Source organism: Ranitomeya imitator, chromosome 4, assembly GCF_032444005.1.
Source record: "Ranitomeya imitator isolate aRanImi1 chromosome 4, aRanImi1.pri, whole genome shotgun sequence".
Taxonomy (NCBI): domain Eukaryota; kingdom Metazoa; phylum Chordata; class Amphibia; order Anura; family Dendrobatidae; genus Ranitomeya; species Ranitomeya imitator.
In genome coordinates this window covers 430,326,437-430,398,525 of record NC_091285.1, presented here as the reverse complement: position 1 = coordinate 430,398,525, position 72,089 = coordinate 430,326,437, and the positions used below count along the sequence as shown (strand labels likewise).

The 72,089-nt window shown below is 44.3% G+C and overlaps 1 protein-coding gene across 1 annotated transcript; it reads left to right on the top strand.

Moving 5' to 3' along the window:
- The first annotated feature begins 48,334 nt into the window (after positions 1-48,334).
- Positions 48,335-64,227, top strand: TSPAN3 (tetraspanin 3). The gene is made up of 7 exons (XM_069765541.1): positions 48,335-48,481; positions 54,796-54,987; positions 57,443-57,517; positions 58,140-58,241; positions 58,334-58,486; positions 58,630-58,713; positions 62,681-64,227. Exons 1-7 carry the CDS (start codon positions 48,419-48,421, stop codon positions 62,771-62,773), a joined length of 762 nt encoding a protein of 253 aa, XP_069621642.1. The 5' UTR covers positions 48,335-48,418; the 3' UTR covers positions 62,774-64,227.
- Positions 64,228-72,089: the final 7,862 nt, after the last annotated feature.

Here is a 72,089-nt window from a genome sequence, read left to right as displayed (position 1 = left end):
CATCTAAAATTTGGTGATCTACCCCCTCATGTCAAACATAGCATCCTTTGGAAAGTCACTATAGGCGCATGGATAGCTTTGAGAAAACTATATACATTACCATTTAGTTTAGAGCAAGGTTTAAAAAAGCAATGATTAATGAGTAATGGAGAAAAATGCAATAGAAAGTGGTACATAATGCAATTTATGCTTTCAATATTTCTTACAAGGATGCTCCATCTCATTATCTAAGAAAATGTCCAAAATGCTATTTGTCCAGGGCAAATCTGCTTCATGGCATCTGGGATTGCCCCTACACGCAGAGGGTTTGGGCTGAGGCTCTTGGATATCTACTATATAAAGCTGAATGTGTGTATGTGTGTGTGTGTGTATGTGTGTGTGTGTGTATGTCCGGGATTGGCATCTGCACCGTCGCAGCTACAGCCACAAAATTTTGCAGTCACACGTCTGGACCCCAAGAGCGTCATAGGCTATGTTGTGAGGCGAAATTTTAACCCCGTGCGTTCCAATTCACCAAACAATTTTGCCCCTATCTACATAATGGGGAAAAAAGTGAAAGGAAAAGTGTTGGAGACGTCGCAGCTACAGAAACAAAATTTTGCACAGTCACACGTCTGGACCCTGAGAGCGTCATGGGCTACGTTGTGAGGTGAAATTTTAACCCCGCGCGTTCCAATTCACCAAACAATTTTGCCCCTATCTACATAATGGGGAAAAAGTGAAAGGAAAAGTGTTGGAGGCGTCGCAGCTACAGCCACAAAATTTTGCACAGTCACACGTCTGGACCCTGAGAGCGTCATAGGCTATGTTGTGAGGTGAAATTTTAACCCCACGCTTTCCAATTCACCAAACAATTTTGCCCCTATCTACATAATGGGAAAAAATGAAAGGAAAAGTGTAGGAGGCAAATTGACAGCTGCTAGATGTGAACAAGGGGGACTTAAAGAATGAGAGCGATGGCGCCAAAGAGTATATACCGTACAGTTGCTAAGGTGGGGCCCCGACATGGGATACTCACCATACACGGGGATATGAACACACACAAAATGCGCCACACACTACCACGTGCTTGAACACATATTACCCTCAGCACACATTTCACCACAAATACACCAAGCTCGCCACATAAAAGTCGAAACACAAAAGTCGCCACTCAAAACTCGCCACGTGCAGAACTCGCCACATGCAAAAACTAGGCTCTTGCAAAACTCGCCACAAGTGCAAAATTCTCTTCATGAAAAACTCGCCAGACGCAAAACTTGCACACGCGGAAAAATTGCCACATGCACAAAAGTTGCAACACATGCAAAAGTTGCCTCACACAAAACTTGCACATACTCCAAAGGCACCACACATAATACTCGCAACGCGCAAAACTTGCTGCACACAACTTGCTACACTAACCTGTCACATGCAACTCGACACACAAAAAGTTGCTACACGCATGTTGCCACACAAAACTCATCTCACAAAAGTCGCTACATGCATGTCGCCACACGCAACTCAACACACACAACTTGACAAACGAAACTCGCCCTAAAACACACACAAGTCTGGTATTATCCTTCAAAAATAAAAAATCTGATTAATAAGCAGACAAACTACAACCATTGTACCATATAGGAAATACGGCAGCTGTCAGTCACATGACCTGTCTATTATGTGTATGTGTGAGCTAATATATACTGCCAGGGGGAGGGCTTCCTGTTGGCTGGGGATTTATCAGGCTGCCAATTTAGCTTACAAATACTGAGGTAAAAATACTGAGCAAATAACGTGTGAACGAGGTCTAATACAGGAGGAGATGACACACAGGTATATACTATATACAGGGGAGATGACACACAGACATATACTATATACAGGAGAGATGACACACAGGTATATACTATATAGAGGAGGAGATGACATATAGGTACATATATATACAGGAGGAGATGACATACAGGTATATACTATAAAAACAGGAGTAGATGACATACAGGTATATGCTATATATAGAAGATGACATGCAGGTATATACTATATGCAGGAGGAGATGACACTCAGATATATACTATATACAGGGGAGATGACACACAGGTATATACTATATACAGGAGGAGATGACATACAGATATATACTATATACAGGGGAGATGACACACAGGTATATACTATATACAGGAAGAGATGACATACAGGTATATACTATATATAGAAGGAGATGACATTCAGGTATATACTATATATAGGGGAGATGACACACAGCAGGTATATACTATATACAGGAGAGATGACATACAGGTATATACTATATACAGGAGATGACATACAGATGTATACTATATACAAGGGAGATGACAAACATGTATATACTGAGGTGATGAGGTGAAAATGAGAGGTGTGAGGTGAAAATGAAAAGGTGTGAGTGCAAAATGAGAGGAGTGAGGAAAAATAGTGGAGTGATCAGAAAATGACAGATGTGAGGTTGAAATGACAAATGTTAGGGGGGAATGAGAGGAGTGAGGGAGAAAATGAGAGGTGTGAGGGAGAAAATGAGAGATGTGAGGGGGAAAATGAAAGATGTGATTGGGAAAATGAGAGGCGTGATGGGAAAATAAGAGAAGTGAGGTGCTATAACTAACCACAGATATTTACTATGCCCAGGCAACGCCGGGCTCTTCAGCTAGTATTGATATAACTTGGAAAATCAAAGACCCAAATACTCCCCTAGCTTGTTTATTTCATAGAATTGTATCCACTCAAATAATACACTTAGCTCTTCTTGTAGTCAAAAAGCGCATACTTCGATATTGGCTGAAGGAAGAAGTACCTCAAGTGTCTGAAATGATAAATACTCTAAAAACTCTAGTGGTATATAGCAAATTAGACTTAGAGAGACAAAACGTAAAGTCAACAATCAAATTATTCCACAAATGGAGATCCTTTATGGACATAAATGTTTCTTAATTTGGTTTCAATTTGGTACTTAATGACCAAGCCACTTTTTACAATTCTGTCCACTGTCATTTTATGAAGTTATAGCTCTGGAACACTTTCATGTATCCCACTGATTCTGAGATTGTTTTTTTCATGACATATTGTACTTCATGTTAGTGGTAAAATCTCTTCGTATTAACTTGCTTTTATTTATGAAAAAAATGGAAATTTTGCAATGTTCAAACTTTTAATTTTTGTACACTTAAATCACAGTACCCTCCACACGCACAGTATGATGACCCTACTGTACCCCACCCCACAACTCACCCAGAAAAGTATGATGATCCCTACATCATATGATCGCCCAACTGTGACACTCACACAACCATAATACAGTATAATGCACTGCATGATCCTCAAAATAGTATAATGCACCACATGGTCCTTACAGTATAATACACCCCATAGTCCTCTGTATAGTATAATGCACCCCAAGCTCTATATAGGATAATGCATCCCATAGTCCTCTGTGTAGTATAATACACCCTATACTCCATACATTATAATGCACCCCATAGTCCTCTGTATAATATAATGCATCCCATAGTCTATACAGCATAATGCACCCAATTGTCATCTATACAGTATAGTACACCCCATAGTCCTTTGTATAGTATAGTGCTCCCCAAGCTCTATATAGGATAATGCATCCCATAGTCCTATGTGTAGCATAATGCACCCCATAGTCCTCTGTATATAATAATAATAATAATGCACTCCATAGTCCATACAACATAATGTAATACATTGTCCATACAGCATAATGCACCCCATAGTTTATACAGTATAATGCATCCATAGTCCTCTGTATAGTATAATGCTCCCCATAGTCTACACAGCATAATACACCCAATATATTACACAGTATAATGCACCCCATACTCATCCACACAGTATAATGCACCCCATAGTCCATACAGTATAATGCACCCCATAGTCCATACAGTATAATGCACCTCATGGTCATCTGTATAGTATAATGCACCCCATAGTCCATACAGTATAATGCACCTCATGGTCATCTGTATAGTATAATGCACCCCATAGTCCATACAGTATAATGCACCCTATAGTCCATACAGTATAATGCACCCCATAGTCCATACAGGATAATGCACCTTATAGTCCATGCAGCATAATGCACCCCATAGTCCATACAGTATAGTGCACCTCATGGTCCTACATTTGGAATCAGGCACACCATAGTCCATACAGAATAATGCAACCTATAGTCCTAAAAGCAATGTCAGAATTCTTTTTTTATTTTTACAATTTTCTCCTCGCTTGGAATTGTTTTCAGTTTTCCTGTACACTATGTGGTGAAATGAATGGTGTCATTCAAAAGTGCAACTTGTCCTCCACAACACGAGCCGTCATATCGCTATGTGGACAGAAAAATAAAAAAGTTGTGAGTTTGGGAAAAATGGAGGAAGAACAAAGACACAAAAATGAAAATTGACCTTGCCGCTAAGGGGGTTCAATAATGACTTTACAGGGAGCAAGAGAGCAGATGACAATTATTCTCTTACTCCATACACAATGGACGATCTAGTGAACATGTTACACATCACACTTCTCTCATCACGACTTTAGTGTCATCATTATTACATGCGGCTTTCACTGCTGCCATTTCCCAATCATCAGTTAATAAATGGAATAACATGACAACTTCCCCAAATAACACTAATTGGAATAAAGAGGAAAACTACAAATATAGATATAAAAGTAATACACTGTATCTCCCTATTCATTATTAGAATGCGCTTTCCCTTTAAATTTTGCGCCGCGTGCCTCAACCATCAACCAATAGCATCGCAGGGTTTGAACTCAAAGAAAGAAAAAAACCGTCAGTTGGTGCCAGTCTGCGATAGCTCTATTAGAGATACGACCGGCTCCTTATTGATTCTCAGAAGCGACACTTTTTTGGATTTGTACCCGGATCGTTACCTGTTGATTGGGAGACAACCGCCCCCGGCCACTCTACAGAGGTGAGAATCATCGTGTGATGAATAAACTGCCGATTTATGTCATTCCCCATACTGACAGTTGGGATCTATACTGAAAGCAATCACATATAAAAAAGCAAATGATTTCACCATAAATCCCAAATCTAGATAACGGGGTGATTATGGAGAAACGGGATAAAATTTGGTGACTTTGAATAAATATTTATAATGTGGATAATGATGTGTAAATATTAATCTGAAAAACACAGGGCCACATATTTGTCTTAGAAATTCCAAGATCCCATATTTAGAAGTGCATGGCCATTATTAGCCTGTATATAATAGTTATATCATACATGTAGTGGAGATATGAAGACTATTGTACTGGATCATCAGTCACTATACAGGGAGGTAGCGGATATATAGAGGTTTATATGGCGGGTCACAGTGCAGTCAGTATATGTAGATATGTGTAGTCTTTCCTTATCATAGGACATGAAATCAATCAGGGTAGGCATCAATGACCGATTATATATTTTTGTTTTTTTAAAGCACCACTGCTGCGGTTTTTATACTGCACCGCGGCAGTGGTGCTTTTTATGTAATTCTCCTGGCCCCTGTCTTATAGTCACCTGCCGCCCCTTCATCCTTTTCCAATGTTGGTCCTATCAGTCTCCGGTGAATTGTGACCGGCCATCAGCTCCAGTGATTCATGGAGTGGCGCAGACGTCACTTTTCAATACCTCTCTATGAGAGCCTCGTTCTGGCTCTCATAGATTTGCATTAAACTCTTGTTATGTAACTTCTCACTTGCGGCTAGTCAGAAGCTACAGGCACAAGATGGCACTAAGTATAAGAATGTGTGCAGGGGGCTTACATTAAAAGTGCCACTCCAGCAGTACAAACAAAACAAAATGCTGGAGTGGTGCTTTAAGTAGAAAATAGGGTTTGTTTTGTTTATTATCTACAGCGCCACTTCTGTCAATGGGTCATGTTGGGTATTACAACTCAGCACCAATCAAGTCAATAAAGCTGCAATACTACAACCCATGTAATGCAGGCTGTGGTAGTTTGGTTTTGGGTTACACATTAGGTTGATAGTATTACCCCACTAGAGATCCTATAGACAGAGCCATTCTCTGCATATTCAGATTTTTTCCTTTTTCTATATGTTAGTTTCCAGGAAGAAGAGTAGAGATGGCCATGAGGAAGCGGAAGAGAGAACTGATCGCCCAGTATGAAGAGGAGTGGTAAGTAGATGAGGTTACATCACTGCAGTCATCACACTCCATACACTTACACCGGCAAATCATAGTGACCATTACACATCATCACTACACATATTTACACCATTTACAGCACAAAACTAATGTCAGATCCCCATGAGGAGAACATCCATCAGGATGTAAGTGAATTATTTGTAGCCATAGTACGACCATGTGCATGAGGCCTAATACTATATTATCTACCTCTTCTACCACAGTTCACTGTCTGCCACCCAGGAAGAAGCCAAGAGGAGGAAGACAGAAGATGACATCCCCCAGCCAGAAGAGTGGGCAGCTTTCGCCATACTCCTTGGTAAGACTCATTGCACATTACAAGGTTTCCAGATATAAAGTATTAGATTATATGATATGTATTTTTATATTAATCTATTTTATGTGTATAATGGTAGAGAAACATGTAGGGAAGTGTTCTCCCTCAGCCTCCTATAATTATACCTAGTATGATGCAGCAGACAGGAGCGGTCACTATGTGGTGAACATGACTTTTGGATATGGGATGGACCCCACTCCTTCTTAAAACCACCATAACTACTGTAAACCTAGGTACTAAAATAAATACACAAAACACATTATTTTGGTTGTCAAAATGGCCACAGCTTTTATTCAAATCACAGGATTAAATAATCACAGTAGGAGTCAGGTGGAGTGCTAGTACATTGGGATTCACAAGTACTGCGATATCACCAGCTGTCTGACATACAGCACCAGGACAGACAGCCATAAAGGGGCGGCACGCACTGGCTTGCCATTCAAGCAGAGCCAGTAAACTTTCAGGGCACCAATGACCCTATTATCCTCACTCTTGTGCTTAACCACTGTGCCCGCCCCTGATTGATGTTACCATTACAACGTCCTTGAGGCTGGCCACCAAAGCCGAGCCTGCACACCACCATGAGGTTTTACATCCTCTATTAGTTAAAATGAGTCCACCTTAACTTGTCTGCAACTTCCACCTGACTCCTAAACCGCCACCAGCGAGGCCATTTGACACCTTGAATGGACTCGACCCCCATCACCCATGCCTAATAAAGTCATCAACCAGATCTGCATGCTATGGAAAGACTGTGCATATAAGGAACACAATTCCAGGACTGCAACAGATTAATTTTAACAATGCAACACTACCAAATTATGATCGATAATATGGTAACTACAGCAAAATACCAGCCGCTAAACATCCTGCAATGTGGATCCTATAATAGGGAATGCAGAAACTAAACCATAACAAAGGGGTAGCCACAGTCTGACTACCTGTATAATGACATCTGTGATGCCTCAAAAACTATTATACTGCATGTATTGTAGCCAGCTCTAATAACTCACTAATTCACCGATTTCAGTTCAAGAAACCACCATTACATACAGTAGCTGGGCTGTGAAGTAACCAATTCTTAAACCCACTTACTATTACTACCCAAAAAGTGATGAGTGTATATAAAGAGAAAGATACTATAAACATAAAGCCATACATAATATAATATCAACATTATAACCGATCATTAAATAATTTAAATAATTTCTGCAATATTTGGACATGGTAAATGAAATAAGCCTATAGCAGAAAAGTCTACAAAGACATTATTAATAACCTTGCCACGCCATTGTTAATTGCTTTACAGGCACTTAATAACATATACCATTAACCTTCTCCAACTGGGACAAAGGCATTGGGAATAGGCACATTGCCCTTCGTGTTAATGCACTTGATGTCTTCACCCCGAGCCGCTCCCACTGGCTCAAGGGCATCGGGATGCACTTTATTACTTTTCTCTTAGTCACTCCCACTGACTCCAGGGCACCCATATTAGGTACATTGCTCTTCAGCTTAATGCCCCAGATTACTGCATTGTCCAGACAACAACCTTGAAAGAAATAGGAGTTGGTCAATATAAACAGTCAAAATCTGTGCCTCAGCATTCTCAAGTCACAGGTACTATTCAGGACCTCGTCCAACACCCCAGGCATATGACCTGTCCAGGTGCTATTCAGAATGTCAGTCCAACACCCCAGGCATATAACCTGTCCAGGTGCTATTCAGGACATCAGTCCAACATCCCAGGCATATGACCTGTCCAGGTGCTATTCAGGACGTCAGTCCAATACCCCAGGCATATAACCTGTCCAGGTGCTATTCAGAACGTAGTCCAACACCCCAGGCATATGACCTGTCCAGGTGTTATTCAGGACCCCGTCCAACACCCCAGGCATATGACCTGTCCAGGTACTATTCAGGACCTCGTCCAACACCCCAGGCATATGACCTGTCCAGGTACTATTCAGGACCTCGTCCAACACCCCAGGCATATAACCTGTCCAGGTTCTATTCAGGACCTCGTCCAAAATCCAATTTGTATGCATGTAGAATATGATTGCCATGACCACAGGGACTTTACCCTAACAGGGTCTTGTAAGATATAAATGCTTCTGGAGACCAGGGGGCCATACCGTGATGGTCACTTCTCCACACCAGTGGGCCATACCAAAGATGGTTACATCTCCATTCCAGGGTGTCATACTATGATGTACACCCCTCCATCCAGGGGCCACACCAGAGATGTTTACTTCTCCACACAAGGGGTGATATTATGATGAACACCCCCCCTAAACAGAGGGTTCATACCTGAGATGGTTACCCCTACTGACCAAATTATAATTAGCTTCAAGGACCCACTAAAAAAGAAACAAATAAGTGCTTTTTTTTTTTTTTTTTTTTTTTTTTTAAATACACACCTTTATTAATACAAACATACAATAACCCAACAAAGCATAAATAACCTTAGCTAGCTGGGAGGAGTCCTTGAAGCTCATAAGATCTGGAGATTACCAAGCATAAAGTGAACATAAAATGTACCAACAATTACTCCCAGCCGTTACCCCACTAGCTCGGGAGCACCATAACCACAGGGTTCCAATGTTCACTTGAACTTCCTGAGGATCCGACAAACCTTTGCCGAAACTCCCCTCCACATTTCACCAGATCAGAACCATATTTAATACCAAAAGGAAGAATCCATATCCCAATGGATTGCCCAGACCAATTTGTAACCAACTTCAAGGAACCCCCCAACTGCCCGGCTCCAGGTAATCCACTCAGTCTGTGCTATCCACCATCTTAGGTAATATAAAATTTAGCACTAAGTGGATATACACCATTCCTGCAAATATATGAAGGGGACAATATAAGAATTAAAAACAGCATACAATAAAACATCAAAGCATAAAGAACATTAACATGCTGGGAGGAGTCCTTGAAGCTCATAAGATCTGGTGATTACCAAACAAAAAGTGAACATAAAATGTACCAACAATTACTCCCAGCCGTTACCCCACTAGCTCGGGAGCACCACAACCACAGGGTTCCAATGTTCACTTGAACTTCCTGAGGATTCAACAAACCCTTGCTGAAAATCCCCTATACCATTCACCAGATCAAGAACCAAATTAAATTCCAAAAGGAGGAATCCATATCCCAATGGATCCCCCAGACCAATTTATAACCAACTTCAAGGACCCCCCCCCCCCCCTAACTGCACAAGATGTGGGATAAGTTAAGATGAAAACACCATGTAAGTTTACAACCAAGGTATATTACAGGTTGATACTGGAAAATGTCCCATCATAAGGTCAGATATATTCGATGATGGACAATGCTGTTATGTGCTGTAACAATAAAGAAGCCGCCTGCTCCTCTACAGCAGTTACAGACAGGCTCTCTAACCACCAGCTGCACATACATCATAAGAAAATATAATATGTAGGTCTAGTATAAGCTGCCTGCAGCCATAAGTGTATGTGCTGAAAACTGCAAGGTCTGTGTCCCCAGTCAGTCACACTACCTACATACAATAGACGAGAGACAGGGCTGAAAACTGGGCCCATGATGTGTTCTCCAGAGCAAGGTGCAGCATCACACTAGGAGTGCCCACTCACTGCCCGCCATGTGCTGAGTTATTAGTGCCCACTCACTGCCCGCCATGTGCTGAGTTATTAGTGCCCACTCACTGCCCCCGCCATGTGCTGAGTTATTAGTGCCCACTCACCACCCCACCATGTGCTGAATTACTCCCCGAATAATTATTGACACCTGATAAAATATATATAGTAAGGCTCCAGGTAATCCACTCAGGCTTGTGATAAGCTGCCTGCAGCCATAAGTATATACAGAAAAAGGGGTGGATATATCAGGCAGGACAGCATGCAACATAATGAGACTAAAGGCTGCCTTATCTCCAGAAATAAAGCACGGATTTGGAAGTCATGTACAGATTATATGTGCAGCAAGGAAAATAACCTGGAGACCAAGGATCTAACATGTACTCAAAGTCTGTATACATGATAAGCATGCTGCACAGAGATGGAGCCTTTTCTCATATATCACATATAGATAGTGAGAGTAACCTGGTTTTCACCCAGCATCATCAGACTGTACTGCAGCAGAGATGAGGTCACATACGGTCACCAGACTCCATAAATGGGAAGGGGGGAATCGGCAGAAAGCAGCATGCAATGCACAGACAAGAAGTGCAGCATCTTACCCTCATGTATATAAGGTATATATATATATATATATATATATATATACCATCCCTTTACTGCTCCCTCTCACCAGTGACTAGTCCCTGTAACTGCCCAGCTCCACGCTACCAATTTCAGACACTGTATGTGCCAAAGCTCTGCCCCATCAAACAGATACACAAAACTCATGAAGACTCTGCATAATACAGCAGAAATAAGACACAACAGCCATGTCTGTAAGCAGGTCACACAGGAGCTGTCTCTGCAGTGTGTGAGGCAACTTGTAACAGACCCATGAGGGAACATGGCAGCTACATGAATCTCTGAGGTAATATTACTCCCAAATAAGATGTAAGAGCTGAGACTACACTAATACATGATGAATGTGGATAGTATATCAGCCATGTCTGCAGGGAAGTACGCATGAGGGAACATGGCAGCTACATGAATTTCTGAGGTAAAATTGATCCCATATATGATGTAGGAGCTGATACTACACTAATACATGATGTGTGAGGTGAATGTACTCCTATCAGCTATACTGTGAGGCGATAACCCCAGTATTATACTCCCTGAAACTGCAGACATGTTTCCTCCAATGTTTCCTCCTGTCCATCGTGTGAGAGAAAGAGGGAGAGCCAGAGTTGCCTCTTCTATATAAGCCCCACCCTACTCACAGTAATACACCAGGCACAAACATCTAAACTCCTTCCTCTTAAAGCAACAACACTCTTGTTTAAAATCTACACTGCAATACAAACAAAGGCTGCAGGAGTTCTCAGTCCACCCATCCCCAAGTCATGTCCACCTCCGTCTAGTCTCCGGTGGTTTCTGTGTCGTGGCTTTGGTTTCACCTCAATAGTGATGGCATATCTTTAGGACAATTCTTCAGTATCTGATCAGTGGGTGTCGGGGGCCAAATCTCCAGCAATCTGATATTGATGAGCTATCCTGAGGATAATCCATCATTAATGAAAAACTCTACAACCCCAATAATTTAACATTAATAGCATTAAAAAGGTTTTCATTACAAAGTTCATAGTGATATAATTCTATTTTCTCATTTTTGTAGAAGAAGAATACATCAGATGTTTTCTAGCCAGGGACAGCTGTCTTAAGATTTCGGACAAGGTATTATTGTAGTGAAGGATAAGAAATCATCCCGATTTGAGAAGATCCATCATAGGGAAATAAAGGGCTTATTCTTATGTAATAGTGGCCAGATATTACCAAACATAGGAATATACAGCTCTATATGTTCTGTATTATATATACCCTCTAACTCTGCTTCTCATCCCTCTAGTATCTCCTCGCCATGGTCGCCACTTACTTCAGGAGAGCAGGACTGCGATCTTCAGAATATGGAACCTTCTTCTTTCCAGCTCTGTGAGTCTCTTTTATTATTACACATTTATATCTGTAAATAACTTTTTTTATTGTAAAACCAAAATATCTTTTCTACCACTCATGTAAATACATGATAATTGTATTTGTTGTTATTTGTCTGTATTTTCTTCTGAAGTGGATTCTAATTTATTTGGTTTCATTTCTCTTCCCTTCAGGTTTTTAGCCAACCAGTTTGAAGAAGACGTGCCCTATCAAAAGGAGATCTACCGCTGGGCCTTCGGATGGACGTGGAGCATGAAGAAGGACCGACTTCTACAATTACGCAATGTTCTTCTCACCAGGATGGGATTTCGGGCTTGGGTGGATCGAGCCACCTGTGATCTGGTTAGCAATATAAACAATAATAATATAAAGCTGATCTGTAAATAGGTATCACAATATAAACAGTATACATAAATAAATCCCTTAGACCTGATTGGGTGGTTGTACTTACTTTGAAAAGCCATGTCAAAATGGTGTTGTAATCCTTATGTTAGGTAGAGCATTTTATGAGTGCAGCCATAGCTGGACTCATGAAATGCTTCTTTTAATGTCAAGGAAGAAAACTTTAATAAGTAATTATGCAGTCATTCTGCCATGGTTTTTCAGTCATCACATCAATGTCATCAGGTCTCTAACATAAGCAAATTGAATTATGATTAATGGTGATATATTCCCTTTAAACTCTGATTATAATCACTTATTTCATTCTAGATCATGGCACAAGACCCTGACCACTGGGCATGGAAGAGAGACAGGAATATCCATCACAGCTGGGCAATTCGTTGGTTCAGGAGGAATAATGCCCTACCCTGCTCTCTCTGTAACATCATTCCATGCAAGAAGGAGGAAGATGCGAATATTTAATGCCTGGAAGAGGAGCTGCTGGACCCACAAGGAAATGAACATGGCTGGAAGAGGAACATAGCTGCTGGACCTGGAAGGAGAAGAACATGGCTGGAAGAGGAACATAGCTGCTGGACCTGGAAGGAGAAGAACATGGCTGGAAGAGGAACATAGCTGCTGGACCTGAAAGGAGAAGAACATGGCTGGAAGGGAAACTTAGCTGCTGGTCCTGCAAGAAGAACAGCTAGAAGACGTGACGGATGAAGAACTGGAGACAGGAGAGAAGTATTCTTAAAAGGGAACTTGTCACCCCCCAAGGCATTTTTTATTTAAAAGAGCCAACTTGAGCAGCACTAATGCTGTATTCTGTCAAGGTGGCTCTTTTAGTTGGGGTTCCTTTCAACGCTGCAATATCCATTTTTATCATTTGTCCCTCATACCTGTCTTTTCCCCTGGACACAAATGCCTCCCAGCCATCACTCAATACTCCGTGCGCCATGGGTCGCCTCCACTTCCTTCATTAACGTCCCTGGCGCCTGCGCTCTAAGTTCCCATCGTGTGATGGGAGTCGAAGGGCAGCGCAAACTGTGCATGCCCCAAAAAAATCTTACAGCTTAGGCGCCGAGGACGTTAATGATGGAACTATATGTATGAGGGACAAATTATAAAAACGGATATTGCAGCGTTGAAAGGGACCCCAACTAAAAGAGCCACCTTGACAGAATGCAGCATTAGTGCTGCTCAAGGTGGCTCTTTTAGTCAAAAACGCCTGGGGGGTGACAGGTTCCCTTTAATAGTCACACACAGAACATGCACATCCCACTGTACACAGACAACATACATACATACACACACAGACACCCTTCTTGAAAAGTATAATGTTACAGGTTATATATTAGATTCCTTGATAGGGCGTTGATCCAGGGAACTAGTCTGATTGCCATATGTGGAGTCAGGAAGGAATTTTTTTCCCCAATGTGGAGCTTACTCTTTGCCACATGGGTTTTTTTTTGCCTTCCTCTGGATCAACATGTTAGGGCATGTTAGGTTAGGCTATTGGTTAAACTAGATGGACTTATAGTCTTCCTTCAACATTAATAATAACTATGTATTCTTAATAGTCACACACAGAACATGCACATCACACTATACACAGACAACATACACACAGACACCCCATATGCTGTACACATAGACACACTGTATACTTTACACATAATTGTTATTTTTTCACGGTTGTTATATTTTATAGTGGTAACCTCCCTTAGTATGCCTGGAGGAAGGGCAGTACAGCAGCCATGGTTTCCCTACAGGTTTCCACCACTGGGGGTTTTTCCTGTCCTGAGTGTTGCTGTACGCTCTTTGTGAGTGATGGGAAGTAACCAGCACATATAAAGCATATAATAAACTTCAAACTATTTAAACTTTCAATGATGTGTCTGAGTCTTTATTTTATACTTTCATGTGTGGAAAGGACCACCATCAGATCATTACTGCCCCTACTGTTTTATGGGACCTGGTGTTTTCTGCTGTTTTTTTTGCCAAGATCTTCTATGTCTTTAAGAAAGTCTGATGCTTGTTCTGGTGCTGAAAATGTTTGTATTCTTCCTCCAGGTGAAAACACTTTAAGATTCGCTGGAAATTGTAATGAGAAGCGGATTTTTTTCTTTACTAGATCAGTGCATATTCCACTAAAGGCGCGTCTTTTCTTTGTTACTTCCACCGAGTAGTCACTGAAAATTATCACTCTATGTCCATTTAGCACTGGGGTGGAGAGGATTTTCTGTACCTTTGTAAGATGTCCGCTTTGTCTGCATAGTTCAGGTATTTCACAATACCAGGCCTGGGCATATAAGCAGAAGAGGTGGTGGTGGTGGGCTACTCTGTGAGCGTGTTTCACTTTCAATGGTGTATTTATGCCCAGAGCTTTTGGTAGGTCTAGTGTGCATATACTTGTAAGCTGGCTACGGGTAAACCAATAATCCTAAGATTGATTCTCCGGGATCTATTCTCTAGATCATCAAATGCAGTAAGATCACATCTTTAATGTGCATTTAATTACTTTATTTGCTGATATAAATTTATTCAGATAAAAAATACAATTCTCTATCAAAATAGCATCAGCCCGCCTGTGCAGTAGCATCTATTGAATCGCTGGTAGATGCTACTGCGCAGGCGCCGCTGGCACCATCTTGGTGGAGACTGTTTTTTTCTCTAGAAAACCGCCGGCGCCTGCCTGCTGAATATGACATTTTTTTTTCAAACCATAGTATAGTCGTTGTGTAAAATAGGGGGTGACCTGACATAAGCCATCAGTATGAATAGCTAAGAAGAGCACCGCATAAAGACCTCCACCACAGACCGCCCTAAAGCACGAGAATCTCATTAACAACAACCACAAGACAGATTTCATCAACCTAGTTATCATTCGGATCAATAGTATGTCGCCAACCTGACACTGTGTGTAGGCTCCTCAGCACAATCCTGCTGACAGGTTCCCTTTAAACATTTCTTAAAATATCCAAGACTCTTTCTAAATATATTTGTATTTATTTTTCTTTAAGGGAATGTGTGACATACATTGTTTTAAATGACCAGTAATACCACATAGAAGGGACAAATACCATCACACCATGGCAGGACCACATATTACCACCGCATAGTGACCAAATAATACCATATTCAGGGACAAATACCATCACGTATGACCATACCAAATATTACCACCACATAATAACCGAATACTACAATACTGATCATTAATAAAAAAAAATTACTGATATTACTGTAAGTGCCATTATACACAGGAGATCTGTATATAGTGTCAGTGTACAGATAATACAGTGATCACTAGTGACATTATGCACAGGAGCTAACTATAAATAGCCACTTTCCCCATCCAATAAATATATAAATTAATTAGCATCTGATCTCTTTCCCCAATTCAATGCCAGTCACACGCCTACCTCCTCAATTCATTATTAATTTGTGTTCCCTCATCTATATATATCATGATTCATGGTCCCCCTTTCCACACCCTCAATTCATCATCATTTGCTCCCCTTCAAGCCCATTTACTAAATTTTATTTAAAAAAATAAAGTTTTTCATGCTTACCTCACATACGATTCCCTATAGGCACAGCTTCACTTTTGGTGACATGGAGAGTGGCGTGTACATGCCGGCACTTATATGAAGACATCATCAGTGCATAACAGAAGAGGCAGAGTGACTCCTTTGGAGCTACATTGCTGTTCCGTGCAGCCTAGGAAGCTAAGGCTACTTTCACACTAGCGTCGGACTCGGCCCGTCGCAGTGCGTCGGGCCGACGTACCGACGCTAGCAGTGAATGCGCCGCACAACGGGGCAGCGGATGCATTTTTCCAGCGCATCCGCTGCCCCATTGTGAGGTACGGGGAGGTGGGGGCGGAGTTCTGGCAGCGCATGCGCGGTCGGAAATGGCGGACCATCGGCAGCAAAAAACGTTAGATGTAACGCACAACGGTTGCGACGTGTGTCAATGCATCGCAATGCGTCGCAAATGTTAGTCTATGGGGCAAAAACGCATCCTGCAGGATGCGTTTTTTTCCCATAAACGACGCATTGCGACGTAATGAAAAAAATGCTAGTGTGAAAGTAGCCTTACCCGCGCTGAGGTGTGCAAAGCACGCGCACACATTACTTTATTATACCCAGTGACATAGGGAGCAAAAGCACTGGGTTTGCCCCCCTCCTCTTTATATATATATAGTGTATATATATATATATATGTATATATATATATATATATATATATATATACAGTGGGGCAAAAAAGTATTTAGTCAGTCAGCAATAGTGCAAGTTCCACCACTTAAAAAGATGAGAGGCGTCTGTAATTTACATCATAGGTAGACCTCAACTATGGGAGACAAACTGAGAAAAAAAAATCCAGAAGATCACATTGTCTGTTTTTTTAACATTTTATTTGCATATTATGGTGGAAAATAAGTATTTGGTCAGAAACAAAATTTAATCTCAATACTTTGTAATATATCCTTTGTTGGCAATGACAGAGGTCAAACCTTTTCTGTAAGTCTTCACATGGTTGCCACACACTGTTGTTGGTATGTTGGCTCATTCCTCCATGCAGATCTCCTCTAGAGCAGTGATGTTTTTGGCTTTTCGCTTGGCAACATGGACTTTCAACTCCCTCCAAAGGTTTTCTATAGGGTTGAGATCTGGAGACTGGCTAGGCCACTCCAGGACCTTGAAATGCTTCTTACGAAGCCACTCCTTCGTTGCCCTGGCGGTGTTCTTTGGATCATTGTCATGTTGAAAGACCCAGCCACGTTTCATCTTCAATGCCCTTGCTGATGGAAGGAGGTTTGCACTCAAAATCTCACGATACATGGCCCCATTCATTCTTTCATGTACCCGGATCAGTCGTCCTGGCCCCTTTGCAGAGAAACAGCCCCAAAGCATGATGTTTCCACCACCATGCTTTACAGTAGGTATGGTGTTTGATGGATGCAACTCAGTATTCTTTTTCCTCCAAACACGACAAGTTGTGTTTCTACCAAACAGTTCCAGTTTGGTTTCATCAGACCATAGGACATTCTCCCAAAACTCCTCTGGATCATCCAAATGCTCTCTAGCAAACTTCAGACGGGCCCGGACATGTACTGGCTTAAGCAGTGGGACACGTCTGGCACTGCAGGATCTGAGTCCATGGTGGCGTAGTGTGTTACATATGGTAGGCCTTGTTACATTGGTCCTAGCTCTCTGCAGTTCATTCACTAGGTCCCCCCGCGTGGTTCTGGGATTTTTGCTCACCGTTCTTGTGATCATTCTGACCCCACAGGGTGGGATTTTGCGTGGAGCCCCAGATCGAGGGAGATTATCAGTGGTCTTGTATGTCTTCCATTTTCTAATTATTGCTCCCACTGTTGATTTCTTCACTCCAAGCTGGTTGGCTATTGCAGATTCAGTCTTCCCAGCCTGGTGCAGGGCTACAATTTTGTTTCTGGTGTCCTTTGACAGCTCTTTGGTCTTCACCATAGTGGAGTTTGGAGTCAGACTGTTTGAGGGTGTGCACAGGTGTCTTTTTATACTGATAACAAGTTTAAACAGGTGCCATTACTACAGGTAATGAGTGGAGGAAAGAGGAGACTCTTAAAGAAGAAGTTACAGGTCTGTGAGAGCCAGAAATCTTGATTGTTTGTTTCTGACCAAATACTTATTTTCCACCATAATATGCAAATAAAATGTTAAAAAAACAGACAATGTGATTTTCTGGATTTTTTTTTCTCAGTTGGTATCCCATAGTTGAGGTCTACCTATGATGTAAATTACAGACGCCTCTCATCTTTTTAAGTGGTGGAACTTGCACTATTGCTGACTGACTAAATACTTTTTTGCCCCACTGTATATATATAGTACAGACCAAAAGTTTGGACACACCTTCTCATTTAAGATTTTTCTGTATTTTCATGACTATGAAAATTGTACATTCACACTGAAGGCAACAAAACTATGAAAAACACATGTGGAATTATATTCTTAACAAAAAAGTGTGAAACAACTGAAAATATGTGAAAAGAAAAAGCAACGAAGATCAGCTCACCTCTTCTCAGTCCCAGCGCACGGATCATGCAGTGCAGCAAGTAGTTTGAAGAAAAAGCAGAAGTCCAGCGTGGGTGATGTCCATAAAAAATACCTTTTATTCCATTTTCGTTAAAAGCACATAAATTCAAAGTCTATCTTCATATCCATAGACACAAAAACGGGTGATTCATACCAGTGACAGTCACAGGCTTAAAGTGCATTAGAATCAAACACGTTTCAACGGTCGTGCCGCCTTACTCATTGTGATGAGTCCAGCGTGGGTGATGTCCATAAAAAATACCTTTTATTCCATTTTCGTTAAAAGCACATAAATTCAAAGTCCATCTTCATATCCATAGACACAAAAACGGGTGATTCATACCAGTGACAGTCACAGGCTTAAAGTGCATTAAAATCAAACGCGTTTCAACGGTCGTGCCGCCTTACTCATTGTGATGAGTAGCCGAGACCCCAAAGAGCATGATCGGGGTCGGTTTTACCGACCCGTTTTGCGATCGCCGGTAATTAACTGTTTACCGGCGACCGCAAAAAAAATTCGCACATCAGAGGACAGAGAAATAGGGGGATTTGGGGACCCTATCATACTCACCGGTGTCCCTGGGTCCTCCTGCTGCTCCTCCTGGCCGCCAGGGAAAAGAAAATGGCGGGCGCATGCGCAGTGTGCCCGCCATCTGTCTCCATCTGCCGGCCGGCAGGAGAAGAGCAGTTGGGGCTAAAATTAGGGCTAGGGTTAGGGCTAGGATTAGGGTTAGGGCTAGGGTTAGGGTTAGGGCTAAATTTAGGGTTAGGGTTGGGGCTAAATTTAGGGTTAGGGTTGGGGCTAAATTTAGGGTTAGGGTTGGCGCTAAATTTAGGGTTAGGCTTCTTTCACACTTACTTCGGTACGGGGCCGTCGCAATGCATCGGCCCGACATACCGACGCACGTTGTGAAAATTGTGCACAACGTGGGCAGCGGATGTAGTTTTTCAACGCATCCGCTGCCCAATCTATGTCCTGGGGAGGAGGGGGCGGAGTTACGGCCACGCATGCGCGGTCAGAAATGGTGGATGAGACTTACAAAAAAAAGTTACATTGAACTTTTTTTGTGCTGACGGTCCGCCAAAACACTGATCGAGTGCACGACGGACGCAACGTGTGGCCATCCGTCACGATCCGTCAGCAATACAAGTCTATGGGCAAAAAATGCATCCTGCGGGTACATTTGCAGGATCCGTTTCTTGTCCAAAACGACGGATTGCGACGGATGCCAAACGACACAAGTGTGAAAGTAGCCTAGGGCTAGGGTTAGGGTTGGGGCTAAAGTTAGGGCTAGGGTTGGGGCTAAAGTTAGGGTTAGAGTTGGGATTAGGGTTAGGGTTTGGATTAGGGTTAGGGTTGGCATTAGGGTTACGCTTGGGATTAGGGTTAAATTTAGGATTAGGGTTAAGGTTAGGGTTGTGATTAGGGGTGTATTGGGATTAGGGTTAGGTTTGAGGTTAGGGTTGAGATTAGGATTAAGGGTGTGTTGGATTAAGGGTTTTGATTAGGATTATGGTTAGGGTTGACATTAGGGTTGTTTTGGGGTAAGGGTTGTGATTATCGTTAGGGTTAGTGATTAGGATTATGGATCGGGTTGAGATAAGGGTTAGGGGTGTGTTGGGGTTAGGGTTGGAGCTAGAATTGGGGGGTTTCCACTGTTTAGGTACATCAGGGGGTCTTCAAACACGACAGCCAATTTTGCGCTCAAAAAGTCAAATGGTGCTCCCTCCCTTCTGAGCTCTGCCGTTCGCCCAAACAGTGGGTTACCCCCACATATGGGGCATCAGCGTACTCGGAATAAATTGGACAATAACTTCTGGGGTCCAATTTCTCCTGTTACCCTTGTGAAAATAAAAACTTGGGGGCTACAAACTCTGCATTATAAACTTCTGTGAAACACTTGGGCATTCAAAGTTCTCACCACACATCTAGATAAGTTCCTTGGGGGGTCTAGTTTCCAAAACAGGGTCACTTGTGGGGGGTTACTACTGCTTAGGTACATCAGGGGCTCTGCAAACGCAACATAACGCCCACAGGCCATTCTATCTAAGTCTGCATTCCAAAATGGCGCTCCTTCCCTTCTGAGCTCTGCCGTGCGCCCAAGCAGTGGTTTACCCCCACATATGGTGCATCAGCGTACTCAGGAAAAATTGAACAACTTTAGAGGTCCAATTTCTCCTGTTACCCTTGTGAAAATAAAAACTTGGGGGCTACAATATCTTTTTTGTGGAAAAAAAATATTTTTTATTTTCACGACTCTGCATTCTAAACTTCTGTGAAGCACTTGGGCATTCAAAGTTCTCACCACACATCTAGATAAGTTCCTTGGGGGGTCTAGTTTCCAAAATGGGGTCACTTGTGGGGGGTTACTACTGTTTAGGTACATCAGGGGCTCTGCTATCGCAACATAACGCCCACAAACCATTCTATCAAAGTCTGCATTCCAAAACGGCGCTCCTTCCCTTCCGAGCTCTGCCGTGTGCCCAAACAGTGGTTTACCCCCACATATGGCGCATCAGCGTACTCGGGATAAATTGGACAATAACTATTGCAGTCCAATTTCTCCTGTTACCCTTGTGAAAATAAAAACTTGGGGGCTACAATATCTTTTTTGTGGAAAAAAAATATATTTTTTATTTTCACGACTCTGCATTCTAAACTTCTGTGAAGCACTTTGGCATTCAAAGTTCTCACCACACATCTAGATAAGTTCCTTGGGGGGTCTAGTTTCCAAAATGGGGTCACTTGTGGAGGGTTTCTACTGGTTAGGTACATCAGGGGCTCTGCAAATGCAACATGGCGTCCGATCTCAATTCCAGACAATTCTACATTGAAAAAGAAAAACGGCACTCCTTCCCTTCCAAGCTCTGCGGTGCACCCAAACAGTGGTTTACCCTCACGTATGGGGTATCGACGTATTCAGGAGAAATCGCACAACAACTTTTGTGGTCTAATTTCTCCTGTTACCCTTGTGAAAATAAGAATTTGTGGACGAAAAGATCATTTTTGTGTAAACAAAAGCGATTTTTTATTTTCACGGCTCTACGTTATAAACTTCCGTGAAGCACTTGGGGGTTCAAAGTGCTCACCACACATCTAGATAAGTTCCTTAAGGGGTCTAGTTTCCAAAATGGTGTCACTTGTGGGGGGTTTACACTGTTTAGGCACATCAGGGGCTCTCTAAACATGACATGGCATCCGATCTCAATTCCAGCCAATTCTGCATTGAAAAAGTCAAACGTCGCTCCTTCACTTCCAAGCTCTGCGGTGCACCCAAACAGTGGTTTACCCCCACATATGGGGTATTGGCGTATTCAGGAGAAATTGCATAACAAAATTTATGGTTACATTTCTGTTTTTACACATGTGAAAATAAAAAAAATGGTTCTGAATTAAGATGTTTGCAAAAAAAGTTAAATGTTCATTTTTTCCTTCCACATTGTTTCAGTTCCTGTGAAGCACGTAAAGGGTTAATAAACTTCTTGAATGTGGTTTTGAGAACCTTGAGGGGTGTAGTTTTTAGAATGGTGTCACACTTGGTTATTTTCTATCATATAGACCCCTCAAAATGACTTCAAATGTGATGTGGTCCCTAAAAAAAAAATGGTGTTGTAAAAATGAGAAATTGCTGGTCAACTTTTAACTCTTATAACTCCCTAACAAAAAAAAATTTTGTTTCCAAAATTGTGCTGATGTAAAGTAGACATGTGGGAAATGTTATTTATTAACTATTTTTTGTGACATATCTCTCTGATTTAAGGGCATAAAAATACAAAGTTTGAAAATTGCAAAATTTTAAAAATTTTGGCCATATTTCCATTTTTTTCATAAATAATCGCAAGTAATATCGAAGAAATGTTACCACTAACATGAAGTACAATATGTCACGAAAAAACAATCTCAGAATCAGCGGGATCCGTTGAAGCGTTCCAGAGTTATAACCTCATAAAGTGACAGTGGTCAGAATTGTAAAAATTGGCTCGGTCATTAAGTACCAAATTGGCTCTGTCACTAAGGGGTTAAACAAAATCAGCCATGTCGCTATAAAAGATCTAGTTACAGTGCCTTGCGAAAGTATTCTACTCCCTGGAACTTTTCAACCTTTCCCCACATATCATGCTTCAAACATAAAGATACTAAATGTAATTTTTTGGTGAAGAATCAGCAACAAGTGGAACACAATTGTGAAGTTGAACGAAATTTATTGGTTATTTAAAATTTTTGTGGAAATTCAAAAACTGAAAAGTGGGGCGTACAATATTATTGGGTCCCTTTAACTTAATACTTTGTTGCACCACCTTTTGCTACGATTACAGCTGCAAGTCGCTTGTGGTATGTCTCCCTCAGTTTTGTTCATCGAGAGACTGAAATTCTTGCCCATTCTTCCTTGGCAAACAGCTCGAGCTCAGTGGTTTAATGGAGATCGTTTGTGAACAGCAGTTTTCAGCTCTTTCCACAGATTCTCTATTGCACTGAGGTCTGGACTTTGACTTGGCCATTCTAACATCTGGATACGTTTATTTGTGAACCATTCCATTGTAGATTTTGCTTTATGTTTGGGATCATTGTCTTGTTGGAAGACAAATCTCCATCCCAGTCTCAGGTTTTTTGCAGACTCCAACAGGTTTTCTTCAAGAATGGTCCTGTATTTGGCTCCATCCATCTTCCCATCAATTTTAACCACCTTCCCTGTCCCTGCTGAAGAAAAGCAGGCCCAAACCATGTTGCTGCCACCACCATGTTTGACAGTGGGGATGGTGTGTTCAGGGTGATGAGCTGTGTTGCCTTTACGCCAAACATATCGTTTGGCATTGTTTCCAAAATGTTACATTTTGGTTTCATCTGACCAGAGCACCTTCTTCCACATGTTTGGTGTGTCTCCCAGGTGGCTTGTTGCAAACTTTAAACGACACTTTTTATGGATATCTTTGAGAAATTGCTTTCCTCTTGCCAGTCTTCCATAAAGGCCAGATTTGTGCAGTGTACGACTGATTGTTGTCCTATGGACAGACTGTCCCACCTCAGCTGAAGATCTCTGCAGTTCATCCAGAGTGATCATGGGCCTCTTGGCTGCAGTGACGTATCAAGGGGGGGGCAGCCAGGGAATGTGCCCCGGGCACAGGAGACGGGGCACCAGTGGGCCATCTGATGATGAGGCAGTCCAAGGAGGCTTCTCGTCGGCGGCATTCACCCACCCCCACACTGAGATAGTCCCGTTCTCTGAGCCGGCTGTCAAATTGACAGCCAGCTCAGAGAAAGTGCTGCGCGTGGAATCCCAAGTGTCAGCGGCGTAACTACCCCACAGCAGAGCCCCTCTACCGCAGAGAGCCGCACACCACAGCTGTTGCTGCTGCTGCTCTGTGTGCGCAGGACCTGTGATGAGGTCACAGGAGAGGAGTCAGGAGTCACATGATCAAGGGCCTCCGTGTAGTGCAGGACTCTGCTGGTTCTCATGGTGCTGGACGAGGGTAAGCTTTTGTGTGGGGTCAGGAGTGGTTTGTGTGGATGTAGCAGTGCCGTGTGTGTACGAGGTGTACAGAGCGGAAGCCGTGTGTGCAATGTGTATGGAGCGGAGCTGGGTGTGTACGAGGTGTACAGAGCGGAACTGGGTGTGTGCAAGGTGTATGGAGCGGAGCTGTGTGTGTGTGTATGAGGTGTACGGAGCGGAAGTCGTGTGTGCAAGGTGTATGGAGTGGAGCCTTGTGTGTATGAGGTGTACGGAGCGGAACTGGGTGTGTGCAAGGTGTATGGAGCGGAGCCGTGTGTGTGTATGAGGTGTACGGAGCAGAACTGGCTGTGTGCAAGGTGTTTGGAGTGGAGCCGTGTGTACGAGGTGTACGGAGCGGAGCCGTGTGTGTATGAGGTGTACGGAGCAGAGCTGGGTGTGTATGAGGTGTACGGATTGGAGCCATGTGTGCAAGGTGTATGGAGCGGAGTCATGTGTGTCTATGAGGTGTATGGAGCAGAGCTGGGTGTGTGCAGGGTGTATGGAGTGGAGCCATGTGTGTACGAGGTGTACGGAGCGGAACTGGGTGTGTGTAAGGTGTATGGAGCGGAGCCGTGTGTGTATGAGGTGTACAGAGCGGAACTGGGTGTGTGCAAGTGTCGGGGTTGTCACGACAATACCCTTCATCCACCAGTCATTCCAAATTAGATTAAGAGCATGTTGGTACCGGAGTGAAGGATGAGTCAGACACGATGCTGGTTCAAACTCATTGCATGCTCATGTGTAACGTCACAGCAACGACTGACCTTTATTTCCTGATACACAACATTACATGATCTATTGGGGGAAGGTGTGCAGAGGGCGAGGATAGGCAGGGGTTAAGCAATGTATCTAGTATTCAGTCCTTCTGGTTGGCTCTGACGTCATCTGATGAATCTTCCTTTTTCCACATCTTGTTAAGTTTCGATTTCCAGAGAAATGATACTTGGCTTCTGGAATGTGTAACTTGTTCCTTCAGCCGAGTGACAGTGGGGCAAAGGTGAATACTGGCAGCCATCTTAAATACAATTACATATGCATTAGCAAGCGAAGGGGAAAAACTTATTGTTTCACAGGATAAGAATACATAAAGTACAAAAGAGTATAAAGACATATATTTTTACCTTGACAATCCCCCCTAAACACTAAGTTTTTCCCTAAAAAGAAAGATCCTTCGAGACTGTCCATGTGATGGGGAAAGGGGAGGTGGATTTCTTCATCCAGACACCTCAGAAGCTCTCCCCTTGCGAGAGGCCTCCAGGCAACTGAACCCTTCACTAGCTTCACATGGAGTTCTCCCTGTTATGAACAGGTAATTCAGAACCACAATGGACCTTGAAGTTCAGAGCACACAAGGTGACCTGACATTTACCAAAAACATAGGACGAGCTCTGAGACGTGGAAACTCTGCTGACCGCAATCCCTAATCCTATCACACCACACTAGAGGTAGCCGTGGATTGCGCCTAACGCTCCCTATGCAACTCGGCACAGCCTGAGAAACTAACTAGCCCTGAAGATAGAAAAATAAGCCTACCTTGCCTCAGAGAAATTCCCCAAAGGAAAAGGCAGCCCCTCACATATAATGACTGTGAGTAAAGATGAAATACAGACACAGAGATGAAATAGATTTAGCAAAGTGAGGCCCGACTTACTGAAAAGACCGAGGATAGGAAGGATAGCTTTGCGGTCAACACAAAAACCTACAAACAACCACGCAGAGGGGCAAAAAGACCCTCCGCACCGACTAACGGTACGGAGGTGCTCCCTCTGCGTCTCAGAGCTTCCAGCAAGCAAGAAAAACCAATATAGCAAGCTGGACTGAAAATATAGCAAACAAAAATAACACAAGCAAAACTTAGCTTATGCAGGATAGAGAGGCCACAGGAACGATCCAGGAGGAAGCAAGACCAATACTAGAACATTGACTGGAGGCCAGGATCAAAGCACCAGGTGGAGTTAAATAGAGCAGCACCTAACGACTTAACCTCATCACCTGAGGAAGGAAACTCAGAAGCCGCAGTACCACTCTCATCCACCAAAGGAAGCTTATAGACAGAACCAGCCGTAGTACCACTCACGACCACAGGAGGGAGCTTGGCCACAGAATTCACAACAGTACCCCCCCCTTGAGGAGGGGTCACCGAACCCTCACCAGAGCCCCCAGGCCGACCAGGATGAGCCACATGAAAGGCACGAACCAGATCGGCAGCATGGACATCAGAGGCAAAGACCCAGGAATTATCTTCCTGACCATAACATTTCCACTTAACCAGATACTGGAGTTTCCGTCTCGAAACACGAGAATCCAAAATCTTCTCCACAATATACTCCAATTCCCCTTCAACCAAAACCGGAGCAGGAGGATCAATAGATGGAACCACAGGTGCCACGTATCTCCGCAACAATGACCTATGGAACACGTTATGGATGGAAAAAGAAGCCGGAAGAGTCAAACGAAAAGACACAGGATTAAGAACCTCAGAAATCCTATATGGACCAATGAAACGAGGCTTAAATTTAGGAGAGGAAACCTTCATAGGAATATAACGAGATGACAACCAAACCAAATCCCCAACACGAAGTCGGGGACCCACACAGCGCCTGCGGTTAGCGAAACGTTGAGCCTTCTCCTGGGACAAAGTCAGATTGTCCACTACATGAGTCCAAATCTGCTGCAACCTATCCACCACAGTATCCACACCAGGACAGTCCGAAGACTCAACCTGCCCTGAAGAGAAACGAGGGTGGAACCCAGAATTGCAGAAAAACGGCGAAACCAAAGTAGCCGAGCTGGCCCGATTATTAAGGGCGAACTCAGCCAAAGGCAAAAAGGACACCCAATCATCCTGATCAGCAGAAACAAAACATCTCAGATATGTTTCCAAGGTCTGATTGGTTCGTTCAGTCTGGCCATTTGTCTGAGGATGGAAAGCCGAGGAAAAAGACAAATCAATGCCCATCCTAGCACAAAAGGCTCGCCAAAACCTCGAAACAAACTGGGAACTTCTGTCAGAAACGATGTTCTCTGGAATGCCATGTAAACGAACCACATGCTGGAAAAACAATGGCACCAAATCAGAGGAGGAAGGCAATTTAGACAAGGGCACCAAATGGACCATCTTAGAGAAGCGATCACAAACCACCCAAATGACCGACATTCTTTGAGAGACGGGGAGATCCGAAATAAAATCCATAGAGATATGCGTCCAAGGCCTCTTCGGGACCGGCAAGGGCAAAAACAACCCACTGGCACGAGAACAGCAGGGCTTAGCCCGAGCACAAATCCCACAGGACTGCACAAAAGAACGCACATCCCGTGACAGAGACGGTCACCAAAAGGATCTAGCCACCAAATCTCTGGTACCAAAGATTCCAGGATGACCAGCCAACACCGAACAATGAACCTCAGAGATAACTTTATTCGTCCACCTATCAGGGACAAACAGTTTCTCCGCTGGGCAACGGTCAGGTCTATTAGCCTGAAATTTTTGCAGCACCCGCCGCAAATCAGGGGAGATGGCAGACAAAATTACCCCCTCTTTGAGAATACCCGCCGGCTCAGACAAACCCGGAGAATCGGGCACAAAACTCCTAGACAGGGCATCCGCCTTCACATTTTTAGAGCCCGGAAGGTACGAAACCACAAAGTCAAAACGGGAGAAAAACAGCGACCAACGAGCCTGTCTAGGATTCAACCGTTTGGCAGACTCGAGATAAGTCAAGTTTTTGTGATCAGTCAAGACCACCACGCGATGCTTAGCTCCTTCAAGCCAATGACGCCACTCCTCGAATGCCCACTTCATGGCTAGCAACTCTCGATTGCCAACATCATAATTTCGCTCAGCAGGCGAAAATTTCCTGGAAAAGAAGGCGCATGGTTTCATCACCGAGCAATCAGAACTTCTCTGCGACAAAACAGCCCCTGCTCCAATTTCGGAAGCATCAACCTCGACCTGGAACGGAAGCGAAACATCTGGTTGGCACAACACAGGGGCAGAAGAAAAATGAAGCTTCAACTCCTGAAAAGCTTCCACAGCAGCAGAAGACCAATTGACCACATCAGCACCCTTCTTGGTTAAATCAGTCAACGGTTTAGCAATGCTAGAAAAATTAGCGATGAAGCGACGATAAAAATTAGCAAAGCCCAGGAACTTCTGCAGACTCTTCAGAGATGTTGGCTGAGTCCAATCATAAATGGCCTGAACTTTAACAGGGTCCATCTCGATAGTAGAAGGAGAAAAAATGAACCCCAAAAATGAAATCTTCTGAACACCAAAGAGACACTTTGACCCCTTCACAAACAAAGAATTAGCACGCAGGACCTGGAACACCATTCTGACCTGCTTCACATGAGACTCCCAATCATCCGAGAAGACCAAAATATCATCCAAGTATACAATCAGGAATTTATCCAGGTACTCTCGGAAGATGTCATGCATAAAGGACTGAAACACTGATGGAGCATTAGAAAGTCCGAATGGCATAACCAGATACTCAAAATGGCCTTCGGGCGTATTAAATGCTGTTTTCCATTCATCGCCCCGTTTGATACGCACAAGATTATACGCACCACGAAGATCTATCTTGTTGAACCAACTAGCCCCCTTAATCCGAGCAAACAAATCAGACAGCAGCGGCAAGGGGTACTGAAATTTGACCGTAATTTTATTTAGAAGGCGGTAATCAATACAAGGTCTCAGCGAACCATCCTTCTTGGCCACAAAAAAGAAACCCGCTCCCAATGGCGACGATGACAGGCGAATATGACCCTTCTCCAAAGACTCCTTCACGTAACTCCGCATAGCGGCGTGCTCAGGTACAGATAAATTAAACAGTCGACCCTTAGGAAACTTACTACCAGGAATCAAATCGATAGCACAATCACAATCCCTATGCGGAGGTAGGGCATTGGACTTGGGCTCATCGAATACATCCCGGTAATCAGACAAGAACTCTGGGACCTCAGAAGGGGTAGATGATGAGATAGACAGAAATGGAACATCACCATGTACCCCCTGACAACCCCAGCTGGACACAGACATTGATTTCCAATCTAATACTGGGTTATGGACTTGTAGCCATGGCAACCCCAACACGACCACATCATGCAGATTATGCAACACCAGAAAGCGAATATCCTCCTGGTGCGCAGGAGCCATGCACATGGTCAGCTGGGTCCAATACTGAGGCTTATTCTTGGCCAAAGGCGTAGCATCAATTCCTCTCAATGGAATAGGACACTGCAAGGGCTCCAAGACAAACCCACAGCGCCTTGCAAACTCCAAGTCCATCAAATTCAGGGCAGCGCCTGAATCCACAAATGCCATGACAGAATAGGAAGACAAAGAGCAGATCAAAGTAACGGACAAAAGAAATTTCGACTGTACCGTACCAATGGTGGCAGACCTAGCGAACTGCTTAGTGCGCTTAGGACAATCGGAGATAGCATGAGTGGAATCACCACAGTAGAAACACAGCCCATTCTGACGTCTGTGTTCTTGCCTTTGAGCTCTGGTCAAAGTCCTATCGCACTGCATAGGCTCAGGTTTATGCTCAGATAATACCGCCAAATGGTGCACAGATTTACGCTCGCGCAAGCGTCGACCGATCTGAATAGCCAAAGACATAGACTCATTCAGACCAGCAGGCATATGAAATCCCACCATGACATCCTTAAGGGCTTCAGAGAGACCCTTTCTGAAAATAGCTGCCAGCGCACATTCATTCCATTGAGTGAGCACGGACCACTTTCTAAACTTCTGACAATAAATCTCTATCTCATCCTGACCCTGACACAGAGCCAGCAAATTTTTCTCTGCCTGATCCACTGAATTAGGTTCGTCGTACAGCAATCCGAGCGCTAGAAAAAACGCATCAATATTACATAATGCAGGATCTCCTGGCACAAGGGAAAATGCCCAGTCTTGAGGGTCGCCACGTAATAAAGAAATAATGATTTTAACTTGTTGAACTGGGTCACCAGAGGAGCGGGGTTTCAAAGCCAGAAACAGTTTACAATTATTTTTATAATTCAAAAACTTAGCTCTATCTCCAAAAAATAACTCAGGAATAGGAATTTTAGGTTCTAACATAGGATTCTGAACCACTAAATCTTGAATGTTCTGTACTCTTATAGTGAGATTATCCATCAAAGAGGACAGACCCTGAATGTCCATGTCCACACCTGTGTTCTGAACCACCCTGATGTAAAGGGGAAAAGAAAGACAGAACACAGTGCAAAGAAAAAAAAATGGTCTCAGAACTTCTCTTTTCCCTCTATTGAGAAGCATTAGTACTTTGGGCCTCCAGTACTGTTATGAACAGGTAATTCAGAACCACAATGGACCTTGAAGTTCAGAGCACACAAGGTGACCTGACATTTACCAAAAACATAGGACGAGCTCTGAGACGTGGAAACTCTGCTGACCGCAATCCCTAATCCTATCACACCACACTAGAGGTAGCCGTGGATTGCGCATAACGCTCCCTATGCAACTCGGCACAGCCTGAGAAACTAACTAGCCCTGAAGATAGAAAAATAAGCCTACCTTGCCTCAGAGAAATTCCCCAAAGGAAAAGGCAGCCCCCCACATATAATGACTGTGAGTAAAGATGAAATACAAACACAGAGATGAAATAGATTTAGCAAAGTCAGGCCCGACTTACTGAATAGACCGAGGATAGGAAAGATAGCTTTGCGGTCAACACAAAAACCTACAAACAACCACGCAGAGGGGCAAAAAGACCCTCTGCACCGACTAACGGTACGGAGGTGCTCCCTCTGCGTCTCAGAGCTTCCAGCAAGCAAGAAAAACCAATATAGCAAGCTGGACTGAAAATATAGCAAACAAAAATAACACAAGCAAAACTTAGCTTATGCAGGATAGAGAGGCCACAGGAACGATCCAGGAGGAAGCAAGACCAATACTAGAACATTGACTGGAGGCCAGGATCAAAGCACCAGGTGGAGTTAAATAGAGCAGCACCTAACGACTTAACCTCGTCACCTGAGGAAGGAAACTCAGAAGCCGCAGTACCACTCTCATCCACCAAAGGAAGCTTATAGACAGAACCAGCCGCAGTACCACTCACGACCACAGGAGGGAGCTTGGCCACAGAATTCACAACAGTCCCCACCCCTTGAGGAGGGGTCACCGAACCCTCACCAGAGCCCCAGGCCGACCAGGATGAGCCACATGAAAGGCACGAACCAGATCGGCAGCATGGACATCAGAGGCAAAGACCCAGGAATTATCTTCCTGACCATAACATTTCCACTTAACCAGATACTGGAGTTTCCGTCTCGAAACACAAGAATCCAAAATCTTCTCCACAATATACTCCAATTCCCCTTCAACCAAAACCGGAGCAGGAGGATCAATAGATGGAACCACAGGTGCCACGTATCTCCGCAACAATGACCTATGGAACACGTTATGGATGGAAAAAGAAGCCGGAAGAGTCAAACGAAAAGACACAGGATTAAGAACCTCAGAAATCCTATATGGACCAATGAAACGAGGCTTAAATTTAGGAGAGGAAACCTTCATAGGAATATAACGAGATGACAACCAAACCAAATCCCTAACACGAAGTCGGGGACCCACACAGCGCCTGCGGTTAGCGAAACGTTGAGCCTTCTCCTGGGACAAAGTCAGATTGTCCACTACATGAGTCCAAATCTGCTGCAACCTATCCACCACAGTATCCACACCAGGACAGTCCGAAGACTCAACCTGCCCTGAAGAGAAACGAGGGTGGAACCCAGAATTGCAGAAAAACGGCGAAACCAAAGTAGCCGAGCTGGCCCGATTATTAAGGGCGAACTCAGCCAAAGGCAAAAAGGACACCCAATCATCCTGATCAGCAGAAACAAAACATCTCAGATATGTTTCCAAGGTCTGATTGGTTCGTTCAGTCTGGCCATTTGTCTGAGGATGGAAAGCCGAGGAAAAAGACAAATCAATGCCCATCCTAGCACAAAAGGCTCGCCAAAACCTCGAAACAAACTGGGAACCTCTGTCAGAAACGATGTTCTCTGGAATGCCATGTAAACGAACCACATGCTGGAAAAACAATGGCACCAAATCAGAGGAGGAAGGCAATTTAGACAAGGGCACCAAATGGATCATCTTAGAGAAGCGATCACAAACCACCCAAATGACCGACATTCTTTGAGAGACGGGGAGATCCGAAATAAAATCCATAGAGATATGCGTCCAAGGCCTCTTCGGGACCGGCAAGGGCAAAAGCAACCCACTGGCACGAGAACAGCAGGGCTTAGCCCGAGCACAAATCCCACAGGACTGCACAAAAGAACGCACATCCCGCGACAGAGACGGCCACCAAAAGGATCTAGCCACCAAATCTCTGGTACCAAAGATTCCAGGATGACCAGCCAACACCGAACAATGAACCTCAGAGATAACTTTATTCGTCCACCTATCAGGGACAAACAGTTTCTCCGCTGGGCAACGGTCAGGTCTATTAGCCTGAAATTTTTGCAGCACCCGCCGCAAATCAGGGGAGATGGCAGACAAAATTACCCCCTCTTTGAGAATACCCGCCGGCTCAGACAAACCCGGAGAATCGGGCACAAAACTCCTAGACAGGGCATCCGCCTTCACATTTTTAGAGCCCGGAAGGTACGAAACCACAAAGTCAAAACGGGAGAAAAACAGCGACCAACGAGCCTGTCTAGGATTCAACCGTTTGGCAGACTCGAGATAAGTCAAGTGTTTGTGATCAGTCAAGACCACCACGCGATGCTTGGCTCCTTCAAGCCAATGACGCCACTCCTCGAATGCCCACTTCATGGCTAGCAACTCTCGATTGCCAACATCATAATTTCGCTCAGCAGGCGAAAATTTCCTGGAAAAGAAGGCGCATGGTTTCATCACCGAGCAATCAGAACTTCTCTGCGACAAAACAGCCCCTGCTCCAATTTCGGAAGCATCAACCTCGACCTGGAACGGAAGCGAAACATCTGGTTGGCACAACACAGGGGCAGAAGAAAAACGACGCTTCAACTCCTGAAAAGCTTCCACAGCAGCAGAAGACCAATTGACCACATCAGCACCCTTCTTGGTTAAATCAGTCAACGGTTTAGCAATGCTAGAAAAATTAGCGATGAAGCGACGATAAAAATTAGCAAAGCCCAGGAACTTCTGCAGACTCTTCAGAGATGTTGGCTGAGTCCAATCATAAATGGCCTGAACTTTAACAGGGTCCATCTCGATAGTAGAAGGAGAAAAAATGAACCCCAAAAATGAAATCTTCTGAACACCAAAGAGACACTTTGACCCCTTCACAAACAAAGAATTAGCACGCAGGACCTGGAACACCATTCTGACCTGCTTCACATGAGACTCCCAATCATCCGAGAAGACCAAAATATCATCCAAGTATACAATCAGGAATTTATCCAGGTACTCTCGGAAGATGTCATGCATAAAGGACTGAAACACTGATGGAGCATTAGAAAGTCCGAATGGCATAACCAGGTACTCAAAATGGCCTTCGGGCGTATTAAATGCTGTTTTCCATTCATCGCCCCGTTTGATACGCACAAGATTATACGCACCTCGAAGATCTATCTTGGTGAACCAACTAGCCCCCTTAATCCGAGCAAACAAATCAGACAGCAGCGGCAAGGGGTACTGAAATTTGACCGTAATTTTATTTAGAAGGCGGTAATCAATACAAGGTCTCAGCGAACCATCCTTCTTGGCCACAAAAAAGAAACCCGCTCCCAATGGCGACGATGACGGGCGAATATGACCCTTCTCCAAAGACTCCTTCACGTAACCCCGCATAGCGGCGTGCTCAGGTACAGATAAATTAAACAGTCGACCCTTAGGAAACTTACTACCAGGAATCAAATCGATAGCACAATCACAATCCCTATGCGGAGTGTCATGATCCCAATGGCAGGGGATCACAAAAGGACAAGCACAAAAAACAAAACAAGCTCTAGGGTGATGGAAACTGAGCTGACCGCGATCCTGAACCTAAACACACAACTAGCTGTAGCCGGGGAACATGCCTACGATGATTCCTAGACGTCTCGCGCCAGCCGAAGGACTAACTTCCCCTATTAGAAGAAACACAGACCTCTCTTGCCTCCAGAGAAACACCCCACAGAAATAGCAGCCCCCCACATGTAATGACGGTGAAATGAGAGGAAAGCACATACGTAGTTATGAAAACAGATTCAGCAAAATGAGGACCGCTAAAGCTAGATAGCAGAGGATACAAAAGTGAACTGCGCGGTCAGCGAAAAACCCTACAAAAAACCATCCTGAAATTACTTGAACTCATGTGCCAACTCATGGAACATGAGGAGTAATATCAGCCCACTAGAGCAACCAGCAAAAAGGAATCACAAATCTGCAAGCTGGACTAAGACAAAAATGAAGCAAAACGTGGAAGAGGAAAATCAAAAACTTAGCTTGTCCTGAAGATTACAGAAGCGGGAAGCAGAGGTAACAAGACACACTGATTACATTGATAGCCGGCGAGGAAATGACAAGAAAGCCAGGTTAAATAGAAAACTCCCATATCCTGATAGAACAGGTGGACACCAGAGACCGCAGAGAACACAAGTCACCCAGTACCATCTGTAACCACCAGAGGGAGCCCAAAAACAGAATCCACAACAGTACCCCCCCTTGAGGAGGGGTCACCGAACCCTCACGAGAACCACCAGGGCGACCAGGATGAGCCCTATGAAATGCACGGACCAAATCAGCAGTATGAACATCAGAGGCAACCACCCAAGAATTATCCTCCTGACCATAACCCTTCCACTTGACCAAATATTGGAGTTTCCGTCTGGAAACATGAGAATCCAAGATCTTCTCCACAACATACTCCAATTCTCCCTCCACCAGCACCGGAGCAGGAGGCTCAAGCGAAGGAACAACAGGTACCTCATACTTCCGCAACAACGACCGATGGAACACATTATGAATAGCAAACGATGCCGGGAGATCCAAACGAAACGACACAGGGTTAAGAATTTCCAAGATCCTATAGGGACCGATGAACCGAGGCTTGAACTTAGGAGAAGAGACCTTCATAGGAACAAAACGAGAAGACAACCACACCAAGTCCCCAACACGAAGTCGAGGACCCACGCGGCGACGGCGATTAGCAAACTGCTGAGCCCTCTCCTGGGACAACTTCAAATTGTCCACCACATGACTCCAAATCTGATGCAACCTATCCACCACCATGTCCACTCCAGGACAATCAGAAGGCTCCACCTGACCAGAGGAAAAACGAGGATGAAACCCCGAATTACAAAAGAAAGGAGAAACCAAGGTAGCAGAACTAGCCCGATTATTAAGGGCAAATTCGGCAAGCGGCAAAAAGGTAACCCAGTCATCTTGATCAGCAGAAACAAAACACCTTAAATAAGTTTCCAAGGTCTGATTAGTTCGTTCCGTCTGGCCATTCGTCTGAGGATGGAATGCAGACGAAAAGGACAAATCAATGCCCATCTTAGCACAGAACGTCCGCCAAAATCTAGACACAAACTGGGATCCCCTGTCAGAAACGATGTTCTCCGGAATCCCATGCAAACGAACCACGTTCTGAAAAAACAGAGGGACCAACTCAGAGGAGGAAGGTAACTTAGGCAAGGGTACCAGATGAACCATCTTAGAAAAGCGGTCACACACAACCCAGATGACGGACATTTTTTGAGAGACAGGGAGATCCGAAATAAAGTCCATGGAAATGTGCGTCCAAGGCGGGATAGGCAAAGGTGACAACAATCCACTGGCCCGAGAACAGCAAGGCTTAGCCCGAGCGCAAACTTCACAAGACTGCACAAAAGAACGCACATCCCTCGACAAGGAAGGCCACCAAAAAGACCTGGCCACCAAGTCTCTAGTACCAAATATTCCAGGATGACCTGCCAACGCAGAAGAATGGACCTCGGAGATGACTCTACTGGTCCAATTATCCGGAACAAACAGTCTTTCAGGTGGACAACGATCAGGTTTATCCGCCTGAAACTCCTGCAAAGCACGTCGCAAGTCTGGGGAGACAGCCGACAAAATCACCCCATCCCTAAGGATACCAGTGGGCTCAGAATTTCCAGGGGAGTCAGGCACAAAACTCCTAGAAAGAGCATCCGCCTTCACATTCTTTGAACCTGGCAGGTATGAAACCACAAAATCGAAACGGGAGAAAAACAGTGACCAACGAGCCTGTCTAGGATTCAGACGCTTGGCAGACTCAAAGTAAATCAGATTTTTGTGATCAGTCAAGACCACCACACGATGTCTAGCACCCTCAAGCCAATGACGCCACTCCTCAAATGCCCACTTCATGGCCAAAAGCTCCCGATTACCAACATCATAATTCCGCTCAGTGGGCGAAAACTTTCTAGAAAAGAACGCACATGGCTTCATCACTGAGCAATCGGAGCTTCTCTGTGACAAAACCGCCCCCGCTCCAATCTCGGAAGCATCAACCTCAACCTGAAAAGGAAGCGAAACATCTGGCTGACGCAACACAGGAGCAGAAGAAAACCGGCGCTTAAGTTCCTGAAAGGCCTCCACAGCTGCAGGAGACCAATCAGCAACATCAGCACCCTTCTTAGTCAAATCCGTCAAAGGCTTAACAACACTAGAAAAATTAGTTGTGAAACGACGATAAAAATTAGCAAAGCCCAAGAACTTCTGTAGACTCTTAAGAGATGTAGGCTGCGTCCAGTCACAAATAGCCTGAACCTTGACGGGATCCATCTCAATAGTAGAAGGGGAAAAAATATACCCCAAAAAAGAAATCTTCTGGACTCCAAAGAGACACTTTGAACCTTTTACAAACAAAGAATTGGCCCGCAGGACCTGAAACACCTTCCTGACCTGCTGAACATGGGACTCCCAGTCATCCGAAAAAACCAAAACATCATCCAAATACACAATCATAAATTTATCCAGATATTCACGGAAAATATCGTGCATAAAGGACTGGAAGACAGAAGGAGCATTAGAAAGTCCAAAAGGCATCACCAAATACTCAAAATGGCCCTCAGGCGTATTAAATGCGGTTTTCCACTCATCACCCTGCTTTATCCGCACAAGATTATACGCACCCCGAAGATCAATCTTAGTGAACCATTTAGCCCCCTTAATGCGAGCGAACAAATCAGTCAACAATGGCAAAGGATACTGATATTTAACTGTAATCTTATTCAAAAGACGGTAATCTATACGAGGCCTCAAGGAACCATCTTTTTTGGCCACAAAAAAAAAAACCTGCTCCCAAAGGGGACGAAGATGGACGGATATGTCCCTTTTCCAAGGACTCCTTAACATAATCCCGCATAGCAGTATGCTCTGGCACTGACAGATTGAACAAACGACCTTTAGGAAATTTACTGCCAGGAATCAAATCTATAGCACAATCGCAATCCCTGTGAGGAGGAAGCGAATTGAGCTTAGGCTCCTCAAAAACATCCCGATAATCAGACAAAAATACCGGAACCTCAGAAGGAGTAGATGAAGCGATAGAAATCGGAGGTGCATCATCATGAACCCCCTGACATCCCCAGCTTAACACAGACATCGCTTTCCAGTCCAAGACTGGGTTATGAGTTTGTAACCATGGCAGACCAAGCACTAAGACATCATGTAAATTATACAGTACCAGGAAGCGAATCACCTCCTGATGAACGGGAGTCATACGCATGGTCACTTGTGTCCAGTACTGAGGTTTATTCATAGCCAAAGGTGTAGAGTCAATTCCTTTCAAAGGAATAGGGACTTCCAGAGGCTCCAGACTAAACCCACAGCGGTTGGCAAATGACCAATCCATAAGACTCAGGGCAGCGCCTGAATCCACATAGGCATCGACGGAAATGGCTGATAAAGAACAAATCAGAGTCACAGACAGAATGAACTTAGACTGTAAAGTACTAATGGCAACAGACTTATCAACCTTTTTTGTGCGTTTAGAGCATGCTGATATAAGATGAGCTGAATCACCACAATAAAAACACAACCCATTTTTCCGCCTATAGTTTTGCCGTTCACTTCTGGACTGAATTCTATCACATTGCATTGTCTCAGGTGCCTATTCAGAAGACACCGCCAAATGGTGCACAGGTCTGCGCTCCCGTAAACGCCGATCAATCTGAATAGCCATAGTCATAGACTCATTCAGACCTGTAGGCGCAGGGAACCCCACCATGACATCTTTAATGGCCTCAGAAAGGCCATCTCTCAATCTTGCAGCCAGGGCGCACTCATTCCATTGAGTAAGCACCGACCATTTCCGAAATTTCTGACAATATATTTCTGCTTCATCTTGCCCCTGAGAGAGAGCCAATAAAGCTTTTTCAGCCTGAATCTCTAGGTTAGGTTCCTCATAGAGCAAACCCAATGCCAGAAAAAACGCATCCACATTGAGCAACACAGGATCCCCTGGTGCCAATGCAAATGCCCAATTCTGAGGGTCACCCCGCAGGAAAGATATAACAATCTTGACTTGCTGAGCAGGGTCTCCAGAAGAGCGAGATTTCAAAGAAAGAAACAACTTGCAATTGTTCCTAAAATTCAGAAAACTAGATCTATCTCCAGAAAAAAACTCTGGGATAGGAATTCTAGGTTCAGACATAGGAGCATGTACAACAAAATCTTGTATATTTTGAACCTTAGCAGCAAGATTATTCAGGCTGGAAGCCAAACTCTGGACGTCCATGATAAACAGCTGAGGTCAGAGCCATTCAAGGATTAAGAGGAGGTAAGACACAGCCAGGCTGCAATTAAGGCTATGCAGCAAACTCTGAGGGGAAAAAAAAAAAAAAAAAAAACTTCCTCAGACTACTTTTCCTCCTACTTCAGCCAATACGATTACCACTTTTTGGCCGGCTATACTGTCATGATCCCAATGGCAGGGGATCACAAAAGGACAAGCACAAAAAACAAAACAAGCTCTAGGGTGATGGAAACTGAGCTGACCGCGATCCTGAACCTCAACACACAACTAGCTGTAGCCGGGGAACGTGCCTACGATGATTCTAGACGTCTCGCGCCAGCCGAAGAACTAACTTTCCCTATTAGAAGAAACACAGACCTCTCTTGCCTCCAGAGAAACACCCCACAGAAATAGCAGCCCCCCACATGTAATGACGGTGAAATGAGAGGAAAGCACATACGTAGTTATGAAAACAGATTCAGCAAAATGAGGCCCGCTAAAGCTAGATAGCAGAGGATACAAAAGTGAACTGCGCGGTCAGCGAAAAACCCTACAAAAAACCATCCTGAAATTACTTGAACTCATGTTCCAACTCATGGAACATGAGGAGTAATATCAGCCCACTAGAGCAACCAGCAAAAAGGAATCACATATCTGCAAGCTGGACTAAGACAAAAATTAAGCAAAACGTGGAACAGGAAAATCAAAAACTTAGCTTGTCCTGAAGAATACAGAAGCGGGAAGCAGAGGTAACAAGACACACTGATTACATTGATAGCCGGCGAGGAAATGACAAGAAAGCCAGGTTAAATAGGAAACTCCCATATCCTGATAGAACAGGTGGACACCAGAGACCGCAGAGAACACAAGTCACCCAGTACCATCTGTAACCACCAGAGGGAGCCCAAAAACAGAATCCACAACAGAGGACGCAGCGACTCGCCCCCTCCATACCAGAAACACAGAACAGATAAGAATTTACAGCATTCCTCAACACAAAAGAAAGCAAGGCACAGCGCAGCTGTTTGACCCCTCCCATCGGGTGTCTCGAAAAACCACACAAAGCAACGGAATATAGCAGTTCTCAGACTCAATTAATTTCTACAAAACCTTCACACAATTCATATACCAAAACACCTTAGAAAAACCAATGATTGAGGTATTTTATAACCAAACACGGGCTCTGCATCCTCTCATCTTTCCTCTCCATCAACCTTTTTCCATTCCTCATTCTTTAAACCTCGCGCAACTCGCAGATGAGCTTGCGCTTGTTCTAACAGTCCTTTATCTTTCAACATTCTTGACTGCCTTCTTGCCCTCCCGTGACTCTACTATTGTCTTGACTTCCACAGCATCCTCACTTAACTCGTGGGGCACGGACTTCTTCTGCTACAAGAGACGCAACATGACTCACAGAATACTACGCCTTGCTGCAGCTCAGGATCGCTGACAGCGGTAACTACACGGTTTCCCATAGAAAAAAACACGGAGCCTCTCGTTCGACGTGCTGTCCCTAACCTCTGAACACCAGTGATTAACAGTCTACCCTGTCACGATATTCTAACCAGTCGGGAGGCGGTCTCCTAGTGAGAGCCCTCCACAGTAAAACAGGTGGTCCCCTCTCGGGACGTCTTAATTACCTAGTTGGTACAATATCACAGAGGCTGCGTCTCCTGTCCCTTTCTCAAAGCCGCCCCCAATCCACAAACTTCCTCAATCTTTCACTCTATCACTACTAGGCAACAGTCACGGGTAGGGTGGTTGAATGGAGTACAATGACCGGTGGAGGAGGCGTGGTGTACATGAGGACGCGCAGAGTGCGACGTCTCTCAGTTGCTGGTTCGAAGCGTGGCACGGGATCGCGCTCGGTCTCACCACTCGACCGGTCACTCCCCAGACCCAAGGAGACCACAGACTAACCAATAACGGCTGAAACACTAGCAAGTGGGACACATACATAGTATGTGATCTCTACTTACCGTGTTTGGAGGGTGATCAGTCCTTGAGGTCAGCCACTACGGGTGTCGTCCACGGACGTCCAGGCATGGGTCCAGGGGGTCTCGGATCGCGCGGGCCACGCCCCACGTTGGTTGTGCCAAATTGTCGGGGTCGTCACGACAATACCCTTCATCCACCAGTCATTCCAAATTAGATTAAGAGCATGTTGGTACCGGAGTGAAGGATGAGTCAGACACGATGCTGGTTCAAACTCATTGCATGCTCGTGTGTAACGTCACAGCAACGACTGACCTTTATTTCCTGATACACAACATTACATGATCTATTGGGGGAAGGTGTGCAGAGGGCGGGGATAGGCAGGGGTTAAGCAATGTATCTAGTATTCAGTCCTTCTGGTTGGCTCTGACGTCATCTGATGAAGCTTCCTTTGTCCACATCTTGTTAAGTTTCGATTTCCAGAGAAATGATACTTGGCTTCTGGAATGTGTAACTTGTTCCTTCAGCCGAGTGAAAGTGGGGCAAAGGTGAATACTGGCAGCCATCTTAAATACAATTACATATGCATTAGCAAGCGAAGGGGAAAAACTTATTGTTTCACAGCATAAGAATACATAAAGTACAAAAGAGTATAAAGACATATATTTTTACCTTGACACAAGGTGTATGCAGCGGAGCCGTGTGTGTACGGAACGGAGATGTGTGTGTATAAGGTGTACAGAGCAGAGCCGTGTGTGTATGAGGTGTAGAGCGGAGCCATGTGCATACGAGGTGTACAGAGCGGAGCCGTGTGCGTATGAGGTGTACGGAGCGGAGCTGGGTGTGTACGAGGTGTATGGAGTGGAGCCGGGTGTGCAAGGTGTAGGGAGCGGAGTCGTTTGTCTATGAGGTGTATGAAGCGGAGCCGCGTGTGTACAAGGTGTACGGAGTAGAGCCGCATGTGTACAAGCTGTACGGAGCAGAGCCGCATGTGTACAAGGTGAATGGAGTGGAGCCATGTGTGTACGAGGTGTACGGAGCGGAGCCGAGTGTGCAAGGTGTACGGAGCTCAGCTGAGTGTGAAGGAGTAACTAAGTGTGGCCATTATACTGTACGCAATATGTATGTATGTGTGTGTTTGTGTGTGCATGCGTAGCAATGCGGGTGAATGTGCAGAGATGTAAATGGCTTTGTGTGTGTGTACGGGGAGGAGAGGCGAAGGCAATGATGGGCTGACAGGGAGAGTGCAATAATTGGGATGGAGGGGGAGGAGAAAATGATGGATGTGGTGGAATGGGCAATTATGGAGGTGGAATGGGCAATGATGGAGGTGGGGGGAGGAAATGATGGAGGTGGTGGAATGGGCAATGATGGGGGGAGGCAAAGATGGAGGTGGAAATTGGAATGGGCAATGATGGTGGTGGGGGGAGAATGCAATGATGGTGGGGAGGAGGAAATCATGGAGGTGGAGGAAAGGGCAATAATGAAGGGGGGAAGAAATGATGGAGGTGGTAGAATGGACAAGAATGGTGGTGGAAAGCACACTGATGATATTGGAGGGGGAAAAAATGATGGAGGTGGTGGAATGGGCAAGTATGGTGATGGCGGCGGAAAGGATAATGATGATGGTGGTGGAAAGGGCAATGATGGGGATGGTGGAAGAAGAGAAAATGATGGATATGGTGGAAAAGGAAAAGGAGGAAATGATGGAGGTGGTGGAATGGGAAATTATGGGGTGTGGGGGAGAAAGCAATGATAGTGGTGGTGGAGAAGGCAAAGATGGAGGTGGTGAAGAGAGCAATGATGGGGTGGGGAAAAGGAAAATAATGGGCATGAGGAAACAGTACAGGAGAATGGGGGGCATATCTGAGGAAACAGTATGGGTGATGTGAGCAGACAGTATGAGGAGCGAATGGATGTGGACACAGTATGAGTAGCGATGTGAAAAATGTATGTGAACAGAGTACGGGGATTGAGGGTGATGGGATGTGTGCAGACACAGTATGGGGAGTCATGTGAGCAGGCAGTATAGAAAGTGAGGGGGTAAATATATGAGGAGACAGTATGATGAACAGGAGGGATGTGAGAGGAGACAGTATGAGGAGGGAGGGGAATAGTGTGAGGAGATAGTATGGGGGAGAAAAGTGAGTGGGCACAGAATAGAAACTGAGTAGTGGGGGCGTAGCATGGGGGGACAGTGTAAGGGCACAGCCAGGAGGGGACAGTATACCAAGGAGGGGGAGTGTGATGAGAGAGTACAGTATAAATACTGGGCCCTATAGAGGGGGACACAGTGTGAGAGGACAGTGTGAAGAGGGGGGCCGGTATGGAAAGGAGAGGTCAGTGTGAAGAGCATGTACCATAAGAGGGACAGTGTGGGGGTCATATTTTGTGCAGACAATATAGTGAGGGGCAATTTTTTATTCAGGAGCATTATAATGACACTTGTAACTTTAAGGGCATCATGTGAAGATTTTCTGCAAAAGAGCGGAGAAGATAGAGGTCTGCAGAGACGGCTGTGGATGAGAAAACTCATCATGGGGTCTGGACAAGATGAAGAAAAGGAGAATGACTCCAGAGATGACGTCATCTATAAGGTACCTGGATGTAAATGTTATTTGTGATACTGACTAATTTTCATGTTTTTATTTATGTTTGGAGCATTAAAGGGGATGTCAAGGTTTGTAATGAGTCTGCAGTCATTCTTTGTGACTGCAGACTTCTGAGTTCTCACAGTGCGCCCTGCACACTGTCAGGATTCTCTCGTGCTGGCGATTTACATTAATGCGGTCACATGCTGACTAGATATGTGTGACCTCAGTCAATGAAAATGAACTGAGTCTAGTGGGAATGTGGTCAGAAGTATACAAATCACATGCTTGTGCTGACATGACTGTCCACTGGCAAGGGAGAATCCTAAAAGTGTGCAGTGCATTAGTTGTGAGAATTCAGAAGCTGCGATGTCAGGATTCAGCTCTGCAGGTTCCAATAGTCGTCACATGGACACGTCACTCATATGCAATGTTCATACTTATGGTCCTGTGACAACGAGCTTCTCTTCTGCTTCTCTCAGTTTTTCACTGAACATTGAGAGCATTAGGGAGAGGGGCTCGTGTGTACATGACTAAGTGTGCAAATCGCATATGTCCTGGGGGGGCGCCAAAATGTATTCTTGCCCCGGGTGCCAGAAACCCTAGATACGCTTCTGACAGCAAGCCTTTGAAGGATCCTACACCTTGAGGTTCAAGGGACTCCAGAGGCACCAGCAGCTTCAAATAACTGTTTGCTGCTTTGTAATGGTATTTTGGCAGCTGCTCTCTTAATCCAATGAATTTGTCTGGCAGAAACCTTCCTCATTATGCCTACCTCATTATGCCTTTATCTGCATGAACTCTGTCTGTGCTCTGTTTCAGTCTTCAGTCACAAATTTCTTCACAGTATGATGATCACTCTTAAGCTTTAGTCACACTAAACGACTTACCAACGATCACGACCAGCAATACGACCTGGCCGTGATCGTTGGTAAGTCGTTGTGTGGTCCCTGGGGAGCTGTCACACAGACAGCTCTCTACAGCGACCAACGATCAGGGGAACGACTTCGGCATCGTTGAAACTGTCTTCAACGATGCCGAAGTCCCCCTGCAGCACCCGGGTAACCAGGGTAAACATCGGGTTACTAAGTGCAGGGCCGCGCTTAGTAACCCGATATTTGCCCTGGTTACCATTGTAAAAGTAAAAAAAAAAAAACACTACATACTCACATTCTGATGTCTGTCACATCCCCCGCCGGCGTCCACAGGGATAAAACTGCTTTCGGCAGGAGCGCTGCTAATGCACGCGCTGCTGCCGAGAGCTTCCCTGCACTGACTGTGTCAGCGCCGGCAGTAACAGCGTGTGCTCTGCTTTACGGCCGGCACTGACACAGTCAGTGCAGGGAAGCTCTCGGCCGAAGCGCGTGCATTAGCAGCGCTCCTGCCGAAAGCAGTTTTAACCCTGTGGACGCCGGGGGACGTGACAGACATCAGAATGTGAGTATGTACTGTTTTTTTTTAAAACTTTTACAATGGTAACCAGGGTAAATATCGGGTTACTAAGCGCGGCCCTGCGCTTAGTAACCCAATATTTACCCGGGTTACAAGTGAACACATCGCTGGATCGGCGTCACACACGCCGATCCAGCGATGACAGCGGGTGATCAGCAACGAAAAAATGGTCCTGATCATTCCCCAACGACCTCCCAGCAGGGGCCTGATCGTTCGTCGCTGTCACACATAACAAGATCGCTTGCGGGATCGTTACTACGTCACCAAAAGCGTGACGTTGCAACGATATCGTTAACGATATCGTTATGTGTGACGGTACCTTTAAGTTTTCGTGAAATATCTAATGTTTTCATACCTTGTCCAAGGCATTGCACTATTTAATGCTTTTCAGCAGCAGAGAGATCCTTTTTATTTCCCATATTGCTTGAAACCTGTGGCCTGCTTAATAATGTGGAACATCCTTTTTAAGTAGTTTTCCTTTAATTAGAATGACCTGGAAAACGAATTATCAAGTGCTTAAGATTGATTTAAGTGAACCATTGAGCACTGAGACGCAATACCATCCATGAGTTTATTTGAAAAACAAAACAATTAAATCTTTATGACACTTAAATCCAATTTGCATAATAATTTGGAACACAGTATAGTAGTATAATGCAGCACCATAGTAGTATAATGCAGCCCCATAGCAGTATAATGCACCCCTATAGTGGTATAATGCACCCCATAGAATAATGCAGCCTCATAGTGGTATAGTGCACACCATAGTATAATGCAGCCCCATAGTAGTATAATGCACCCCATAATATAATGCACCCCCATAGTATAATGCGGCCCCATAACAGTATACTGCACCCCCATAGCATAATGCAGCCCCATAGGAGAATAATGCTATCCCATAGTATAATGCAGACCCATAGCCGTATAATGCACCCACATAGTATAATTCAGCCCCATAATATAATGCACCCCCATAGTATAATGCAGCCCCATAACAGTATAATGCACCCCATAGTATAATGCAGCCCCATAGTAGCACCTCCATAGTATAATGCAGCCCCATACTGTGGTTTTACAAAAAAAATAAGTTTCTCCTTACCTGGTTGAGATCCAGTGGTGTAATCTGCTCGATAGATCTGAGGCGCGGACCTTCGTTCCGGAATATGGAAGTGACATCATACATCGGCAACATGCCCGCTGATGTCGGCTGCCGGCCTGTGATTGGTTAACTGTTGCCCTGCAGAAGGAATCTCCATCATGGCAACAAATTTTAACTGCCCGTGCGTCTGAGGATGCACGGGCAGTTAGTAAGCCGGCAGAATCCTGTCGCTGGGGCCCGGTGAGCAGAGGAGAGGGGGCCTGCTGCCCTCTGCTCATCGGGCCCCATACACAAGTAAGGGCAGTAATGCCCTGATGGCGGCCCTGACTGTAGACTAAGCATACATGTAATTCACAGACAAAAAAGGTGCAAAAAAGAGTGCCAAAAACACCGGAAAAAAATGAGAAAATGCAGAGTTTTTGAATGTAGCATTTTTACTGCCAAAAGAGTAGGTTATAGCTGCAGAAAACACCCCCGCAACAATGGACACTTTCCAGCTAACATCAACCCCAAGCACTACTGTTACCCCCATTGGCAATGTACCAGAGTTGGAGCATCTCATGTGGATTCTGAGGTGTTTGCGGGCTGGTACTTAGACTGGGAAAGGCCCGATGACCAGGGACCTTCACAGCCTGATATCAGCTCACAGCTGCCTACTTTACCTTTGCTGGTTACCAAAAATGTGGGAGACCCCACGTCGCTTTTTTTTCCAATTTAATTATTAGGTTAATTTATCTACAGTAAGCTACACACATGTAATAAGGCACTAATTATATCTCAGATATCTATCTTTGCACATCGCTAATAAACATCTGTCATTTCTATTCTGCATTCTATTCTAGTACATGTCACATGTACACACGGGCGGACAATAGAAAACCACATGGACAGTAAAAAAGAACCGTCTCACGCTTACGCCACATTCACATTACCAGTATATGGTCAGTATTTTACCTCAGTATCTGTAAGCCAAATCCTGGAGTGGCTCAATCATAGACGCACAATAGAAACACGTCACCACTTCTGCATTATTCACCCACTCCTGGTTTTGGCTTAGGCTACGTTCACATTTGCGTTGCGTCGGGCGCATGCGTCATGCGCCCCTATATTTAACATGGGGGCGCATGGACATGCGTTGTCTTGCGTTTTGTGACGCATGCGTCTTTTTTGGCGCAAGCGTCAGGGTGCAGAGGATGCATGTTACATTTTTTTGGCGCCAAAAATCATGCCAAAAAAGGATGCATGCATCACAAAACAATGCGTTTTGCATGCGTTTTGCATGTGTTGTGCGTTGCTTCCCCGACGCAACGGCCAACAACGCAAATGTGAATGTAGGCCTCCAGATACTGATCAAATACTGAATGTGTGAACGTGGCCTAAAGGTACTGTCACACTAGACGATATCGCTAGCGATCCGTGACGTTGCAGCGTCCTGGCTAGCGATATCGTCCAGTGTGACAGGCAGCAGCGATCAGGCCCCTGCTGGGAGATCGCTGGTCGGGGAAGAAAGTCCAGAACTTTATTTCGTCGCTGGATCTCCCGCTGACATCGCTGAATCGGCGTGTGTGACACCGATTCAGCGATGTCTTTGCTGGTAACCAGGGTAAACATCGGGTAACTAAGCGCAGGGCCGCGCTTAGTAACCCGATGTTTACCCTGGTTACCATCCTAAAAGTAAAAAAACAAACACTACATACTTACCTACAGCCGTCTGTCCTCCAGCGTTGTGCTCTGCACTCCTCCTGTACTGGCTGTGAGCGTCGGTCAGCCGGAAAGCAGAGCGGTGACGTCACCGCTCTGCTTTCTGGCTGCCCGGAGCTCACAGCCAGACCAGAGAAGCAGAGCGCCGAGGACAGACAGCGGAAGGTAAGTATGTAGCGTTTGTTTTTTTACTTTTTAGGATGGTAACCAGGGTAAACATCGGTTACTAAGCGCGGCCCTGCGCTTAGTTACCCGATGTTTACCCTGGTTACCGGGGACCTCGGGATCGTTGGTCGCTGGAGAGCGGTCTGTGTGACAGCTCTCCAGCGACCAAACAGCGACGCTGCAGCGATCCGGATCGTTGTCGGTATCGCTGCAGCGTCGCTATGTGTGACGGTACCTTTACAGTTGGATGGAGAAATAATTCCATTCACATCTCGGCCACTGGCCCCCAACACAGACCTGAATAAAGGGCAACTGCAAATTTTGTTGCAAAAATGTCAGGGGCTAGTCGGTCACTGTCATCTAAATGAAGCTGGTTTGGATGAATGGAGCAGTACCAGAATCTCCTGCTACAGACCGCAATGTGTGAACACAGCCTGGAGGCTGTATAGGTACATTATGTCAGCTTGGTGCCGCGGCCTCTTTTCTGACCCAGGGAGTCCACAGACAGGAGAGTGATGGACGCTTCCCTAAACAAACATGGAGGACCGGCTATCACGTGTGGGCGGCACCTAAGCGGTGTCACCTTACGGCCGTACGTCAGCTGTGGGCGCGGCTGTGGCCGGTTGCCTGGGGAGCCCGTGAGCCGGGAGCTGCGTCACACAGCTGGGCCTCCATCTTGTGAGCGGCGAGATGGGGCAGTGCGAGGTGATCTCCTCCAAGACCGTCCTGGTCTTCCTGAACCTCATCTTCTGGGTAAGGCTGCGGCGGGGTCACGTGGTGCGGCCTGAGCAGGGCAGTGCGGGCAGGTGATGTGGACTGGTCCGGAGTGCGTGCCATGTCCTAGCCAGCGCGTGCAGTGCAGTGTGCGCCCGTGGCAGCGCGTGCAGTGCGAGGTTGTGATGGTGACCCCTTTGCTCAGGCTGCAGCACATCCTCCTCCCCCCATGTTGCTATGTGAGGGTCCCATCAGCTTTAGCACTGGGTTTCCTTCCTGCCATGGTTGCCCCTGGTTGCAGTAGCCGGCCCCGCAGATCCAGGCGCCAGGATCTTCTCTTCAGTCACAGACTTCTGGTCACATAAGGGGATAGTGGAGCGGTTACCTATAGCAACCAGTCAGGCTGGAGGGGCCGGCGGCCCTGTGCCCGTTATACATGGAGTGTAAGGCCCCCGGGATGTGGCAGGTGGCTGCCCTGTATTCATGCCCTTTTATATAATACTACATTTATTTGCCCGGCTGGCAGCGGCCTCCCATCTATGGAGTCTTTCTCTGGCGGTGAGGGACTGGGGGTGATGAGCAGAACATCCCAATTGCTGTATGTTGATGATGACATGACCCCTGAGGTTCTTTGAGGATCCGCTCCTAAATCTTCAGCTATGTAGAGTATTGGAGCGGCTTTAGTTTTGGATTTTCGTTCAGGTCCACATTGAAGATCTCTGTGAACAATCCCTTAAGATGCTCTTTGGATAATGTGATCCAAGGACTTGTGAGGACCCTCTTACCTGTGTCTAGCATACAAACATGGCGGGCAGCCGTGATGCCTCTAATAATGTCCGGCTGGCAATCAGACAAGTGACTTCACGTGATCGGCCGGTGTGGGAGCAGGTGACACCGAGGGAATGCTGGTATGAGATGGATAAGAATCGGATTTTCAGTAAATGGGAACTCGCATAGGGACAGTAGGGAGTGACGCCACCTACGGGCCCCTCCGCTTGGGTGCAGGGTACTGTTATAGAGGGTCTATGGGCCACTCTGCTTGGGTGCGGGGTACTGTTATAGAGGGTCTATGGGCCCCTCCGCTTGGGTGCGGGGTACTGTTATAGAGGGTCTATGGGCCCCTCCGCTTGGGTGCCAGGTACTGTTATAGAGGGTCTATGGGCCCCTCTGCTTGGGTTCGGGGTACTGTTATAGAGGGTCTACGAGCCTCTCTGCATAGGTGTGGGGTACTGTTATAGACGGTCTTGTGGTTTTGTACTGTACACTACATGTAAAGCCATAGCCTCTTTATATGGGTCTCAATGATACTGCAATGTTATGTGCAGTTTATTTTCATTGAGGTATTGGAAAAACTGTGAGCAAATTCTCACCAGTTTGTCAGTGGCCAAGATTTAAAGGGAATTATTTGTCTATCCATAGATGTGAGCAGTATCCTGTACCCCGGCAACACTAGTGGTTCCACGGGATATGCAGAGGGCAGATTGGTGTCAAGTGAGATGTAGAGCTTAGGCCACAGTGTGACCTGCCTTATCCATAGAGCAGATTTCACGGCCAGCTTAAAGGGAACCTATCACCCCCTCAGGCGTTTGTAACTAAAAGAGCCACCTTGTGCAGCCCTAATGCTGCATTCTGACTAGGTGGCTCTTTTAGTTCTTGTTCCTGGCACTGCTGGAATAATCGCTTTTGAAATTTGTCCCTCATACCTGTGAAATCGTCCCGGGGGCAGGTCTTTCCCCCTAATCCAGCCGCCTCACATCCGTCACTCATGGCCTCTGCACGCCAGGCGCGGCCTCCTCTTCCTTCATAAGCATCCCCGGCGCCTGCGCTGCAAGTTCGAAGGCCGAAAAAAAAAAAAATAACAGCTCAGGCGCCGGGAACGCTAATGAAGGAAGAGGAGGTGGCGCCCGACACGCAGAGGCCATGAGTGACGGATGTGAGGCATCTGGATTAGGGGGAAAGACCTGCCCCCCGGACGATTTCATAGGTATGAGGGACACATTTCAAAAGCGATTATCGCAGCAGTGCCAGGAACAAGAACTAAAAGAGCCACCTAGTCAGAATGCAGCATTAGGGCTGCACAAGGTGGTTCTTTTAGTTACAAACGCCTGAGGGGGTGACAGGTTCCCTTTAACTCACTCATAGCCTGTCTATATGACCTTCAGGCGCTTTTTATAGCTGCTCATACCCTGTACCCTTAAGGTACCTTCACACTGAACAACATTACAACGATAGCGATCCGTGACGTTGCAGCGTCCTGGATAGCGATATCGTTGTGTTTGACACGCAGCAGCGATCAGGATCCTGCTGTGACATCACTGGTCGGAGCTAGAAGTCCAGAACTTTATTTAGTCGCTGGATCGGCGTGTGTGACGCCGATCCAGCGATGTGTTCACTGGTAACCAGGGTAAATATCGGGTTACTAAGCGCAGGGCCGCGCTTAGTAACCCGATCTTTACCCTGGTTACCATTGTAAATGTAAAAAAAAACACATACTCACATTCCGGTGCCTGTTACGTCCCTCGGCGTCCGCTTCCCTGCACTCCTCCTGCATCCTGTCAGCGCCGGCCGGCCGTAAAGCAGAGCACAGCTGTGATGTCACCGCTCTCCTTTACGGCCGGCGCTTACCATAAGGAGCGCTCGATAGCTGCTCATACCCTGTGCCCTTAGTGTATCTGATCATTAGGAGCTTTCGATATCTGGTCATACGCGTTCCAATCATCAGGCGCTCTCAATATCTGATATGTGTTGTCAGATCTCATTGGACATAATTACACATAGGTGTACACCACCAATAGACTATAGATTAATTAAGTCAACCACAACAAGAGAATACAGTATAGGGTGCCAATAAAAATATATTTTATTTTAATTAAATAATTAAAAACCTAAATAACATACAAGGTGACTGCATTCCAAGCAGGGAAGGCCAACACACAGAATGTAATCCCACATGTGCTTGCAGAGTATAATAAGATTAAAGCCACTAAAAAGTAACACCGCCAAGTTGCGGGATATACTATTCCCCTAAAAAATATATGGCTATAATAGAGGAGTGATTCGCAGCACTTACATCAATAAGGAGTCTGTGTTTGGCATCCCCCGCTGCCCCAACGCACGAAGAAAACGAAACAGCTATCCAGTTTTTTGGTGCCTTGGTACACCTACATGGGTTTCTTTGTGTAGTTACAGATTAATTAAGGAAAGGTAAAGAAAAAAGAATGTAATAAAATTACATGTCAACTCAATCGTGATTCTACATCAGACACAATATCGGGACATGTGTCCCTGACACGTCTTTCACCGGGATGCCAACGTTTTCTAAGGACTGTGTATATAGTTTGGGGATGAATAACATGACTCCTAACTTATAAATGACAATAGTGAGGAATCCGATTTCAATCTACGGTGTATTGGTTCTATAGCAGACATTATCAGCATTTAGTGGATCGCAGTTGCAATAATCACCACTGGTGGACACAGATGGAAAAGGGCCCCTGTGCAAGAATAGTATATGGGCCCTTTGCAGCCCAATTGCTAGTAAAAATGCTAAATTTTACCTGCTTTGTAGGTATAAAAAGGCCCCCTTACCTCTTGGGCCCCTGTGCGGCCGCATAGGTTGCACCAATAATATGTTCGTTCCTCCCCCTAGTAATCACAAACATCAGCTAATAACGGTGATCCAATATACATCCTAAAAAGGATGTATGTATGTGAAATGTTTGAGTTTTATTAAACAATAAAAGTTTACATTTTAATTTCACTTTTTTTTTTTCTTTACCTTTCCCCCAATTAATCTGCTCATAATTTCTGGATGTATGCTGTGCCCTTAGGGTACCGCCACACAGTGGCATTTTGATCGCTACGACGGCACGATCCGTGACGCTCCAGCATCGTAACAATATCGCTCCAGCGTCGTAGACTGCTGTCACACTTTGCAATGTACAACGCTGGAGCGATAATTTCATGACGTATGTGCGATGTAGAAGCCGTTGGTTACTATGCGCACATCGTATACAATATCGTGCACACCTTTGTTACACGATGCGATCATGCCGCCACAGCGGGACACTAGACGACGAAAGAAAGTTTCAAACGATCTGCTACGACGTACGATTCTCAGCGGGGTCCCTGATCGCAGGAGCGTGTCAGACACAGCGAGATCGCTGGAACGTCACGGATATATCGCTGGAACGTCACAAATCGTCGTAGCGCTCAAAATGCCACTGTGTGACGGTACCCTTAGGTTATCCAATCATTGGTTGATCTTAATATCTGGTGGTACAATGTGCCCCCTGGGTATGTGATCATCTGACGCTCTTGATATCTGGTCAGTTCTCTTATCTGAATTCTCAGGAGCTCTCAATACTCTTTGTACACTTATCTTGGAGATTATTTTGTGTAAAGAACGGCTATTTCTTTGCATGTCAGCTGTAGATAAAGTTTAGGCCATGTTGCCTGTGTGTTGTGGTATTTCCCTTGTGCAATTTTTGTTGTTTACAGAAAGTATTATAAAGCGAAAGTATTCATCCACCCCCTTTGCATTTTTTTGTTTTGCTAACTCACAACCTGGATTTTTTTTTTTTTTAAGGGCTTACGCCAGTTCATGTATAGGACATGCCTACACCTGTTATTTTTTTTGTTTTGTTTGTGGAGCAATCAACAAATGGGACAAAATTTAGTAATTTACTGAATACTTTAGTGCATAACTGTTTAACCCCTAAAGTCCATACTTTGTAAAGTCTCCTTTGGCGGCAATTATGGTACAGCTATAAGTCGCTTTGAATAAGTCTCTGAACTTTCCACTTATTGGCAATGGGATTTTTGCCCATTTCTCAGGGAAAAAACTGCTGCTTCAAGTTACCGAAGTTGCTTTCCTGTATAGAACAGCAGTCTTCAATTCTGACCACAGATTCTCAATTTTATTAAGCTCTGGGCTTTGACTAGGCCACTCCGAAACATACACACATTTCCCCTTAAACCACTCAAGTGTTGCTTTAGCAGTATGCTTTGGGTCACTGTCTTGTTGGAAGGTAAAGCTCTGTCCCAGCCTCATATCACTGACAGACTGAAACAGGTTTTGCTCAAGAATATCTATGTATTTTGGACCATTTTCACTTTCCCTGCTGCCAAAAAACATCCCCACTGTATGATGCTGCCGCCACCATATTTCACTGTGGGGATGGTGTTCTTGAGGTGATGAGCTGTGCTGGTTTGGCGCCAGACATCGCATTTACTTTGGTGGCCAAAAAGTTCGATTTTGGTCTCGTCTGACCACAGCACCTTCCTCTATACATTTGCGGAGTCTCCCACATGTCTTTTAGTGAGCCATACATTTTGTGTGTTAAGTAAAGGCGTTTTTTCTGCCCTCTCTTGTATAAAGGCCACCTGTATGGAGTGTACAGCTTATTGTGGTCATATGGACAGATACTTCAGTCTCTGTTTGGGGACTCCACAGCTCCCTCAGGGTTGCCTGTCTCTGCTGCCTCTCTGATTAATGCCTTCCTTGCCCAGGCTGAGCGTTTTGGTGGGCGGTCCCCTCTTGGCAGGTTTGTTGTGGTACCATGTTCTTTCCATTGGATGATAATGGATTTGATGATGCTCTGGGGATCATTGGGATATTTTTTTATAACACAACCCTGACTTGTTCTTCTCAATAACTTTGTCCCTGACTTGTTTGGAGATCTCCTCGGTCTTCATGGTGGTATTTGCTTAGTGGTGCCTCTTGTTTAATGGTGTTGCAGCCTCTGTGGCCTTTCAGAAAAGGTAAAGTGACAGACCATGGGACACTAGAGTGCACACAGATGGACTTCCTGTCACTAAGCATGTGAAGGTAATTGCTTGCACCAGAAATCGTCATAGCAAAAGGTGTGAATACATATGCACATGCCAATTTTTAGTTATTTGATCCCATAAATTGAATTTGTTTTCCTCACTTCTCTTCAACAACTTAGACTATTTAGTGTTGATGCGTCTCACATAAATCGGATTACAAAGATATTTAAGATCAGGTTGTAATATAGCAAAATGGGTAAAAAGCGCCTTGTGAATACTTCTGCAAGGCGCTGTAGCACTAGAAATGTACACACTTTTTACCTTTCCAACAATTTTCAAATCTGCAATGTTTCAATGTAGAATTCAGTGCTGACCAAACTCTTGCTAATAGGGTGTAGTATATGGCGAGTCTGAATCAAAATCTGCCCAAATCCAGTATGTAACATGTGGTGGAATGTCCACAAATAAATCCGTAGCTCATAACTCGTGCGCTCGCTATTAGTTTTGGTTTTCAGACAGATTTCCGTTTTACAGATGATGTGCAGAATGTATTGCTAACTTTTTGCTTTTCTTTTTTCCAGGCTGCAGCGGGCATCCTATGTTATGTGGGGGCCTACGTCTTCATCACTTACGATGATTATGACCATTTCTTTGAGGACGTTTATACCCTGATTCCTGGGGTGGTAATAATAGCTGCTGGAGCGCTCCTCTTCATCATAGGCCTGATAGGTTGTTGTGCCACAATCCGCGAAAGTCGTTGCGGTCTAGCAACAGTAAGTGACTTGACTATATACCGTGCCATTTTATGTACGTACCGGTACCTAATGTTCAAGTGTTCAGGGCTTATTGGTTGCACCATCCGAGACATTTGTGGTATATCAATGGAATATGACATGCTCACCGATAGATGTACAGGCCATGTTGTATGCCGTCACACATGGAGCCGTGGCTGGTCGTGAGCTCCTCTGTTCATTTCTTTGGCAGCTCTGAAAACTGCAGAGTAAGCAAAGTGTAAAGAAACCAGAATGGCTTGTAATTCTCATAGGCCGATACATCTGGATGATAATGATAGGGGTTTTCTGATCTTAGATGTTTTTGTAATCTCTCACATCTGGAACCTGCACCTTTGTGAACAATGGGGACCAACTCTCTGCCAACATCTTTTAAGGCTACTTTCACACTAGCGTTAACTGCAATCCGTCATAATGTGTCGTTTTGCAGAAAAAACGCATCCTGCAAAAGTGCTTGCAGGATGCGTTTTTTCACCATAGACTTGTATTGACGATGCATTGCAACGGATTGCCACACGTCGCATCCGTCGTGCGACGAATGCGTCGTGCTTTGGCGGACCGTCGGGAGCAAAAAACGCTACATGTAACGTTTTTTGCTCCTGACGGACCGCTTTTTCCGACCGCGTATGTGCGGCCGGAACTCCGCCCCCACCTCCCCGCACCTCACAATGGGGCAGCGGATGCGCCGGAGAAATGCATCCGCTGCCTCCGTTGTGCAGTGCGTTAAACGCTAGCGTCGGAATCTCTGCCCGACGCATTGCGACGGGGAGATTCCGACGCTAGTGTGAAAGTAGCCTAACATTGCCTGATACAGCATTCCCACAGGAGATAAGCCATTGCCAGGAGACTGTATGGGGGAGGAATAGCTGATGGCTATGGAGAGCCTCACCTTAAAGTATGTAGCCTGGGGCTGACTGGTTTTCTGGCAATTAACATATACAAGGTTTTTCTCAGACAACTCCCCATACCTCCAAGATATAAGATCTGCCATGAATAGCTCCATGCTTTCCTTCATTACCCTGCACTATTAGGCTTAGATTGTGCAGATCCAGCTTATCTTTCTCCTTACAATGGGAGCCTTTACTACATTTATTCAGTTACTATCCACACAGTTGAAATACAAAAGCTTTTCATAAAACCAAACAATGAACTGAAACTACGTGATCTTTGTGGATGGTTAATGGACTTTAAAGGGCCATTTACATTTAGAGATTAACTTGAGCGCTTTCTAAAGGTACCGTCACACTCAGCGACGCTGCAGCGATATAAACAACGAGCCGACCTAAACTAGATCGCTGGAGCATCGCTGTTTAGGTCGCTGTAGAGAAGTCAAACACAGCAACTCCAGAACGATGCAGGAGCGATCCAGTGACTCACTTATCGTTCTCGCTGGTTGTTCGCTCCATGTAAAACATTGCAGGCATCATTGCTTTTGATGTCAAACATGACGATACACGCCGACCTGACAACGAAATAAAGTTCCGGACTTCTAGCTCCGACCAGCGATGGCACAGCGGGATCCAGATCGCTGCTGCGTGTCAAACACAACGAGATCGCTATCCAGAACGCTGCAACGTCACGGATCTTGTCGTTCTCGTTGCAAAGTTGCTGAGTGTGAAGGTACCTTTAGACTCCTTTTGTGATAATCTATTAGTGTAAACTTGCTGCTGATCATCGATGAACAAGCAAAACGCTCCTTCATCGGGTGAAATTACGTTTTTTTTTCTGCACAGAAGATCGTTGTGCTCGGCAGCGCATCGCCCTGTGTGAACAAGAGCTGCGATGTGTAGAACAATGACACCCTATGTGCACTGAGCGATCTTACAGATCATCGCTTAGTGCGTGGTCTGAACAGGATATTGGACCACCACCAATCATTGATTACTTACTGCTCGAAACTCCCCCGGTCTGTTAATGTAAGCAGACTTTATGGTTGAGCTATGGACGAGTAATGTAGCAGTATTATTATACATTTTTATAGCCCCATTTATTCCATGGCGCTTTCCATGTGAAAAGGGGGGCAAATATAGACAAGTACTATAAACATGAGTAAAACAAGGCACACACAAGTACAGGAGGAGAGAGGACCCTGCCCGCGAGGGCTCACTGTCTACAGGGGATGGGTGAGGATACACTAGGAGAGGGTAGAGTATCTGAAGACAGTATTTGTAGAGAGTCTTCACAATCTGCTCTAAAGCATCAGGGGGCTTTCCTGACAAATGGGTCACTTGCTGAATTAATGAGGCGTGTGTCAGTGGTAAATAAATATAACTGTTCATCAATAATTTAAAATAAAGTATTGTGTTTTGTGCATCATTGTTCTGTATTGGCTGTCATTCACGCTTTCATATTGCTGGACACATCTTATCTTCTAGTGATCAATCCAGTTACTGCCCTTGTTGGAGTATAACATCTGTGACATTTCTTCTTTTCTTAGTTTGTGATCATCTTGCTTTTGGTATTTGTAACTGAAGTTGTTGTGGTCGTTTTGGGATATATATACAGAGCTAAGGTGAGTGTCTGGCTTATAAATGATCAAAAGTCTTATATTATGGGGATTTTTTTTTTTTTTTTTTTGGGGGGGGGGGGGGGGGGGAATCAAATACTAATATTAAAAACACCCATGCTGATCAACTGAGCCTGCTTTGAGCAGTGAAACTTATTGAAACCTCAATAGTCTTCTTTATATATCTCACTTTGTCTGATCTTTAGTTGATTTTTCTCACGTATATGGCGCCATTAATTCCACAGCGCTTTACACACGTTATCATCACTGTCCCCATTGGGGCTCACAATCTAAATTCCCTAGCGGGATGTCTTTTGAGTGTGGGAGGAAACCCACGCAAACATAGGGAGAACATACAAACTCCTTGCAGATGTTGTCCTTGGTGGGATTTGAACCCAGGACCCCAGACTCTGCTTGTCTGAATGAGTGGTGTGGTCATCGTGTGATGTGCGTACTTGGTTTGGTACCGACTACTTTCCTAGTAAAGGAAAGTTAGCAGCGCTTTAAAAAATGCTTTTCTGTCCATCACATGATTTTTAAAAAGCCTGCCAAATAAAGCAAGTTATTTCCCAAGTTGCCCAACAAAGCTAATGTGGTGATAACTAAACATTGTGTTTTATTTCAAAAGGTAGAAGATGAGGTTGATAAGAGCATCACAAATGTATTCAATCAGTACAATGGCGTCTCCTCTGACTCAGCAAGTCGGGCAATCGATTATGTTCAGAGACAGGTAGGAAGAAAACATCTCGCCCAACTACAGTTGTGGAAGAAATAACCATTTGTCCTTATCCACATTTTAACCGGTGAATTATTTCTCTGCAGCTTCGCTGCTGTGGGGTTCACAACTATTCGGACTGGGAGAAAACCCCATGGTATGATAGGTCAAAGAACAACAGTGTACCGTTAAGCTGCTGCCGAGATAGTGTGTTCAACTGTACGGGCAGCATGAGCCGCCCCGGAGATCTGTACTCCGAGGTAAGCCACGCACCCGCTCGTGACGCTGTTCTTTTTATTAACTCTATGATTACACAACTTCCAGACTTGTAGGTAAAGCAGACAGTATTTCCACAATACTTCTTCTCTTTTCTCTAATAAACAATGTGTTTGATTATTTCAAGGGCTGTGAGGCACTGGTAGTGGTAAAGCTGCAAGAAATAATGATGTACGTAATATGGGCTGCACTGGCGTTTGCCACAATACAGGTAAGAATCTATACCTGCATGAAAGCTGTCCGTGGGGCTTCGGTCCATCCAGAGACACCAATAGATTTCTGCGTATCACATTGGGAGGTGCCTTACAGTGTAGATATGTTAATATCTGTACACATTCCATCAGTTAATCACATTTTGCTCATCATCATAATATCGTGGACACATCTTCTTGATGCTATTCTTGATTCGTTTGTGCATTGCAGCCTGTAATGAGCCAAATTGCATAGTATTGAGTTCTGTGAGAACGCAGTATCACAGATCTAGTTTTCCCTGAGAAGCACTGAATACCGTACACCACCATTTACACACACACTGAAAACAACGGACAGATCTCGTGATTCTGAGAAGCTTTAGGTGTGTCCTAGAATTCTCATGCACTGAAACTATTACTGCTTTAGTATCTGATACCCATAAAGTAAGTATTTAGTCAGAAAGTATGATTGTTCTACCAACTTGTAAAAGTTATCCTATTTATGCGCTAACATGACAAGCACACATAGCTGAAATTGCTTGAGGACGTGATCAACAGGTTTAGTTTCTTGTAGTCTGACTGCCACCTTTTGTATATAGTGCAGTGCACACCTCGCACAGTGTATGGGCTACTTACCCAACAACTGGGATTCTAGAATGGTTAGGGCCCCCATACACCTTAACGTACCGTCACATTAAGCAACTTACCAACGAGAACGACAGCGATCCGTGACGTTGCAGCATCCTGGATTGCGATCTCGTTGTGTTTGACACACAGCAGCGATCAGGATCCCGCTGTGACATCGCTGGTCGGAGCTGAAAGTCCAGAACTTTATTTGGTCGTCAGGTCGGCGTGTATCGTCATGTTTGACATCAAAAGCAACGATGCCTGCAATGGTTTTCCATGGAGCGAACAACCAGCGAGAACGATAAGTACGTCACTGGATCTCTCCTGCATCGTTCTGGAGCTGCTGTGTTTGACGTCTCCTAGCGACCTAAACAGCAACGCTGCAGCAATCGGCATCGTTGTCTATATCGCTGCAGCGTCGCTAAATGTGACGGTACCTTTAGTCTAAAGTCAGCTGATAACCAATCTCGGCCGACAGGCAATTGCCTTCTATGCACAATAGATAGCCGTCGGCTTATTAATAGTCCAGTTTACAGACTCCTGACTCATTCATGCAATGGAGCTCTCTGCATTTTTGAATGCTCCTGGGTTCTCTATGATAAAGCTGATGCCAGACTCCTGGTGGTCTTGCATCACAGATAACAAAAGGATTGTAGTATGAGATCAGTCATGGCTGATCAACAGTCTGGAGGCTCGAATACTTAATAGATTGGCAGAACCTGCTGATCAACAAAGTAAGGCTAGTTTCACACCAGTGTTTACCTGATCTGCGGCGGGCTGCGGACTTCCTCCGTGAAGCCCCGCCCTCCGCCACACCTCCGCTGCTAGCTCCACCTACATCTGCATGCGGCCTGCATACCTATATTTAACATTAGGTACGCAGGTCGTGCAGCTGTATGCGGATTGTGCCACATGCGTCGTTTTGACGATGCGGGGAAAAAAATGCTACAGGCTGCGTCTACGCTGGTCGCCGCATCGTCAAAACGACGCATGCGGCACCATCCGCATACAGCCGCACGACCTGCGTACCTAATGTTAAATATAGGTACGCAGGCCACATGCGGACCGCAGGCCACATGCGGACCGCAGGCCACATGCGGACCGCATGCAGAAGTAGGCGGAGCTAGCGGCGAAGGTGCGGCCAAGGGCGGGGCTTCACGGAGGAAGTCCGCAACCCGACGCAGATCAGGTAAACGCTAGTGTGAAACCGGCCTTAGTCTAAGGTGAATATAGGTCTCTACTCCTGACAGATGATGTTGGATTAGTGAAGAATCCAGTCTGATAAATTTCCGCAGATGATCCTTTTGTTCTTCCTTGGAGACTAGCAGCAGAGGAGTCTGACAGTGGCTTTATTATAGAGAATACAGGAGCTCTCAGCCGAGTTAAGTATTTCTGTGTTTGGAGGAGTCGAGAGAGAACTGTGATTCGAACACTAGTTCAAAGAAAAGCAGACTAATGTGTATGGGGCCTTAAGATTCTAGCATTTTTGCACAGAGCCATGGCTCACAACCTCTGTGGTTTAAACCTCTTCCCAAACCTGGTGTTGATTATACTCTCATTCATGGGGATCTATTAGGCCTCATTCATAGGTCAGTATTTTACATCAGTGCTCATATACCCAAAACCAGGATTGAGTGGAATTTGCAGAGAGAAACTGATTGAAAGATTGCCACCTGTTCTGTGTTTGAGTCACTCCCGGTTTGACATACAAATACTAATGTGTGAATAAAGCCCAAAACTGAGATTCGAGGGATAGAATCGCTTTTCAGGTTATTTTAAAAGTTCGAAACATTTACCTCTTGCACATAAATACTTTAACTTCCAGGGCACTAAACAAAAAGCTGCATTCACATCAATACACTGAAATGTGTTTTTTAGTTTCAAATTTGGATGTATCAAGCCAAAATCACATATCCATCTTTAAAAATGTATTCTTTAGAAAACCTGGCTATTTTTCATTGTGTGCTGGATACGATTTTTATCACATTTGTTTTACTTTCCTTTTTTTTTTTTGCTTCTGTGTCATATATTCAGATGTGACTAGAACGCTAAAGGCTAGCAACTGGCCGGTGAGAAACAGCCATAACACACGCAGCATATCTGTGTTGTTTTTTTTTTGTTTTTTTGTGTGGTTCGAATAAGTGGGATGGGCGAGTGTGGCTATCCATCCTCAATTATTGGACCTGTGGGAAAAAATAAATAAAAATGTGGCCTTAAATTGTAAACCTAGAGGAAAGTGTAATAATTCCAACTATAGCGAGTAACCCCATGCAGAAAGAAATGGGCCAAGCATTAATAGACACACAACAGAAAAACTATAACAAGAATAATGAGGAAGAGGACATTCCAGTGATTATTACATGGCTGTGTATACTGGGAGGTTCTGTATACCTTCATGTTAAGTCATATTCCACAAAGTCTCATAAATGGCTGTCATTCTTACATAGAGACATGATATGCCTTTCAGGCTATTTAATGAAGGTAAGTAAATGACAGGTGCTCCATGAGCCACACTCATGAAAGCAGGTCTGTTACTGTCCACCTGGCCGATTTGGGTGCTTCCTTATAGTCTTGATAGTGTCAGATGTTGGGAAATGATCCATTTACTAGGGTGAAGGTTCATTTCCAGGAGGAATGGTTCTTCAGCATTGTTTTACCATGAGAATACAGTTTGCTAAAACACGGGTTATTTTCATGCTTTAGGTGTAAGTGAAGAACACAACAGGTCATTTTGTGATAAAATACAAGGCTTCACTTCTCATGTAGTCTTATGACCGTGTTCATTCCTTCTGTACATTGCAGCCTCCTGGAGTGAAAGGAGGTGACCTAGGTCTGGGGATAACATTGCCTACACATCACTGCTATTCCCACTATATTGCTCTGGTTTTAGTATTGTATGAGATTCTGAACATGATTTCTTTTAAATTATAAAACATAGTGAATCCTTACCTAATCACTCCTTTGTAGACCCAGTTCTGCTGTTCAGTGGTCCCTCCCCTCCTGTCCTTTAGCAGTGTTCACATCAATCATTCAGATGACGATTGCAGGCTTAGTGGTCACTTGCTGCGTACACAAGCATTTCCACGGAGGCCAGTGATATGCCTGCAGCGGTCATATGGAGGATGGATGTGATCTAATTACTGCAGGACCACTGTGGACCCCAAAACATTGGCTTTGTGACTAGATTAGATGATTGGTTCTATTTTGTGTGTGGGTTTTCTTTTTTTTTTTTTTTTTTTTTTTTACTACCAGCAGCTCGATATGTCTTGACAATGCTCTTTAATATTAATGTGTTGAGGAAAAAAAAACTTATTTGGATCCACTAAACTGACGGTATGTCTTGTCTGCCTCTCTTCTTAGCTCCTGGGTATGCTGTGTGCATGTATCGTGCTATGCAGAAGAACTCGTGATCCGGCCTATGAACTTCTCATTACTGGTGGAACCTATGCATAAACCCACTTGATCACTTGCTCCCTGTGCTTTGGATCCTTCAGCCCTTATTCCCAAGGAATCCGCTCTAGGATGAGACTCTCCTTGTCCAAGTAGTTTTTACTCCGCTGATTCTCAGCTATGAGCGAACAGTGGGTTACCTCTGCCCCGGGACTCTTCTCTACCTTCAGCCTGTCACTTTAATAGTTTCTTTTTATTATTATTTTGAGTGGATTTGTAGGTTTTAGCGTTTTGCTATAAGATTACTAGTGAAGTAAAGGCAGCATTGCGATTAAATCATTGCTCTGAATTCAGGTCGGAGTGATTTTTTTTTTTTTTTTTTTTTTTTTTTTTTTTTAATAGCTCGCTGCCATGCGTGGTGTTTTCTCCCTTTTGGCTGTGGAGTGGTTTGATACCTAGAGATATTTTACTTGCCTGCATCCTACACACAGTTTTATTATTCTGCACTCTGGACAGCCTCATGCAGCAAGCACGGCCAGTATTTTCCAAATTTCTGAGTAATGTTCATGTATGTATTGTTACTTCTACACATTAGAGGGTCTTTTTATACCCCCCCGATATGCAGGTGTTTGACTATATGGAGCAAACTGATGTGCTCTGGATGTAAAATTGTATCATAAGTGCATTTATAAGTGGAATGAGACTGAACGTTGGGTTGACAAATGTAGCACGCACTATGATGCCAATTGGTTTGCACAGAGGATGGTGGAGAAACAATTGCTTTGTAAATCCTGCTGTAGGAGGCACATTGGGTAGTATTGGCATCGCAGAAAGGAAGCATGTACTCTTCCACCAAGAATCAGCATTAACCCGACTCGCATAAAAACTTGTCCAAAAGTGTAAAGGTAAATGTTCATACATGTTGGTCATTAATTTATAACTCTTGTAAAAGACACCTTTTCTTTGTCTTGACAGTTGTCTTAAAATGATGCTGGCTGCTCGGCAAGCAGTTCTGGAACTAAGTTTCTTCCCTCCAAGGGGAGACAATTGTGAAAAATGAGATTTTGGAATTCTGGAAAGTGATTTATTTGTAGCAGACTAAAAAAAAGTGTTCACACTACAGTTAGTAGGGAGCTTGGTCGCCCACACTCGCCTCTTTCACACCTGCTTAATTTGGGTTCATTTTGTGTCATTAGTCCTGCAGTTAGCTCGGGACTTGAGTCCGTAACACAAATGCACCTCTATTAAAGTGTGTGAAAATGGCCAACGTTCGGGTTCCTTGGCCAGACACACATTCTGAATAAGATGCAGTTAGTATTTGTTTTTTTTCATAGTATAAATTTAGGTTCTTTATACAGACCACTTTCTGTTGGTAATCACCTCTGTGTAGAACTATAGTAGCGACCGTAGCATTCGCTGGATCAATATTGTCTCCATTCAGAACGACAAACAATTCTGTAACTGGAACCTGACCTGTAAATAGTGACTGATTCAATAAAACATACATCTAACTTTCAGTGTGTGAATAATTTATTTTTAAATAGGGTAATTCTTTTGAAGAGGTTTAGTGTCCCGGACCCCTGCGTGGGCTTCTCCATCTGCCAAGGCTGGTCCAGGACTCGGCTCTGTAGAGCGTGGCTTTCGACCAGTACAGAGTCGCCTGGACCAATCTGTTCTGGCTTTTGTTTTAATAGCAATATCTTGAAAAAAGTTAAATGGGTATTCTGGTGTCAGCAAATATATGGTATACAATTTTGTAATCCTTTTAGTACAAATTTTTCCAAATTTGATATTTGCTTACTGCAATTCTGTAGGAACCTTCATTGTCTGCTTTGAGTGATCATGTGGTGGACACATTGGGGCACGTTCTTGATGCACATTAACTTAAGGGTGCATATACATGTATCGATTGTGGCCCTTAGCCTGATCTTAAGTGGTTTCTGATAGATGTGACCAGTTCCCTTTAATTTAACAACACTTATCCTGTATATGTAGGGTTAATCAGCAGGTAGCTTATCATGATGAATGTGTCCGGCTACTGTACTGAAAGTTGCGTCACTCTGGAGAAAATTAACTTTATTACTCCTGGGTGCCACCGGCTTTCAGTCATACAGGCGTCCCGGCTACAGTAAGTATGCCTTGGCACTTTGATAGACTGCCAGGTCCCCAGTCATGCACTGTAGAGAGCTGGCTGTCAGTCAAAGTGCTGGGGTTTGTTTATACCTGCTGCTCACAGTATAGTGAGCGGTGACTGAATTTTCTCCAGAGTGTCGCAGCTTCAGTATGGTGGACAGGCACCTTCATAGTGCTACTTACCTGCAGGTTAATAGCATTATCTGATCTGATAGGTTCCCTTTAAATCAGATTATTATTGGTGATGTACAGTATATAATGACCTGCTGAAGAGTTTCTGTGGCTGTGCCGTGATTTCTCTTGGTATATTGTTTTTTAGAAATTAAGTAATCACTTATGGCAACAAGAAACCACTGTGAAGGTTTACCTTGATGTTTGCCTTAAGGAGGTAGACATTCCACCGGAGCTTCACTACAAAAGTGAATGGTCAAGATTATGGAAATAGCCTGGTGTGCTGTCATAAATTCCATAGAAGTAAATGGTGTAGCACAGAGACCCCCATTTTGGTGAGAGGTGTGGGTCTATTGCTTATGGCGTATCCATATATTTCTAAGAGAGTGAAGTCAAGAAGAACAAACACAGGTATCCTGCTGTTGATTACCAGGAGCACTTTGCTGATTGCATAAATGAAGCCATAAGGACCATAACCCTGCACTGTCCTATTTATGACCGCTTACGTTATCCTAAAATCTCTAGAGGTTTGCACCAGGCATATAAGTGTCTTCATGCCACAGTGTTTGATAACTCTACAATATACTTTGCACAAACCAGTCCCAATTCTATTATCAACGGCGTTATACGGGCTTTTGTCTGGGCTGTGGGGGCTGCACACACAAACTCTTTCTTGACATCCACATTTGTTATTTCTTGTGAAGCATTCTCTGCATCAGCAGATGTAGGTCATGGGTCTCTGGTTTCCCAAGGATATGATTCAGGCACTTGAAAGTCAGGACATCGCATGAAGATCAAAAACTGAGTAGGATATAAAATGGGCAGAAAGCTGGAAAAGCAGCTGATTACAAAATGGGGATATTCTGGTCTGAAATATGGCTACAATTTACAATAAAATGTGGACGCCGTGTATTGTTTCAGTGGAAAACGCAATTGTAAATGCAGGCTGTAAAACTGGATTATCCAGTCAAAGGAAGAAATCTGATATGTTGCTTGACATCATATCTTTGTAAATCTGAATTCTTTAGTTATGAGAAGGTTGTTTAACCTTGTGAAGGGAATCTGTCAATAGGAACAACCCCTCCTAAGCCGTCTATATGGACATGCAGGACTTTAGAAGCTGAATAAAGTGATACCTTGAGACCTGTAATCCGATGTCTATTCCAGACAAATTCACAATTTTCTCACATATCTGTATTTGCTATCTGTATTTTATTAATACTTTGTATTTATTTTTATTTAACTTTTCTATCTGGTGCAATCCCCATTAGGAAATGTGCTCCACGATTGTTAATGCCATCCAGTGCACATCTTGCCACATGTATGCAGTCCTTGAACAGCTGCTCGAGGGTGTATACTGCTGTGCGAGATGTGAGCACGTTGTGCATTTGGAAGCCCAGATTCTGGATCTAAATGTGCAGCTGGCAACACTGAGATCCATAGACAATATGGAGAGGAGTCTTCTGCTCACGGAGCAGACGCTCAATGGGATAGATGAGGGGGGGGATGGTAGGATGGAGCTGCAGGATGGTGAAGTAGCAAGCTGGGTGACAGTTAGGAAGCGGGGTAGAGGGAAGAGTGCCAGGGAGGCTAGTCCTGATCTGGAACACCCCAATAAGTTTGCTAAGTTGGCAGATGAGGGGGGTGCCAGTACAGGGGTAGCACTGCTGCAGCCAGGCATGTCCTCTGAAAGCCGGAGGAGTGACTGCTCCAGTAAGGAGGGAAATAGCGGAGCAGGGCAGGCCAGACAGGTGCTGGTAGTGGGGGACTCAATTATTAGGGGAACAGATAGGGATCATTGAACGGTGTGCTGCCTACCTGGTGCTCAAGTCCGACACATCGCTGATCGGGTGGACAGATTACTGGGAGGGGCTGGTGAGGACCCAGCGGTCATGGTACACATTGGAACAAATGACAAAGTTAGAGGTAGGTGGAAGGCCCTTAAAAACGATTTCAGGGAATTAGGCTGAAAGCAAGGACCTCCAATGTGGTATTTTCTGAAATACTGCCTGTACCACGTGCCATGCTAGAGAGGCAACGGGAGATTAGAGAGGTTAATAAGTGGTTCAAGAATTGGTATAGGAAGGAAGGTTTTGGGTTCCTGGGGTATCAGTTGGCTACAGGCTCTATGATAGGGATGGGCTGCACCTCAATGGGGAGGGTGCAGCTGTGCTGGGGGAGAGAATGGCTAGAAAGTTGGAGGAGTGTTTAAACTAGGGATTGGGGGGGAGGGTATTCATTTTAGAGCAGGGGAAGATAGTGCATATAGATACCTGGGCACTAATAATGAAAATGGGGGTGGGGTTAGTACAGTTAATAATTTAAGAAAGAATAGAGGTGCAGAGAGATACATAGAGTGTATGTATACTAATGCCAGAATCCTCACCAACAAAATGGAGGAATTAGAATTAATTTTGTTGGAGCATAAGGCTGCCGTCACACTAGCAGTATTTGGTCAGTATTTTACATCAGTATTTGTAAGCCAAAACCAGGAGTGGGTGATAAATGCAGAAGTGGTGCATGTGTTTCTATTATACTTTTCCTCTATTTGTTCCACTCCTGGTTTTGGCTTACAAATACTGATGTAAAATACTGACCAAATACTGCTAGTGTGACAGCAGCCTAATTATGACATGGTGGGGATATCTGAAACGTGGCTGGATGAGAGCCATGACTGGGCTGTTAACTTGCAGGGCTATAGCCTGTTCAGAAATGACCGTACAGATAAACGAGGGGGTGGGGTGTGTCTATATGTAAAATCGTCCTTAAAACCCATCCTGCATGATAATATAGGTGAAGTTAATGGAAATGTAGAGTCCCTGTGGGTGGAGATAAGGGGAGGGGGAAAAAATAATAAATTACTGATAGGGGTGTGTTATAAGTCCCCAAAAATAATGAAAGCAACAGAGAATATCCTCGTAAGGCCAGTCTCTCACGTCCAGTTATTTCCGGTACCGGAAGAAACGGTCCCGGAGCGATTGGTGTGTCCGTTTGTGCACGTAGGCCATCTGTATGCTGTCCGTGTATTGAAACAATGTTTTAATTGTAACCCTTTGACTTTAAAAAAAAAAGCACACGGACGGCAACCATGTGCGGTATGTGTTTACACGCACCTATTGACTTTAATGGGTCCGTGTGATCCGTGCACTCCCATGAACACTGACATATCTCCGTGTTTTGCACACGCACAGAGACACATTTATTTTAATGTGTCTACTTGTGTCAGTGTCTCCGGTAGGTGAGGAAACTGTCACCTCACGTACCGGAGCCACTGATGTGTGAAACCGGCCTAAAGCAAATAGATGAAGCTGCGACTTAAGGAGAAGTCATTATTATGGGGGACTTCAACTACCCTGAAATAGATTGGGGAACAGAAACCTGCAGTTCCAGCAAAGGTAATCGGTTTTTGACAACTATGAGAGACAATTACCTTTCACAATTGGTTCAGGACCCAACAAGAAGGGGGGCACTGCTAGACCTAATATTAACCAACAGGCCAGACCGCATATCAAATATAAGGGTTGGGGTTCACTTGGGGAATAGCGATCACAAAATAATAAGTTTTCATGTATCCTTTAATAAGATGTGTAGTAGAGGGGTTACAAGGACCCTAGACTTCAGGAGGGCAAATTTCCAACGGATGAGAGAGGATCTTGGTGCAATTAACTAAAATGATATCCTGAGACATAAAAATACATGAAGAAAATGGGAGACGTTTATTAGCATCCTGGATAGGACCTGTGCACAGTGTATACCGTATGGGAATAAACATACTAGAATTAGGAGGAAACCAATATGGCTAAATAGAGCTGTAAGGGGCGCAATAAGTGACAAAGAAAGCATTTAGAGAATTAAAGGAAGTAGGTAGTGAGGAGGCATTAAATAAATACAAAAAAAATTAAATAAATTCTGTAAAAAGCAAATCAAGGCAGCAAAGATTGAGACAGAGAGACTCATTGCCAGAGAGAGTAAAAATAATCCTAAAATATTCTTTAACTACATAAATAGTAAGAAACTAAAAAATGATAGTGTTGGCCCCCTTAAAAATAGTCTGGGTGAAATGGTGGATGAGGAAAAAGCCAATATGCTAAATGACTTTTTTTTTCAACAGTATTTACACAAGAAAATCCCATGGCAGACAATATGATCAGTGATAAAAAAAAATTTCCCCATTAAATGTCACCTGCTTAACCCAGCAGGAAGTACGGTGGCGTCTAAAAATCACTAAAATTGAAACATCTTGGGGCCCAGATGGAATATACCCCCGAGTACTGCAGGAATTAAGTACAGTCATTGATAGACCATTATTTTTAATCTTTCAAGACTCCATAATAACTGGGTCTGTACCACAGGACTGTCGTATAGCAAATGTGGTGCCAATATTCAAAAAGGGGACAAAAACGGAACTTGGAAATTATAGACCAGTAAGCTTAAGCCCCAAGGGTGGTTTGCACGTTAATGACCGGGCCAATTTTTACAATTCTGACCACTGTCCCTTTTGAGGTTATAACTGTGGAACGCTTCAACGGATCCTGACGATTCTGAAATTGTTTTCTCGTGACATATTGTACTTAATGATAGTGGTAAAAATTATTTGATATTACCTGCATTTATTTGTGAAAAAAAAAAACAAAACGGAAATTTGGCGAAAATTTCGCAATTTTCCAACTTTGAATTTTTATGCCCTTAAATCAGAGATATGTCACGCAAAATACTTAATAAGTAACATTTCCCACATGTCTGCTTTACATCAGCACAATTTTGGAACCAACATTTTTTTTTTGTTAGGCAATTATAAAGGTTAAATGTTGACCAGCAATTTCTCATTTTTACAACACCATTTTTTTTTAGGGACCACATCTCATTTGAAGTCATTTTGAGGGGTCTATATGATAGAAAATAACCAAGTGTGACACCATTCTAAAAACCACCCCTCAAGGTGCTCAAAACCACATTCAAGTTACTTAACCCTTCAGGTGTTTCACAGGAATTTTTGGAAAGTTTAAATAAAAATGAATAATTTTTTTTCACAAAAAATTTAATTCAGCTCCAATTTGTTTTATTTTCCCAAGGGTAATAGGAAAAAATGGACCCCAAAAGTTGTTGTACAATTTGTCCTGAGTACACTGATGCCCCATATGTGGGGGTAAACCACTGCTTGGGCGCATGGCAGAGCTCGGAAGGGAAGGAACGCTTTTTGACTTTTCAATGCAAAACTGACTGGAATTGAGATGGGACGCCATGTTGCGTTTGGAGAGCCACTGATGTGCCTAAACATTAAAACCCCCCACAAGTGACACCATTTTGGAAAGTTCCTTAGGGGGTCTACTTATCTATAAGTGTGGTGAGCACTTTGACCCACCAAGTACTTCACAGAAGTTTATTATGCAGAGCCGTAAAAATAAAAAATCATATTTTTCACAAAAATGATCTTTTCGCCCCCAATTTTTACTTTTCCCAAGGGTAAGAAGAAATTGGACCCCAAAAGTTGTTGTGCAATTTGTCCTGAGTACGGGGATACCCCATATGTGGGGGTAAACCACTGTTTGGGCGCATGGCAGAGCTCAGAAGGGAAGGAGCGCTTTTTGACTTTTTTTAATGCAAAATTGACTGGAATTGAGATGGGATGCCATGTTACGTTTGGAGAGCCACTGATGTGCCTAAACATTGAAACCCCCCAAAAGTGACACAATTTTGGAAAGTAGACCCCCTAAGGAACTTATCTAGATGTTTTGTGAGCGCTTTGAACCCCCAAGTGTTTCACTACAGTTTATAAAGCAGAGCCATAAAAATAAAAAATAATTTTTTTCCCACAAAAATGTTTTTTAACCCCCAAATTTTTATTTTCCCAAGGGTAACAAGAGAAATTGGACCCCAAAAGTTGTTGTCCAATTTGTCCTGAGTACGCGGATACCCCATATGTTGGGTAAACCCCTGATTGGGCGCACCGCAGAGCTTGGAAGGGAAGGAGCACTGTTTTACTTTTTCAACGCAGAATTGGCTGGAATTGAGATCGGACGCCATGTTGCATTTGTAGAGCCCCTGATGTACCTAAACAGTGGAAACCCCCAATTCTAACTGAAACCCTAACCCTACCCGCAAACCTAGCCCTAATCCTAACCCTAATGGGAAAATGGAAATAAATACATTTTTTTTTCCTTAACTAAAGGGGTGATGAAGGGGGGTTCGATTTACTATTTATAGCGTTTTTTAGTGGATTTTTATTATTGACAGCTGTCAAAGACTAAAAGACATTTTTTATTGCAAAAAATAGTTTTTGCGTCTCCACATTTTGAGCGCTCTAAATTTTCCATATTTTAGTCCACAGAGTCTTGTGAGGACTTGTTCTTTGCGGGACACGTTGACGTTTTTATTGGTAACATTTTCGGGCACGTGACATTTTTTGATCGCTTTTTATTCTGATTTTTGTGAGGCAGAATGACCAAAAACCAGCTTTATGAATTTCTTTTGGGGAGGGTGGGGGGGGGGGGGGGCGTTTATACCGTTCCACGTTTGGTAAAATTGATAAAGCAGTTTTATTTTCGGGTCAGTACGATTACAGCGATACCTCATGTATATCGTATAAAAGCGCCAAAACATAAAAAAATGATAAACACTATTTTATAGAAAAAATAATTATTTTTGCATCGCTTTATTCTGAGGACTAGAACTTTATTTTTTTCGCTGATGATGCTCTATGGCTGCATGTTTTTTTGCGGGACAAGATGACGTTTTCAGCGGTACCATGGTTATTTATATCTGTCTTTTTGATCGCGTGGTGTTCCACTTTTTGTTCGTCGGTATGATAATAAAGCGTTTTTTGCCTGTTTTTTTGTTTTGATTTTTTTACCGCATTCACAGAAGGGGTTAACTAGCAGGACAGTTTTATAGGTGGGGTCGTTACGAACGCGGTGATACTAAATATGTGTACTTTTATTGTTTTATTATTTAGATAAAGAAATGTATTTATGGGAACAATATTTTTTTTTTTCTTTATTTAGGATTTTTTTTTTTTTTTTTTTTTTAAATGTGTATTTTTTTTTTTTACTTTAGAACATTGCCCGGGGAGGGGGGG

Bases quoted from the DNA above. Each gene is read 5' to 3' on its own strand.
- TSPAN3 (XM_069765541.1), top strand. From the start codon at position 48,419: ATGGGGCAGTGCGAGGTGATCTCCTCCAAGACCGTCCTGGTCTTCCTG. The intron at 57,518-58,139 runs GTGAGTGTCTGG...TTATTTCAAAAG, and splicing joins GATATATATACAGAGCTAAG to GTAGAAGATGAGGTTGATAA. The intron at 58,242-58,333 runs GTAGGAAGAAAA...ATTTCTCTGCAG, and splicing joins TCGATTATGTTCAGAGACAG to CTTCGCTGCTGTGGGGTTCA.